Below are 72,089 nucleotides of genomic sequence, written 5' to 3'. Positions count from 1 at the left end.
AGGGTGCATACTAATTATGCACAAAGACATAGGTTGCCCCGTGAAATACATATAAGATTTGCAAAAAAATCTATCAGAGATGAAATTTATAAAAGAATGAGGGATGGACAGCTGGTCTATAAAGGAAAAGAAGTCATAACCCTCAAACAGATACCAAAGAGAATCAGAGAACAAAGGAACTACCAATTTCTCTCTGCACAACTCATAAAATATAAAATAATGTTCTGCTGTTTGATACTAGAAGGAATGTTAATATCCTGATAAGATAAGAAAATAAGGATTGACAACATAGATAAAGCCCAGGAATTCTATTAACATTAAATAAAGGAAGAATCAGATAGCCCAGAGGAGTTGGAAACCAAAAGCCAAGAGGAGCAGCAGACGGAGGAAAAAGGATTAGACCAAGAAATTGGAGAGAAGACTGATACAGAAGTTCAGGAAAGAGAAGAAGTGAGGCCAAGAAATCAAAGGGAAACAAAACCAAGTTGATGAACAAAGGCAACAAACAAGTAACAGGATGGAGGAAGAAGTGAAATTAATATCGGTCAATATAAATGGACTAAATTCACCTATAAGAAGAAGACAAACAATTTCTAAGCTCCAAAAACAAAACATGGACATCATATGCCTACAGGAAGTTCATATTAAAAAAGAAAATGGCAGTATCCTGGAATCTCCGAAGTTAGGGAAATTACATCTGGCCTTGGCCGAAACAAAGAAAAGGGAAATTGCGGTATATATAAAGGACTTGCTAAGGACTTGCTTCATACACAGATGAAGAGGGAAGAGCATTACTAATTGAAGTGTCAATAAAACAAAAAAAGAGTACTAATTGCAGTAATATATGCACCAAACATGAACCAGAAATAATACTACAGTAAATTACATAAGCCGATTGCAGAACTGGACAACATATGTTTATTAGGGGATTTCAATGCAGTGGTAGACCCAAAGAAAGACTATAAAACAGATAATTAAAAAAATTATGAAAGGAGAACACTACCAAATGCATTCTTTGGGATGGCCCAAGAATTAAAACTAAAAGACATCTAGAGAGAAATCAACCCACAGAAGAGTCAATACATATTCTTTTCAAACCCCCATAATTCATGGTCCAGGATTGACATGGTGTGAATGGACCCAGAAATGGAGAAGGATGTAGAGGAAGTAGAAATAACAACGAACATGTGGCGTACCCTAACCCATTAACAATCAAATGGAAAGGAGAGGCAAAAAGGAAAAAGAGATGGACTATGAATCAGAGGGTTATGAAAGAAAAGAACTATGTTCAATATGTGGAAAAAGAATTAGTGTTTTTCCTAAAGGTAAACTGGAACGAACAGACAACCATTCAAAACCTGTGGGATACAACCAAAGCCTATATGCATGGCATTATGATAACATATACAATAAGAAGAAACAAAGATAAAAAGAAACAATATACAGAGCTCCAGGAGAAACTGGGGAAATTAGAATATAAAATCCAGAAATAACCTCAAAACCAGGAAGTTAAAGAAGAAAAAGAAACAATTAAACCTAGATTAAATTTAATTATACAAGAAGAAGTGGCCTAGATCAAGTAGACAAAATTATTTCCAAAATGCCAACAAACCAGGGAGATGGTGGCCTATAAACTAAAAAAAAGAAAAAGAAAAGAAATTAATAAAGCAACTAGAGTGTTGCTACACTGTATAGCCGAGAGAAAATAGAAGAGGAGGATATAAAAAAAACCTACAGAAAAGAAATCTTCCAAGCTTAGAGGAAACAAAAAAGGAAACACTGAATGAGATAATAACGTGGCTAGAACTTAAAAAGGCAATCCAAAAAAACAAAAAACAAAAAAACACCCCGGGGCCCAGATGAAATTCCAGCAGAATTTTATAAAGAATTGCAAAAATCATTAGAGAACATATTATTAGAAATGTATAATAAAGTTCTAGAACAAGCTAAGCCACCAAAATCCTGGATGGAGGCACCAATAACATTAATTCCGAAAGACAACACTGAAAAACAAAAGATCCCAAATTATAGGCCAATCTTGCTGCTAAATGCTGATGTAAAATATTTATGCCAATAATGGCAGAAAGAATTAAAAATATTCTAAACAGAATCATACACCCAGACCAAAATGGATTTCTACCCAACAGACACATAAAAAATAATATACGAACAATAATGGACATATTAGAATACTATGAGATACACTCAGGAAAACAGGCAGCATTGATATTTATTGATGCACAAAAAGCATTTGATAACCTGAATTGGGATTTTCTTATAAATCAACTAGCAGTGATGAACTTTGGAGAGAAATTTATCAGGATGGTCACAGCAATATATTCTAGTCAGAGGGCAAAAATAATACTAAACAGGGAAGCAACAGAAGATTTCAGCATAACCAAAGGGGTAAGTCAGGGATGCCTTCTATCCCCCCTATTTATCCTCTCAATAGAGACATTGATGCTACAAATTAGGTAGAACAAAGGACATAAAGGGATTGAAAATTAGAACACAAGAATATAAAGTGCAGGCCTTTGCGGACAATCTAGCATTTATCATAGAGGAACCCTAGAAACTGGACTAATATTATTACAAGACATAAATCAATTTGATAAAGTGTCAGGGCTTAAAATAAATAAAGAGAAAACTAAAATAGTAACTAAGAATTTAACCAAAAGGCAAAATGAAGAACTGGATGACAAACTGGGAATTTTGAGGGGCAAGAAAATTAAATATTTGCTAATATAGTTATTGGCAAAATATATTACAATAAAAGAAGATAACTACAATAAATTGCTACGACAAATACAAAAAGATTTGGACAATTGGGCTAAACTACCTATATCACTAATTGGCAGAATCTCAACAATTAAAATGAATGTATTATCAAAACTACTTTATCTTTTCCAAACGATACCGATTAAATTGGAGAATTTTTTAAAAAAACAACTAAATAAAATGGTATCCAAATTTATCTGGTCAGGGAAAAAACTGCGTATTAAATGCAAACTTCTACAAGATAGTAGAAGCAAAGGGGCTTTACTATCAGGTGGCAGCCCTGACATAGCTCAAGGACTGGATTCAACTGAAACATAAAAGAATTCTTATGCTAGGAGGCCATGATCTCCAACTAGGCTGGCATGGCTTCCTATGGGAGGGAAAGAATAAATCTCATTCCTACTTCCAGAGACACATAGTAAGGGATGCCCTGTTTAAGGTCTGGGGGAAAATAAAAAAACACTATGTGAAAATCCCAATCTGGTTATCAATGATGCAGGCAATGACATATTGAAATACTATAGATCTCAGCAAAATGCCCACCCAGACTCATGATCGCCAAGCCACACAAAACAGGCAATGCCCACAGAATAGGTAGTAACGTTTTTTGAAACCCACCCCTGGTTTAACCTCATCATCTCCAATACCTCAAATGATCTACAAACTCATGAATGAAGGCAAATATATGTGTCCCAGGATAATGATGCAATGTCAAATCTGGGTTGATCACTGGGACCAGAGATTTACTCTTCCAAGCTTTCAGATTTATGCTGGAGACCATATTCAGGGAACTTCTTTCTATTGGAATACATGCTTTGGGCTATAGTGTGAGTCATGTTTATGTGGTGTTTCCTATTGGCTGATTGGTGTGCTGATCTCTGGCAATTGGCTGTTGTTTCCTTGTGCTGACAAGTCCTCAGCGCCTAAGCACTTGATAAGCTGCCGTAAATCAGTATTCCTTTTACCTAGAAAGGACCCATTTCTCAGGTTTCAATCATTTCCCTGACTATCTTTGTACCTGCATTGCCAACAATCTTAGTAGCTGTGAAATTAAATGTGTGTCCTTCAATTGCAATATGAGGCCAACAATGAGTTTAGGTCTCTTCATCTCCCCACTGGGTTGTATTCTTGCAATCTAATTGTTAGTTTCCTCCCCATTTGTACTATATAATCATAGAGCAGTGTTGGGCTGCTACCAGTTGTAGCAACTGGTTCGCCATAACCAAACATGTGAGCATGTGTGCCTTCTGCGCATGCGTGCAGCATCCAAAAACCAGCAATTATATAAGACGTGATAGTGCCAGGGCTATCTCTATATATATATCTGTGTACATCTCAAACCTATGCATCGGCTACTTTCAGTTTCTTATTTCTTGCAGTTTTGTCCTTCTATGGCCAAATACATTTCAAAACTACCTACTTTGCAAAATCACATTTCAGAGCAATGGCTCAGCAGGATTACAAATAGTTCTGATACACTTTGAAATCTTTCTATTTAAAATTTTGGTTGATGTACCTTTTTAGGGCCTGCTGTTTCCACTTACACCTTATTGATTCTAATAGATCAATAGGCTATATTTTTATTTTCCCATAGTCACCACTTCTTGTTCGTAAAAACAAAACAAAAAATGAAACATAGAAAGCAATATCTGCATCTAAGCTTTCTTATATCAATTATGGAAGTAAGCGAAATAAAGCAAAACATCCTTCATTTAAGATGAAGGAGGATAAAAAGGTCTTTCAGCAAGGCAAAAACATAAAAGGGGATATACAGGCTGAACCATTTGAACAGTGGGACATGCAACCCTAAATACAGCATGGAACTGAAGAGGAGCAATGTAGGGTTGGTCCATGCTGCAGGCTTAATGCAGACTTTTTCTTGCAGTCATTGCAAGGCTTCCATGAAGTAGAGATGAGTTAATTTGATGCCGATGTCTTGGTCGAAGATTGCATGGAGGGAGGGGTAACAGAGGTCACTAGCCCTTGCTCCCTTGTTGGGCAAAGCTTCAATCTTTGCCTTGCTGCAGTCAGATGACTGAGGCTGAGCGACTTCCTGGTCTGGGGTTGGTATTTTTTTACAGTGCGAAGCATGTACCCAGAAAGCCAAATACTGTCATTTCACAGCTGTATTGGAGGTCAGGAAGATCTGGAACAGACCGTTCCAATAAGGAGTCAGGCAATTTTTCCATTCAAACACTTTTGCAAGGATGCAATGGTTCAAGCTGGTGGGCTCTTATTGGGAGATCCTAGCTTTAATTTTCATCCAGATCCCACATTTGCAAACATTTGCTCTGCATTCTTTTCTCATCAGCTGCATTGTATGTATACCATATTCTATTATCCTTTTATTAAAATGTACAACATTCTCATGGAACAGAAGCATAATAATATCCGGAACAGAGGGCACTGATATTATTTGGTTTAGGTTCTCCCTAATACTACTTAATATGATTCTAATCATTTTTGCCCAAATCCCCAAACCAAGGATGTAATATGTTTAAAACACTCAGTGAAAGACAATAACAAGTTTTTGCAAGGAAAAGAAATGAGAAAGGTTCTATGGAAGATGTGTGAGAAAACTTCATGGTCAAATGCAGTGTTTTTACTCACAACAGAGAAAGAGAGAACTATTGGTTGTGAATAGTTGTGAAAAACCAAGGTAAAGTTACAATTAGGGGAGGGAAAGAAATAGGGATGGGTTTCAAATATTTTTACTACCAGTTCTGTGGGCGGGGTTTGTTTTGTGAGTGTGCCTTATTGGTCATGTGACTGGTTGGTCATTTGACTGGTTGGTCATGTGACTAGGTAGATATAGCTGGTTGGTTATGTGACTGGATGGGCATAACTGGTTAGTCATGTGACTGGGTGGGCGTGGCCAACTTGACATCACTCGCATCAAGGGGTGCCTTGCCTGGCTTCTCCTCACCCCAAAGGCCTTAAAGAGATACAATTTCTCTCTCTATTTATTTACTACTACTGAACATCCAAAATATACTATTTAATCCTATGTGTATATGCCATATGTGTACATACATATTACATAGTCTAGTTTGTGTATAGTCACACAAAAAGATACATTATATACTATATATATACTATATGTGTATGTGCATACACAAATACACACATGGCATCTTCTGAAGCCATGTCTAGTGCCAGGGTTTGTTGTTCTTCCTTCCTCTTTTCTTTCTTTCTTTCTTTCTTTCTTTCTTTCTTTCTTTCTTTCTTTCTCTTCCTCCCTCCCTCCCTCCCCACTCTCCCTTCTTTCTTCTTTTTATCTTTTTCTTCTTTTTTTCTTTCTTCTCTCTCTCCCTCCCCCCCTTACTCTTTCTTTATCTTTCTTTCTTCTCCCTCCCTCCCTCCCTTCGAGTGGAAAGGGAAAGAAGCAGCACACCTAAAAATAATGTGTGAGTGGGGGGGAAGGATCTATCTGATCACTAATAGCCAACCAATAACTTGAATAATTCAAATAAGTAAACCAATACTCCCGCACCGCTTGCTTCTGGCATCAATTGAAATTTCAATTAAAGCAAACACGAAGTAACCCGCACGCAATTGCCTGGCCAGCCACTCACGCCAATAAAACCCTGAACATCAAAATGTACTATTTAATATACTATTGGCATACTAGCAATGAACTGGACAATTAGCTTAATCAGAGACTGCTTAAACATCAGATCTGTTTTTGTGCATCTTCAAAGACATCGGCCTGAAGAAAATAGTTATCAGAGCTTGACAAAAAGTCAGATGAAGGGGGAGCAGACGTGGCTTGTTCCTGATACCCCCAATCCGCTTCATTGAAGAATGTTTTAACAGGCAACGGTTCATTCAAAGTTTCAAACTCCTCGGTGGTAATTCTGGAGTTGTTTCCTCCAATTATTAAGCGCCTGAGAAGATTTTCCTCTCTTGCTTTCTTAGACTCAAGTTCCTGTTCCAAAAGTTTCTCTGCAATCTGTTCGTTCTGAGGATTTTTCTCTTTTGCCTGTTGGCTGATTACAGGGTGTTTTCCATGATGTGACCTTGTTGATCTGTTGCCAGGTTTCAGAATGAGGTCACTATCATCATCCGCTACAATAGAAGTAATCAAAGGAGGCAGCTCAGTTGGAAGGTGTAAAATTGAATGCTTATGTAAAGAGTGAATGGATGCTTGAGGAAGTCTCTTAAGGGAAGAAAACTGCTGAGGATCTAGTAGCACTGCAGGCTTCCCTGCTTTTTCAGCCACCGAATGTGAAGCAACGTTTCCTCGCTCTGTTGAAAGTCTAACAGGAGTTTTTGCAAATCCTCTTCTTTTGGTTAGGAACCTAGCAAAGAAATATTCTTCACTTGGTTTGTTTCCAAGCTCATGAACTTTCCGTACCATTGTCCGAGTGATCTTTAAGTTTTCCATGGGGCTTTTAACACTCAGGCTGATGTCTCCAGAAGTTTCTGAAATTTTGGTAGCCACTTCCCTTTGAATCTCCAGCTCATGAGTTTTCTCTTTGTTTTCTGTTAATTTTGCTTTTGTAACAACCAGTGGCTTCTTGTTATTCTTCAGAGGGACTAGTCGCCTTGCCACCTTCCTCCATTTTTCATCCATTTTATGTGAAGCTGGGTTTATTTGTTCCCCTGTAGGTGTTCCTTTAGTTCTTTCTGTTACCAACTGAAGAAAGAAGTCTTCTTCTCTTGTATTTTTCCCAACCACATGAACCTCTTGTACTATGTTTTGTGGGCTCTTTAACTGTTCCAGAGGGCTTTTAGATCTCATATTGATGTCACCGGAATGTTCTGAAATTTCTGTGGCCCCTCCCTTTTTAATCTCCAGCTCATCAATTTTGTGTTTGTTTTCTGTTAATTTTTCTTCAGTAGCAACCTGTGGCCACTTCTTAATCTTCAGAGCTACTTTTTGTCTTCCAGGCTTCCACCATTTTTGAGGCATTGTGTGTGAAGCAGATTTTTCTTGCTCTGCCTGAACTTTTCCTATGCTTTTCGCAAATTGTTGCCTTTTTGTTAGGAATATAAGAAATAAATCTTCTGTTTCCTTTTTTCCAAGCTCATGAGCTTCTTGTACTATTTTTTGTGGGCTCTTTAACCATCCAGAGGGCTTTTAGATCTCATGTTGATGTCACCGGAATGTTCTAAAATTTCTGTGGCCCCCTCCTTTTGAATCTCGTGTATTTTCTCTTTGTTTTCTGTTAATTTTCTTTCTATTGAATAGTGCAAAAAGTAGTAGAATAGAAAGGTTCTTCCTAAAATCCACTCTCATGTCTACAGTTTTAAGCATGCTCAGCTCCAGATTGTTCCAGCCCTACCACAGGGCCAGTTCTTTAACCTCTTGTCTATATGCAGAGTCATCATTGTCTCAAATTAGGCCAATGATAAGGTGACCAGATTTTCAGATTGGTAAAGAGGAACACCCTTGACCGGGGGGGGGGGGGGGGGGCTTGATTAAAAAATTTATACGGAGCAACAAAAATTTTCATATCACGCAAAAATAGTATTGTAATTTTTTTTATTTCAACATAACTACAATTTACAAATATAAATTGTAACTGTTGCCAAGCATCAAAATTTTGATCACGTGACTATGAGGATGCTGCAACGGTCGCTACGTGTGAAAATGGCCACTAAATGTGAAAATGGTCATCAGTCACTTTTTTCAATTCCATTGTAACTTTGGTCACTAAGCCCATTATACCACCTTTCTTGCCACAGTTCTTAAGTGAATAACTGCAGCTGGTATTTTGTATTTTGGATATAATCTTTTTTTAAATAGCCTAAGACAATTTAAAAAAAGAATCCACACAGAATAAATTGAAGTAAAACATTTCAAACTATTCTTTCTCTGCAGAATATATTTCAAAGTATTGTGCATAGAATTTTTAAAAATGGTTTCACTTCAATTTATTTTGGATAGAATCTTTTTTTTAAATAGTCTAAGACAATTTAAAAAAAGAATCCACACAGAATTTTAAAAAATCCTATGCACAATAAATAAAATATCATTTTAAAATACATTAAAAAAATAAAAGAAAACACCCAGCTCACTTACCAGCAGGCTTGCACTCTAAGTCAACCCAGAACGATGTAGATGTTAATACAAAGAACTGAGCAAATTGAAATGGTGAAATTAGTCAGGGAAATATTTTTCAAAGAAACTTTGCCACCATTTTTTTCCACACGAGCCGACCTCCAACCTCCGTGCCCCTCCCCTCTGGAAAATCCAGGAAATAACACTCGCTAACACTCGCTAACACTTGTACACATTAGTCCTAGTGACAGGATATCTTGATTGTCTTATGAGGATAGAATCTTACCAATTTCCTGCCTAGACCTAGTCAGGTAGATAAGGTATTTAATCCCCTGTGGAATGGATAAGGTTTGGGGCATTCTTGTCCGGCTTAACTTTACATTTTATGTTAACCCTTTACTTTATTCCCCCCCACCCTTTGAAACTTCTGATTTTTGAAGAGGAGTTTCACGATCACCCACACTTGTTAGTTTTTCATATTCCCACATTGTCATTACCTGGGCTACTGCTTCCCTTTTTGCTAATAACGACAGGCTGTTAGATATGATTCGCATAAAAATGGGGAGGACACATGGAAGAATAACACAACCAGTGGCAATTAGACCTATAAGAGCAACTATGGCTTGCAAACCGGGTAATTTAGGGAATCACCCACTAAAGATCTCTTTGAAATTAAATCCACTCCATTTCTGTTCAGCATTATGGGTAAGTTGTCTCATTTTCGTAGTTAATTGTTTAATAACTTTCCCTGTTTCATCAATCTGTAAACAACAGTTAGAGAGATTAAACTTTCCATACACACGTCCTTCCTTAGCCAAGATGTAATCCAAGGCCAACCTATTTGGGTATACAGCGGTTTTAAGTTTATCGATGGCTTCAGATAATATGTTTAATGCTTTGTCCAACCTTTGTCCAGCTAGGTCCATGACTGCTTGTAATCTGATAATCCTGTTTAGCATGTACAGTAAATAGGGGTCCTATACCCATATGACCCATCCTCCGCCCAAATAGCCTGTCTGTATGTACATACTATTCATTCAGAGTCCCAAATGCTGGTCCTTTCATATTCCGCCAATTCTTTGCATAGAAAATTAGAGAAGGCTGTATCTATGCTCCTTTTGCGTCTCTGTAGGCCTACTGGGTCATACACAAGAACACCCAATACTTTTCTTGACTGGATAGGCAGAAGGAAGAAGGAAGGCTTAATCCAACCTAGAACATAAGACCCCGACTAGTTCCCAGGCAATCTCTTGTATGCCAGATTGCCACATATCCAGTACATGTTGTTTGGGGCAACCCATACTTACGTCATGGTATTAAAATAAGGAAGTAGGGTAACATTAAACTTTTGAGACTCTGTCTCTTACCAGGAGATGTCCAGATTTTATACTCCCGACCCCTATACAAATGAGGTCCCCTACGGATACGGTCTGGTTCCTTGTAAAGCAGTTTCACCCCACTAGGTTAGTTGATAATGTCAAACCAATATCAGCAAAGCGAGTTCTGGCTGATATGTTCCCTACCCTAGATATATTATTGAAAACCTCAGGGCTGGCTTCCAGGGCTTCCCATGGCCATTGTTCAACCATATTCGTACCACCACATACAAAACAATTCTTTACCGACAGTGTTTTTGCTGCTACTTCTGCCATTTTTACAAATAAATTATTAGCCTTTGTGCTTTTTAGAGAGTGGGCTATTATCTAGTTTCCTCAAATTGTTATACACAGACCAGCCGAAGGATCTAATTGCCCATCGTAGATTCTCTCTATTCTTATAGTAAGGTAAGTCAGAGGATCTGCCCCTCTCCCATCAATTAGAAATCCATAGGCCTTTAAGAGTGGATGGGTTCTGTATACTTCCAACTTAACCCGGTTGCTATCCTTAACCCTGGTGAAGTTGCCTAATCCTGGACACCCTTGATATCTGCCCCCGGTATACTCACACACACATTCCCATCCTGCACATTGCAGCAAACCTGCAAAGGTAACCATTTCATATGTCTGGCTGTAATCCAGGTGATGTCAGTTTTACACAGGTATTTATGATCATGTTTGTATGCATTCTTCCAGGAGTCGGACCCACATCCCACTCTACCTGTTTTGCCTGGTTCATCTATGGCCATGCAAGCATCGAATTCCAATACTATCCTTTCCTTTCCTTGTTTAAGGACAGTGGTGTGATTTACATATGCATACAGACCCTCTATCTTTCCATCATAGATTTGCCCAAACCTGGTATATAAAGTAACATTTAGCCTTTCCGGGGTTTCAGGTTTGTAGCAAGTTTCCTTACCCCCTATAGTACATAACGTATACATGGTTCCATTTCTCTGGCACGTTTTTCTCATTGGTTTACAATCTCTTGGGGCTTTGGTGTGATAGACTAAAGTGGTTATGGTAGCCGGAACTTGTTTTGCCTGGGTGATATATTGTTGGCAATTGTCAGATCCTCGTTTGGGCGGTTCTGTTGTTATAGCTTCTCGGCACCTGCATTTTCCAGGAGCACCTTGATACCCAACGGGGGCTACTAAGGATGGTTGTTTCTGGACCTTACACAACCCTGCCCAACCCCTCTTCAACTGGAAAGGACTAATTATTTGCCCGATTACAACAGAAGGGGGTTGGCCACAATCCAAGGCCACTAGGGTTAGACCAGAGGATGTCAGAAGGTGATTACATATCCCAATTCTGAATAACCTTCCTATATGTTTACTCATATTCTGTCCCCCTGGCTTAAAGGGATAGCATTTGGTAGCAAGTACAGGTGGTGTTTGTTCTCCTACATATTTCTTTATGACCTCTCGTTGTGTATTCAATCCCTGCAATTGTTTGATTAATTCCCTATTAGCTATTCCCCCCTTACCCCCCCCCCCCTTTATGGGATAATTCCGGCCATCCCACAACCTCACGCCTTAAAATCATAGGAGGTCTACCGTACATCATTTCAAAGGGGGACAGATGGTACTTTTTTTCTAGGAGCAGTCCTTATATTATACAAGGCTAAGGGTAATGCGTCTAACCAGCTCAAATAGGTTTCTATGCCTATTTTGGTTAATCTATCCTTCAGGGTGTGATTAGCTCTTTCAACTTTTCCCCCAGATTGAGGATGAAATGCACAATGAAACCTCCATCTGGTTCCGATTGCCCAAGCCGAAAGTTAATTGATTTTGTGGACAAACTCTGGACCATTATCTGATGATATTGCGGATGGACATCCGTAACGGAAAATGATCGAATTCAGGAAGGTCTTTGCAACTTCTTGTGCTTGTTTTGTGGAAGTCGGGAAGACGTCCAGCCATCCAGTATTTGTATCCACTACCACCAATAGAGCCTTATAATGTTTACATTGGGGCATGTCAGTAAAGTCAATGGTTACTATGTCTTTCGGGATGGTCCCCATAGGTTAGAAGCCAGGAGGCAATGTCGGACCCTGTCATGGGTTTGTTGATGCGCACATGGTGCATTGTAAGGAGGTCTTGTTTGTTAGGACGTGAACATCGTCTAAGTAGTACTCCCTAAGAATAGCCTCTGCAAGGGCAGACTTTCCCAAATGTAAGGTCCAGTGTGCCTGCTCGACCACTGTCCATGTCAAGAAGCATGGTATGTATGGCCTACCATCAGGGAGGATATACCACCCCTTCTTCATTTCAGCTTTTAGATCATGTATGGATATACCACCCCTTCTTCATTTCAGCTTTTAGATCAGAGGCTGAGTAGGTAGGAGTCATTGTGGTAAGTGTCACACCTAAGTCCATAACTACAAAGATATTCAAGTCTGGGGTAGGCTCGTTTCTAACCGCTGCATGTCGGGCCTCTGCATCTGCCTTTTTGTTGCCGATGGCTATCGGGTCTAAACCTCGTTGGTGGCCTCTACAGTGTATAACAACATCTTTAGAAGGCACCATGATAGCTTGAATAAGGCGTTAAATTAAGTGCCCATGCTGAATAATTTTTCTTGTCGAATCAGTATATCCCCTTTCATGGTAAAGGGCAGCATGATCATGCAAAGTTAGGAATGCATTCTTACTGTCGGTCCACACCTTCGAACTCTCATCTTTAGCTAGCTCTAGAGCTCTGATTAGTGCCCATAGTTTGGCTACCTGTGTACTCCATCCTACGCCTTTCTATGACTTCTATGACTTTCTATGACTTCTTTGGAGCTGACTACTGCGTATCCTGCCCACCTCTTTCCTTCAGCGATGAAGCTCGAACCGTCTGTGAACCAGTTGTAATCTGTCCCCTGCAAAGGGTGGTCAACCAAATCTAGTCTGGAAGAATATTGCTGTTCCAAAGTATGTAAACAATCATGTATTATAGGCATAGCCTCAGTTGGTAACAAGGTAGCAGGATTTAAATGGTTGGATACAGTTAACTGGACTTGGGGATAATTAACATTGCTTGATATTTGAAAAGTCTCGAGTTACTGATCCACAAATGTCCTTTGTTTTCAAGAATAGACTGAAGGGAATGGGAAGTATGAACTTGCACTGGACAAGAGAAAGTGAGTTTGTTTGATTCCTGCAGTAGTCCTGCTACTCCGGTGAGGACTTTAAGGCTTTGTGGCCATCCTTGGCCAGGCCCATCTAATTGTTTTGAGAGATAAGCTATAGGCCACTGCCAGGAGCCCAACAACTGCGTTAGAACTCCTACTGCAATATTAGTTTGCACATCCACATACAAATCGAAAGGTTTTTCCAGATCGGGTAGGCCTAAGGCTACCGGACTTCTTTAGGACCGACGTCCCGAGTCCAGGGCAGTGATCAGGCACCCTCTTCTACTCTCAAGTGGAGTAGGTACACAACACTATATTATACTCGCCTGCCCGCAGATTTTCCTCACCCTCTCATCCTGGCCAGGATTCATTCAGATTCTCTCCTTTTCTTTTTCAGGCAAAGAGTCCTTGGACTGGCTGGAGGTGCCCTCGGTGGCAGAAGGCATCCTTTCCCTGTTCCTCCAAAGCAAAGAGCCTCGTGGCGCCTGAGGTACCCAGGGCTTGGACTTTTGGCAAAAGTTGTTCTCATCAGAAAAGAGGACTTTGGACCAAGGAGCAACAGGACTTTGGACCACTGTGCTTCATTAAGACCAGGGTCAACACAGCCGTCTACCAAGAGATTTTGGAACACTTCATGCTTCCTTCTGCAGACGAGCTTTATGGGGATGCTGACTTCATTTTCCAGCTGCCCACACTGCCAAAAGCACCAAAACCTGGTTCAATGACTGTTGGGTTACTGTGCTTGATTGGCCAGCAGGCTCGCCTGATTTGAACCCCATAGAGAATCTATGGGGCATTGCCAAGAGAAAGATAAAAGACATGAGACCGAACAATGCAGAAGAGCTGCAGGCCGCTATTGAAGCATCCTGGTCTTGACCTCAGCAGTGCCACAGGCTGATAGCTTCCATGCCACGCCGCATTGACACAGTAATTGCTGCAAAAGGGCCCAAACCAAGTACTGAGTACATATGCATGCTTATACTTTTCAGAGGTCCGATATTGTTCTACGTACAATCCTTGTTTTATTGATTGCATATAATATTCTAATTTTCTGAGATTGTGGATTTGGGGTTTTCATGAGCTGTAAGCCATAATCATCACAATTATGACAAATCACAGCTTGAACTATCTTGCTTTGCATGTAATGAGTCTATCTCATATATTAGTTTCACCTTTTAAGTTGCATTACTGAAATAAATGAACTTTTGCACAATATTCTAATTTTTCGAGTTTCACCTGTATATAGATTTTATCATTGTAGCTAACAGGGCTGTGAGTAATAAGAACCTTGGCCCAACCCAATTGCTGTTGCTCCAGATGGGAGAATAGCTATTCTGAAATGTTTTAAAGCCTCAGGATACGGATAACAATAAAAATATTATTTAATAGTAAAATATATGGCAATAAACAATGTTCTATTTAAGAACAGGATTAGGATTAGTCTTCTTCCTCGTCCTCTTCCTCTTCTTCTCTATAGATATAAAAGAAATAAAAGATGATATTACAATGTGGCTATAAAACTACATATTTTTCTAATCAGTCTCTTCAACTTTTGTCAAGCTATTATTATTATAATTGATCTAGTATCCTTATTCTCAGGTGCTTCTAAAAAAATATCCTTATATTGAGGTGCCATTATTTTTTTGAAAAGGGCAAGAATTTCAGTATTTCAGAGCTGCATTTCAACAACCCTCTCATAACCAGTTGCTCTAAGAGAAAAGGCTTCTGTAACCTCCCATAGAATCTTCTCACAATGGCTACTTTGGGTCTGGCACCATCACTTTCTATCTATGGTAAGATAGGAAAGGAAGAAGTGAAGCCATAAGGTGATCAGTAGGTTTCTGACTATTCTTCAAATATAGGGTCCAGTATAAGAGTAAATATAGGATCCAATTTAAATACAAATAGAAAAGCAAAACTGAAAAAGCCTCCAATCTGTTAGAATCAGATAGATGGAAAAATGATTGGAAGTTACATCCACATGTATGCAACAGAAACATACAATGAATATACACTGAAAGGAGTATCTGCTCCCTTTCGTAATAGGGGTTTGGTAGTCCTGAACGGGAATAGGCAAAAAGTTGTTGTTCTTTTCTAGTTTTGCTCCTTCCTTTTCCTATTTCCTACTAGAACTTTTTCTTTCTACTGTTGAACAGTGAAATAAAATGATGAAATTATGAGATGTTTTACACATTAAATGTCCTATAATGCATTCTGAATTACTTCAAAAATTCTTTAAAAAAATACTCTTCACTTGCCTACTGAAGCTACTTACTCTTTTTGGGAAACACCTTCAGTGTCTTCTGCTTCTGAAGGCCTGGTTAAAACAAAAAATAAAAGCAGAATTTAAGTATTGTTCTGGCAGCAGTTGAATATTTCATCTTATCGGGTCAGCTTGCCCTCCTCATTTATCTATTTATTTATTCAATTTAATTGCCACCCATCTTCTTCCTGAGCAACCCAGGGAGGCTTCTGTTACACTACAGCCACCAGAGACTCCTTCCTCACTGTCACTTTGTTTCAGGCCGAGGAGCGATGCCTCCGAGGGCTGTCACTGGATGGCATCTGAGGCCGCCTTGACCTTTCTGCCCCGTGAAAAAAAGAGTAGTTCCCCTCTCCGCTCTTACTTTCCTCAGCTTGCGTGCTATTTTGGGGGGGGGGAGAGTTCCCCTCGGCTGCCCCTCCAGGAGGATCACCAGGCATCCTCTACAGGTGGGAGATTGAAGGGGTGACTGCAGGTGAAGAGCCGCAACGGGTTTTGCCAATGCAAGAGAAAACTTCAAAGTCAGTGGAGGTGGTATGTGGCTGGTTTGCCTTGTTCCAACTTTCCCCGGGTGCAAAATGCTTTAAAAAAATTTAATTTGGGGGGGAGGGTTGTAAAGGGTTAAGGGTGCAAGGGTCCTGTAACTTGACAGCTTTAAGCTTGTACACTTCGAATGCCAGAGTTCCTGAGCCAACATGACTGGAGGAGGAATTCTAGGAGTTGAAGTCCACAAGTCTTAAAGCTGTTGTTTGAACGCTCCGGGTTTTGTTTTGTTTTTGTAAAGGTTTAAGGGTGTAAGGGTCTTGTTATTTGACAGCTTTAAGACTTGCACACTTCAAATGCAGAGTTGAAGAGTTGTACAAAGTATACATGGTTATAAAAAATATACATGGTTGTAAAAATTATTCTGCTATGCTGGAATTTTATTAAATAATATATTACTACAACATTTGGTTCAGAATATTTTTTTCCTTGTTTCCCCCCTCTAAAATTTAGGTGCATCTTATAGTCCAGTGCATTTTATACTCTGAAAAATACGGTAAGCCTCCCTGGGAGGGAGGCATTCTCTGCTGCTCAAATTCGGGGAGCAAATTATTTTGGGCCGTTTCCTGCACTCAGCTAGAAACTCTCATTTGGGTTTGGGGAGTGGGGCAGTCTGGAAAGAATGCTGCTTTTTGCCTTGTAGTTTCAACCAGGTTAGTGAGTGCTGGAACTAGGAGGCATCCTCTGCTTCCTAGTTCTGCTTCCCCCAATTTACATTTTTAATTCAGAATAATCTTAGAATCTGAAATGTCTTCAGCTACTAAAAAAATGGACCCTTTATTTTTCCAGATTATTTCATACTATTACAGTACAGGAGGAATTAGGATGTTTCAATTGTGTGTGCAGCATATTTTATTTTTGGTTTATATATGTAAAGGCTTTTAGATGTGTAAAGTTGTTGATTTTAATAACGATGAAGCTGCAATAGTAACAGTACATATTAGATGTTGTTTTAAACAAACACATTACTTAGAAATAACTTGGAGGAAAAAAGTTCTAAGTGAAAGAACATCCCTTGACACACTGTAGTACTCACTCAGTCGCTGGTTCGGCTTCACTAGCGGCCATCTCTTTTTCTGACCTGACAAAGAACAAACAAACATAGAAGTTAAAAAGAATTCTGCTTCAGCTAAGATTGTCTCCTTTCCTTCCCAGGAAATATCTTGGAGGAAAAAGCATATGTTAAAGCATATAAGTTAAATAACAATCCTTGAGAGAGACTCTATTACTCACTAGCGGGTGTTTCTTTTTCAGTCCTGACAAAGAAGAGAAAGGTGTTTTAACAGAGGAGAAGTTAAAAAGAACTCTGCTGCAACTGAGATTGCATCCTTCCTACGGGCACATTATCCTGGGAAGGTAATGGCTCATTTCTTTTCAAACTTCTTAAAATGAAAGGAAATTTAGACTGGATTGTCTCAACCTCAAAAACTTTTAGATGTTAATATTAAGCATGGCTGGCTAGGGAACTTTGGGAGATGACATCCACTCATCTTAAAGATTCTGTGATTGAGAAACATGCTGTAAATAAATTATCCTCTCCATTCTATTGGAGATTTTTTTCCCCTCCTGAGCAAAATAAATCAAATACTGCTCCAACCCAATTTGCTTGCCTAGGAATTTCGAGCCGCCTCTCTTAATATAGCAACTCTAAAACACAATCAGTTTATATAAATATGATTAAGAATAGCAACAGCACTAAGACTTATATAGCTCTTCACAGTGCTTTAGAGAGTCAGGTTTACAGAGTCAGCATATTACATCCAACAATCTGAATCCTCAATTTAATGACACTGAAAGGATAGAAGGCTGAGTCAATCTTGAGCCAGTCAGGATTGAACTCCTGGCAGTCAGCAGTTGAGTCAATACCGCATTGTAACCACTGCGCCACCTTGGAGGTGGATTACCTTCAAGTAAAGGAATACTATCCCACACATTTAACTCTACAGATACTCACAGTTTCTTTGAACTGGCCTTTTTAATAGGCTCTGGAGCTGGAGCTGGTTCTGGTGCTGGTTCTGGTTCTGGTTCTGGTGCTGGTGCTGGTGCTGGTGCTGGTTCTGGTTCTGGTTCTGGTTCTGGTGCTGGTGCTGGTGCTGGTTCTGGTGCTGGTGCTGGTGCTGGTGCTGGTTCTGGTTCTGGTTCTGGTGTTGGTGCTGGTGCTGGTGCTGGTTCTGGTTCTGGTTCTGGTGCTGGTGCTGGTGCTGGTGCTGGTTCTGGTGCTGGTTCTGGTGCTGGTTCTGGTGCTGGTTCTGGTGCTGGTGCTGGTGCTGGTGCTGGTGCTGGTGCTGGTGCTGGAGGTTCAGTTGCTGCTGGTGGAGGTGGTGGCATTTCCCTAGGAAGATAAAGCAAAAACAAATTGAAACTGTTAATAAAGAACAACATTGTGATCTTTTATTTCCTTTCCCAGCATTTCACAATTTATCTAAAGGTAGCAACAATTGTGAAGGAAATAAATAAATAATAAGTTACTCTTTCGTATAAAGTATAAAATGTAACCCAAAGGTATGAGACTCTTGGCGCTGTTTTTCCTGATTGTAAATTTAAGCACAAATATAAGCAGTAAAGTCAATACTGGATGACTTGCTAAAATTCCTTTGACATTGAAAGACAGACAAGCAGACCAATTGGTGAGATGGTAAAATCCACCTCCTAAATTGAAATAACAAAAGAAGCACAGATTAGGAAAAAAAGGGGGGTCTGCAGGAAAAGTCATGCTGTCCTCTTGAAATGTGAATTAACCTCAAAGATTGATTTTGGAAATGGGGAGGGGTTCTTCTTAGGCGTCTCGCGTAATGATTAGAAAGGTATAAATTGTATTACTTGAAGCCTGTCTTTGCGTTCCTCGTATTCAAGCCATGGGCAAGAATATGACCGGCCGCGCTTGCAACCGCTTTTTCAATTTCTTTGCAATAAAAACTTTTGAATTGTGAACCACGCTTGTCTTTTGAATTGTGAGCATAAAAATTGGGATTTAATATCTCACAATTGTGTGTTTGCTCATAAGAATCCTAAAATGGCTTTGTTGCAAAACCCAAGGCCTCAGCTCTGTTGAATTTGAAGTTTAGTTTTTCTAAAACGTCTAAGCAGATTCTTCTAGCTTTTTTCAAGCCTTTGATTCTTATACACGTGTATTTATTTTACGTATTCTCATTCTGCTTCAGCTTGTTGATTCATAGTTGTGACTTAAAGGATAGCTGGGTTAAACTGTTGGACCAATTGTGGGAAGACCCAGACATGACGGTTGTAAACAAACCTATTTTCAAAACCGTATTACACACAAGGGTTCTGCAATGGTGCATGCAATGCCAGAAAAGCTAACTGGTGTCCTCAGCAAACTACAGAAGCAGTATATGAGGAGAACATCTACATTTTTCATTTTTGCAGAATTGTTATGGCTTTTTTCAATGGAAGAAAAAATAGGCATTTCTATGGAATGCCAGACTTTACCTCTATAAGAAATATTTGTATGGCTGCCCATCTTAAAACAAAATTCTGAGTAGTAGTAATAATAAAAATAAAACATAAAATGAAACTATTAGACCATAAAATGAAAACAAAAACCAGGCTCCATATTCATTCCTTTGAGATGTTTCACCACCAGATTCAGATATTCTTTTTGCATCCCTGCACCTGGGTTTGCCGAATCTTTTGGGGAGAGAGTGTTCCATAAGGTAGGGATAGCCACAGAAAAAGGCACACCTCTGAGCTCCCACCATATGGCAAGACTTCAGGAGAGTACCTGGAGCGTACCTACCCTATCCGATCTGGTAGGAAGGGCAGATACTGTCAGGGAGAAGCAATCATCATCACCATACTTTATGAATTTATTTCTTGTAATATGTGCCAAAGGGGGAAAAAGAAAAGAAAAATACCTTGTGAATTCACGACTGAATATCACTTCCTCGTCTGAGGAGTCTTCATAATGAGATTCAACATTGTTGACTTGATTGTGTTCTTTACTAAGAGATTTATATACATCCTTAAGCCAAAGAGGTTTGTCAAAAGAAATTCCTGGAGTCTAAGCATGAGGAAAGAATGTAAAAAAATAAAAAATAAAACTTCAGTCTGAGATTTTAATGTTCATTTTGCATTATCATTTTATTTATATCTCAGATTCAAATTCCAGCTCCTGGAATGGAGGTTTTTCCTGGAGGAATATGTGGCTGGCAAATTAGAGCAAACTTAACTGTGAACTCCTACTTTGGTCATGAGTTTTAATTCCCTCTTTATGATAGAGAATTCTGGAATGTATTTTGTTCTTCTGCTAATTAGTATTAGTAGCCAGTAACATTAGTAGTTAGCTGCAATTAAAAAAATTCTTTCAGTATTAGCATTCCTAAACTTTGCAATGTTGTTATGCTTAATATATGCTATTTGATTTGAACTTAATTATGATGTATGAAATAAATGTATGCCTTAACATTGTATGGAAATAAGGCTATTATCAATTCATCTGGTAGATACCACTCTGGTTTAAGTGAATTGTTACTATTATTCTTATAGGATCTTTTCAAAAGATTAATTTTGCTTCATGCATGATATCTCCCACATTAATGGGTGTGACAGAACTGGAAAAGATACAGTAGTTGCAAACTCTTCAAAAGCCATCTTTGTCCATGGTGGTATATTTAATAAGTCACAAATGGTTGTAGCAAAATTTTCTCCTGGAAAAATACCATAATATTGTACACAAAATATATAAAACTGTAAGATATGATTTACACATCTGACTCAATACATTTCACAGATTAAGTCAGATTTTCCCTTCAGGTTTTGTGAATCCAGCCATTGAGATTTATTCCATAAATAATTTTTGGTCATCCATTCTCAGAGTATGTTGCAAAAATCATTTCCAGAAAGCATACACAGATAACTGATTCAGCTGGATTCATTAACTTCTTTATATACATAGTAATAGATGAATTAATGTACAATATGTCAGCTCCGAGGCCTGAAGTTGCCATTCTGGGGAGAAGACTAGACCAACTGCCAAGACTCACCGTCCCACCTACACAAACTGAAGAAATTCATGCTAACAATCCATGATTAATTGCCGTGTGGTTTTGCTCTGAGTCACAAGGTGATGGGTGTGTGCACGTGTGGGGTGCAGCTTATTTTAATTACCAGTGTAACTATAAAAGGTGGTGGGAAGCACAGGGTAGCAGCTCTGACAATTTATTCATTGCCTTAGTACTTTGTTGGTCAGTTTGTGCCGAAGGAAGAATACAAACTGCATTTCAAACCGTTTCTGTGTTTGGCTGGTTTCATTATCCCTTCGGAACCTGATGCCAGTAACTTAAAGAACATGCATGAACGACGGCTTAAAAACAACAAAATCATAGATCGGCTAATCAGAAGATATAGATTGGATACAAGAAACATCAATGAAGCTGTAGAGATTGTAAAACAGCAGATAACAGCAACAGCTAGAAAAATTGAAAGATATGAGGCACGAATCATCCAATATAAACAAAATCAGCAATTTCGATCAGACCAACGGCATTTTTATCAAAGTCTTAATGTAAATGGTGACACCAAAAGTGAAAAACCAGAAAAACAGGCCACAGTTGAATTCTGGAAAGAATTGTGGGAAAATGCAAAGGACTACAACAAGGAAGCAAAGTGGATACATGACTTTGAGAAAAGCATTGGCAACAAACAAATGTAAGTATTAGAAATAACAACTGAGATGGTCAAAAATTGAGTTAAAAAGGTAAAGAATTGGACATCACCTGGAAAGGACCAATTACATGGTTTCTGGCTCAAATATCTGACCAGTTTACATGCAATATTGGCCAGGCAACTGAATGAAATTTTACAAAAGGGCCAAATTGATGAATGGTTGACAACTGGAAAAACATACTTGATTCAGAAAGATGCAACTAAAGGAACAACACCTGAAAACTACAGACCAATAACATGCTTGCCAACAACCTTCAAATTATTCACAGGCATTATTGCAGATAACATGATGGATTATTTGGAAACAAACAACATCTTGCCAGTAGAGCAAAAAGGCAACAAAAGAAGGAGCAGGGGCACAAAAGATCAGCTTCTAATTGATAAAATGATATTAGAAAATTGTAAGAACAGAAAAACAAACTTGAATATGGTCTGGATTGATTACAAAAAAGCATTTGACTCACTGCCACATAGTTGGATCATGCTTAGAAACAACTGGCATTAGCAAAAATATTACATCCTTTACTGAAAAGGCGATGAAACAATGGAGAACTGAGTTGGCGGTAGGGAATGAGATCTACGGAATGGTTAATATCAAGCGAGGAATTTTCCAGGGTGATTCACTTTCACCTCTTCTCTTCATCATCGCAATGATCCCACTATCAGTAATCTTTAAAAAAATGAAATTAGGCTACCAAACAGCCAAAGCAGCTGAAAAAATTTCGCATTTACTATATATGGATGATTTGAAACTCTATGGAAAGTCAGAAATAGAAATCCAATCATTGACAAACACAGTCCGAGTATTCAGCACCGATATTTCAATGCAGTTTGGCATGGAAAAATGCGCCACTGTATCCATAAAAAGGGGCAAAATCACTGCATGTGAGGGAATTGAAATGCCCAATGGCCAATTAATTAAATGCAAAGAAAATGAAGCCTACAAATACTTAGGCATTCTGCAGTTGGATAACATCAAGCATGGAGAAGTAAAAGCTATTGTCAGGTGAGAGTACACCAACAGAGTTAGGAAAATTTTGAAATCTAAATTGAATGGTGGAAATACAATCAAGGCCATAAATACCTGGGCAATACCAGTTATAAGATACACAGCTGGTATAGTTAACTGGACACAAGCTGATTTGGACCTTTTGGACCGAAAAACCAGGAAACTAATGACAATGCACTACAGTTTACATCCACGTGGTGATACTGATAGACTATATCTGCCCCGAAAATCAGGTGGCAGAGGATTATTACAAGTGAAGCAAACAGTTGAAGAAGAAAAACATGCACTGGCTGATTATTTAAAAGAAAGTCAAGAACATCTATTAATCGAAGTAAAGAACAAAAATCTACTGAAGGCCCAACAGACAAAACAAGAATACAGAAAAGATGTAATAAAATCAAGAATGGAGAGTTGGCAGAACAAAGCACTGCATGGTCAATTTCTGGAAAAAATAAAAGATAAAGTGGACAGTGAACAAACTTGGTTATGGTTAAAAACAGGTACATTAAAGAAAGAAACAGAGTCACTAATCCTGGCTGCGCAAGAACAAGCTATCCGCACAAATGCCATTAAGGCCAAAATCGAAAAATCCTCTGATGATGCCAAATGCAGACTTTGCAAAGAAGCTGATGAAACTGTTGATCACATACTCAGCTGCTGTAAAAAAATCGTGCAGACTGATTATTATTATTATTATTATTATTATTATTATTATTATACTTAGGAAAATTGCTGCAGGCTGTGAAAATGGAGAATAGCATAAAAACAACAGAAACAAAGGCAGAATATAAAGAAAAACAGCTGGATGACAGATTAAATAGATGGAAAACCAAAGCTTTGCATGGACAGCACCTGAAAAACATTGAAGGCAAATGTGATGACAACTTGACATGGACATGGTTTAAGATGGGAACTGTCAAGAAATTATTTTTTTATTTATTTAATATGAAACTCCATCAAATGAACATTCAGAAATGCATCACAAATACCATTGACTGGTACTAATGGTTGATATGGGTTGCTGCCAGCATCCTAGATAACAACCAAGTACCTTCTTAAAATATATGATGTTCCAAGTAGCACAGTTTTATGCAGTTCCGCTGGTGTTATTGCAGGAAGCTGAAGTTTGTTGATGTATCTTATAAAATTCTTGGCATGGTACCAAGTGCCCTGATGATGGTAGTGATGGTGATGGTGATGATGATTAAATTCAGGCTTGCCTAAATCACATCTGTATTTATGGGAATGTGGAGACATGTTTTTCAGATCCAATAAGAAAATTGAAGGTCACCAGTGGTTGCCTCCACATGTACATACCTGTTTTTCAGGTGTATCTTTCTTCTTTTCCTCCAGAGGTATCCTTAAAGAAACAAAAAGAAAATAATAGTGAGATCTTAGACTGGATAAAATCCTTTTGACAATGTTCAAATCAAATATGGCATGCATTTCTGCACTTAAGGAGTATACAAGAGGAGAATGGAAAGAAAGATATGAGGCCAATTGAGGAATGTAGCAGGAAGCCTAATGCAAAACATACAAATTCAGTCAACAAAAAATCAGATTCTTTGGTGATGTTTTCAGTGTTTTCGATTTTTAGATGCGGCATCTTGTGAACTAAAATTTGCTTTTTAAGAGTAAAACTTATAAGTGCATTGCCATCTAATCTTGAGACTGTTCCTCGTACACAGGATTTTCACAGTAGAGAGTTGCAAATAACTAAGAATCTCCAGGCAAGAGTTACCCTTCTGCAGGAGGGGTTCCTTCTTTTCCTTTGGCAACTTGATGACAAGAGATCTGTGGAATCCAAAAAGAGAGTTGCGGTTGTGAGGGATAAATGTAAATATTTTTCACACTGAGGAAAAAGAATCAATGACTATCACAAATGGTTTTTTCCCCTGCTTCTCAATAAGAAACCTTTTCTTTTTCTCCATCTTCTCCTTATAAAAAGGTGTGGGGTCTCCAACATGGTCTTGGTAAACCCCATGAGAAAATCTTATGGAGCAAATCAAGCCTACCAGCCAGACGTTCCCTCTCAGAATTGAAGATGGAATGAATCCAAGTTTAATACCCACATTTAGTCTTGATTTATTCCCCTCACCAGTAATTTTACAAAAATCAATCCCACCCTTTCTTTGAGGTGATAATATATTACATTAAATCCTGACTGCAGTAAAGTGGTTTCCAAGTTACAGTGTTCAAGCAAATGCTGGCTCTTCACTAAAGCAGTATATTGAGAGTTTGAAGAAGTTTATCTTTTCATTATTGGACTTTGGTATATAGTGGGTAAATAAAATAATATAAGGATCTCTAGAAAAATATTTTAGCTTACCTCAACCAAACAAATTAATAAAATAACAAGCACCATCAATGTTGTCACAGAAACAGCCAACCACCATTTGAGACTACTCCCATATTTTCGAATTCCCTGCTTTGGTATCTGCAAAGAAAAGTAAAGTGGAAGGTGGGCCTTTGCGTATTTTAACATAAGAAATACACGATACTACCCTTTAAAAGCAATAACAGTTTTACCAATCCAGTTTTATGAAAGTAATCATATCTGAAATTTCTGATTTAATTCTAATAAACCTCATTCAGCTTTCTCTTGCTTTCATGTTTCAGTTACTTTCACTTTGTGCAATATACAGGCTCTCCCCAGATGCTGATCTCAATTTGTAAGAACCTTACATGTCGCTTATCCTTGTATATAGAGATGGGAATCAGGAAGAGAAGTGCTCTTGGCACATGCACATTACAATAAACAATCCAACAAGACTTTTACTCAAAAAGAGTAATTGTCTTTACAGAAATGAATGCACAATTTGCCTCAATTGGGCCTTCTGGGGAAAATAAGGGAGACATCTGGGTAACTAAATCTTGTAATACTCCTATTCGTGCACCTTTTATGTAGGTTGATTTTACCTTATCAGAAGGTTTCTCCATTTTTCTGGAGCTTGCTGTTTTCATTTTAGGTTCCTTTTTATTTTCAGTCAACAATAAGTAGGGTTTAAACACATCAGATGCTTCCTGGACGTTTTTTTTCTTATAGAGGTTTTTCATTATAGCCCTTAATCTAGAGATGAGAGAAGCACAAGACCTCTCAGTAGTCCGTTCTCTGCAGTCCACTTTTAACATACGGATCAATTGGGTAATTAGTTTTCTCCTAGACTTATTAAGAATCAGATGTTCCAATTGTTTTTTCAACTCAACTTCAAAGGCAGTGCCCTTAAGAAAATTCTTATTAGTGTATAAAATGTCAGATAAAGGGGGGACAGGGGTGGTTTGTTCCTGATACTCCCAAAGTGCTTCATTGGATAATGTTTTATCAGGCAAACCCAAAAATTTCTCTGCTTTTTTTTTGTTATGACGATTTTTCTTTTTAATGTGTGCTCTGATTAGAAAATGATCTCCACGTCTGGGCCTTGTTGATCTGTTGTCATATTTCAGAAACAAGGATATTTTACTAGGGCTTTCCGTACCACCATCATCCACTAAACTAGGAGGCAGCTGAGTTGAAAACTGCAGAATGGAGCGCTTTTGTAAAGCGTGAGCAGATGCTTGATGTTTCCCTTTGAGAGTCACCTTCGGCCACCTGTTAACCATCAGAGCTTCTGAAATTTCAGTAGGAACTTCCTCTTGAATCTCCAGTTCAGGAGTTTTCTCTTTGTTTCCTCTAATTTTTTCTTTGACAGTCACCTTTGGACCCGTATAAACATTTAGAGCTTCTAAAATTTTCCTAATCACTTCCTTTTGCATCTCCAACTCATGAGTTTTCTCATTGTTTTCTCTTATTTTTCCTTTGAGAGTGACCTTCGGCCCTATATCAACCTTAAGAGCTTTTGAAAGTTCTGTAGGCATTTCCTTCTTAATCTCCAGCTCATGAAGTTTCTCTTTGTTTCCTCTTGTTTTTTCGTTGAGAGTCACCTTCGGCCACTTCTTAGCTTTCAGAGCTTCTGAAATGTCTGAAACAAGCTTCTTGTTATTCCTCAGAGGGACTAGTCGCCTTGCCATCTTCCTCCATTTTTCCTCCATTTTATTTGAAGCTGGTTTTACTTGCTCCTCTGTACGTATTCCTTTAGGTGTTTTAAGTCTTCGCTTTTTTGTTACCAACTGAAGAAAGAAGTCTTCTTCTCTTGCATTTCTCCCAACCACATGAACCTCTTGTACTATTTTTTGTGGACTCTTTAACAATTCCAGAGGACTTTTAGATCTCATGTTGATATCACTGGAATGTTCTGAAATTTCTGTGGCCCCTTCCTTTTTAATCTCATGAATTTTCTCTTTGTTTTCTGTTAATTTTTCTTCAGCAGAAACCTGTGGCCACTTGTTATTCTTCAGAGGGACTAGTCGCCTCCCGACCTTCCTCCATTTTTCATCCATTTTATGTGAAGCTGGTTTTATTTGTTCCCCTCCATCTGTTACTTTAATTCTTTTAAGTATTTTCCTTTTTGTTAACAACTGCAGAAAGAAGTCTTCTTCTCTTGCATTTTTCCCAACCACATGAACCTCTTGTACTATTTTTTGTGGGCTCTTTAACCATTCCAGGCTTTTAAATCGCATGTTGATGTCACCGGAATGTTCTGAAATTTCTGTGGCCCCCTCTTCTTGAATCTCGTGAATTTTCTCTTTGTTTTCTGTTAATTTTTGTTCAGTAGCAGCCTGTGGCCACTTGTTATTCTTCAGAGGGTGTAGTCGCCTTCCAACCTTCCTCCATTTTTCATCCATTTTAAGTGAAGCTGGTTTTATTTCGGCCCCTTCCTTTTGAATCTCCATCTCATGAGTTTTCTCTTTGTTTTCAGCAATTTCTGCTTTGGTAGTCAGAGGCCCTTGCCACCCTGCAAGCTTCCATCGTTTTTCAGCCATTGTATGTGAATTACGTTTTACTTCATCTTCTGCAAGTTTTCCTGTGTTTTTTTCTAATCCTTGCTTCTTTGTTGGTAACCTAACAACTAAGTCTTTTTTTCTTTGTTTTTTTTGAAGCCAAACCATATTCTGATAGTTCTTAAATCTATCTAGAGAGGTTTTAGTCCTCAAGATTATGTCATAAGCAATATCCAAAATTCCTGAAGTTAAATCCTTTTGGAGTTCCAACTCTTGAGTCTCTACCTTTTTGGTTATTTCTGCTTTGGGTGCCACTTGTAGGACATTGGAAGATTTGTACAGTTTTTTCAGCAGATTTTCATGAGTTTCATCCAAATATTCATGAGGATTTGATTTAGTTAATCTACTCCATAATTTTAAAATTGATGACCTAATAAATTCAATGGAATTACCAATTGTCTCCCGAATATGAGCATTGTAATAACTGGGGGAATTGGTATTCCTTTTGCAATAAATGTTTGAGGCTGGGCATGGAAGTACGAATCCATCCAACCTTTCAAAATATACTAGCATTCCAACCAGGAAAATTTGGGTCACAAAGGGGGCAACACATCTCATGATGCCCATCCCCTCTTGCTCACTTTACCCAAATGAAGGCTGCTTGGAACATTGCAGCCAATAGTTGAGGTGTGTTTATGTGGTTTCCAAGCAACCACATGTTATTCCATATAGAGGCTGCAGGATAATGCCACTGCTGTGACATCATAGACTTGCTAAAAACCATGGCAACAAGTGGCCTTTTTTATAGATATGAGTTGATTTTATGAGATTGCTCAGATATTTGTGATTAATGTTTTTGGGTCGTAGTTACAGTAGGGAATACCATCTGTTTCCTCTGGAGAATCAGATTATAAGGCCTGGCTATCATTCTCCAGCTACTAAAATAAATTACTGCATATTATTACAGCTAGGAAACAGGGGGATAGGCAGTTGAGGAAGGAAAGTAGTAAGACTAACTTATATACCTTCCCATAGTGCTTCACAGCATTCTCTGGGCATCATATTGCTCCTAACAGTCTGGGTCCTCATTTTACCAACCTTGAACAGATGAAAAGCTGAGGCAACCTTGAGCCGTTCATGATCCCTTCCAACTATGGGCAGAGTTAGTCTGCAATAGTGCACGCAAGATAATCATCCACAGAAGAAAGAGCAGAGAAATGATAAATAGAAATTCCTGTGAAACACACAGCTGTGTTCCTTCACCCAAAGTTTATTGATTATATTTGTGTCGCATTGCAAACAACTGAAATCCTGGGAGTTTATATGATGAATACTGTAAGATCCCAGAAGTTTCCCCAAGCAACTGAGATGCCAAAGAGAGTGAGACTCAAGACAAGGCTTGTAAAAATAACAGCTTTTTAATTTTTTTAGCCAAAGCAAAACACGGAAAAAAAGCATGTAAGGAATTGCCACACATTGCGAGAGTGGCTTAGTGTATTATATACATTTTACACCAATAAAAACAAAGATTATCCAACTTCTGATAGAGACAGAAGATAGGTTGATCATAGCACTGTACAGATTTCGACTGGAATATAAACTTGAGAAAGAATATGTCAAAGAAACTTTGGTTGCCTGGGCAACAAACTTTGGTTACAATGTGGAATTGGCTAAATGGGAAAAACTTTGGACACTTAATTGGAAACTAACAATGGCCATGGCTTTTAAAGAAAATCTGTATAAGATGTTCTACAGATGACATCTTCCTCCTACATGGCTCTCCCAAATGTTTAAAAATTTGGCCCAAAATTGTTGGAAGTGCAAAAAAACACCAGGCACCTTTTATCATATGTAGTGGACATGGAATGAGGCAAAAAAATACAGGAAAATAATTCAATCATGGCTGGAACAAATGATAGGATATCAAATTTTGTTCAAACCAGAAATTTTTCCTCCAGGCATAAAACTGGAGGGGTATAAGAAAGATGTGCTTTATCTAATTATTCATGTACTAACTGTGGTGCGTATAATTTATGTGTAGTATTGAGAAAAAAGAAAATACACCATCAGAGTTAGACATATTTAGGAAAATTTTGGCCTGTGCGGAAGCAGACAGCCTCACCCTTGAACTAAGAAATAAAGGGGAATTGGAATATTATGAATTTTGGAACAGATTTTATTATTGGTATAAGACAAGATGACAAGATTGGAACAAACTGTAATTAATGTGATTGGATAGAAGGATAAATAATGTATTAAATAGGCTAATAGTTATTGGATGAGATTATCTGTATATAATGTGATTGTATGGTCATTACAGCTTCACGGTGCTGCACTGTTTTAAATGTAAAAACAGTAAAAATATATATTTTTTAAAAGAAACAAGTTTATCCAATCAGACAAAGGTTCATCACCAATGGGATCTTTAAAGCATTCTTTGTTCAGGAACCTGTCTCTGTCCATGCTTTGCTAACTTACAGAGTATCCCTCGTCCTTGTGTGCTTGTGTTCCTAGGCAGCCCTCACCTTATCTATGGAGCAGGATGTTCCTGGGAACTGTCTCCAAGGATGTGCCTTGCTCTGAAATAAATTACAGAAGTGAGAAACCAGATAGAAAAGGATATAATTCTCTTACAGAATGAATTCCTAACAAATGATTCCTAACCATAGCAAAATAGTATCTCTTTAACAGAAGCAAAGATCAAAGGTTAGATTGATTCGTGTCAATATGTCCTTTCATTTTCGTCTGAGGGACAATTTACAATACTCAGGGTAAATCTAAAAACATAAAATCAATCTTGAGAATATTAAAAATGACAACTAAAGGAAGGGAAAAAAGCAGTAACAGCAAAAGTGACCAAAAGTAATTAAATGTCCGAGTACAATCTGGGAAATCAGCCTGATTTCCAAATTAAGATTTTAAAAAAGGTTAAACTGTAAAGCAATTCCTCCAGGCTTCACTTCTGTCACACTTGGGGATGATAAAGACTAGGGATATTTATGGAGAGGAGGGAACATGATGATGGTATTTGCATTTGAGTGCCATGGCAAACAGAAACATCCTTGTATCAAATGTCCTAACAAATGAATTGATTGCTGGTGGCTTTTGAGTGATTAAATTGCCACATGCGCATCATTTCGCTATAACTGCTGTTGACACACATACCCTCCCCAGAATCTTCCTTTGACGAAATGAAAGAGCAAGCCCAAAAATAAATACTTAAGGACTTAGCTTCATGACTAATTTAAATTACTTGCCTCCAAGGGTGGGTTCCAGCTTCTTCTGCTGCCGGTTCACTCAGGGGTGCACTTCACATGCGCGTGATCTTGATGCGTACTATACACACATGTGCAATAATAAAAAATTCTTCTGCGCATGTGCCAAAGCAAAAAACAAAATGGTGGTGCCTATGGCTCTGCCGATAGAACTGCTTTGGGGGTGTGGCAGGCTAAGTTAATATCTACTCAGCTGACCGGGCCAAACTGGTAGGAACCTACCTCTGCTTGCCTCCTTTTAAACATTGACTAGTTTCTATCTATACCCCCTGACAATTCCTATATAGAGAAACTTCTCTCTCACATACAAACATAAGCATACAGACCCTGGCACTCCCATACAATTCTTAGTCCTGACAAGAAAAAGAGGACAACGGAAGACAAAGGGGAAGCTGGGCTGGAGAGAAAGGTGAGGGAAAAGCTGGAAAAATAAAGGAGAAAGTAACTGGAAAGAGAGCAAAGATGTTACAAAAGAGAGGATTTCAGCCCAGTTGACTTTACCAAGCCTAATCTCAAAGGCATCCATACTTTTCAATAGCAATATTTGCATTTATTGCTTCTTACTTTCTGATCAATACTTTCCACTATTGTTACCAGCCCATGCTTTACTATAAACAACATATCCACAATTAACAATGTTACTATAATTCCCTTTTATCTTAATTGACTACATACCATTAACAATATTAATATTAATACAATTCCCTTTAGTATAATAATATGTTTCTTCTTTTCCTTTCTCCTCCTCTAACCATTTTCTCTTGGTCTCTCAAAGATTCCGCTTCTTATTAATGTTCTTCTTGTCTCCCATTTGCCTAGCTTTTTCTTTTTCTTATTTTTATAATTATTGCATCTTTTCTTCAGAAACTTTTTTCTCACTTTTAATTTTATTGTTCTAGTAATTTTCCCCAGTAATAGTAATCTTCCCACTATTTTCTTCTTTGCTGTTTGATTGTGTCTTGGGGGGGGGGCGGCATTCCTTTCCCCCATCTACCCTTTTTGTGCCACTGTGAATCCCAGTGAAATCATTTTGAGTATAATATAAGGAAATTAGATGAAAATTGCCAACAGCAATTTGGAAAGGAGGATTAGAAAAGTCTGTTATTATCGATGTTTAGCTAGAATAGGACATAAGGATTCTGTGTAATTGGAGGATTTTAGAAATATTAAATGAAATGCCAGTATGTGGTTATGTATTAAATTTTGGTATATTTTATGATGAAGTATGTTTAAAATAATTATAGTCAAATATAAATGGAGGTATAAGGGTAACATGTATAAATATTTGAGTTAAAATACTTGAGTCAATATGAATTATGTTTGATACTGTGGAAGAGATGCACAAAAACCTTTTGTAACCAACTGATACACTTTTTACAGTATGTAAGGAAGGAAGATTTTATGTGTTGTGTTTATTTTGAAAATAAATAAATAATATTTTTTAAAAAAAAATAGTTCATAATACATCCAGGGTTCCATATTGCCAGTTTAACTAATTTAACACATTTTTAAAACTTTTGGGTTATATCACATTTAATTAGAACTTAAAGTCCATGCAGTCCTTCTTCCCCTTTTATTTCCGGATTCTAATGTCCAATTCTAGTATTACTACAAGTCCAATTCAAGTTAAGAATTTATTTTCTTCCACAGCCATAGAGAATCGAAGCCAAACAATGTAACAAAAACAAATGCTGCTTAAAAGTTCTCACAATTCCTGGTAGCCAAGGTCAAATTTTGCAGCTGCACTTTCCCTTTTGCCTTTCACCAAGTGTTATAGTATTCTCTTCCCACCAGCAGATGGCTCTCTCCAATCTGCAATGCACTCCGACCAGCTAATTGTCAAAAATTGTCAAAAACCACTTTAAATCCACACAAAGATGGTGAGAACAAGATTCCTCCAGTACAATATAATTCCTTTTCCCATTACTATGCACCCCCCTTCCTATGGCAGCCAATAGCAAGCAAGGGTAGCAAGCAAACCAGAGGCTGACACTAATCTTGATTGTGTGGGGGCTTTAACTAACCAACTACCATAAATCAGAAGTTGCAAGAACAGGAGATAAAAGAGACATGAACTCGAATCTAGCTCTTTATATGTTTGTTTTAATTGATATGTTTTAAGCAGCTGTGGCTGATCAGAAATGGAAAGTGACAGGGGGAAGAATTAGTACAGAGACAAGTACTGGAAAACGCTAGGGTTTTTCTTTTCTTTTCTTTATTCTCTCCTTCATCTTTCTATTTTACTACAAAAAATTAAGATGGCCCCAGCTTCACTTCAGGTCCCACAGTAGCTAAAACGTAAGGTGGACCAGAGCCTCAAAATAAGACTTTGTATAACTAACTGCAATCTTGGAACTGGATATTAAGGAAGAACAAAAGACCAAGATAGCTCCCCCACAGCAGTGGAAGTGGACAAATTCAAGGTGGATCAGAACTCTGAAATAACTGTATAGCTAATTCTAACTTTAGAACTGGACATCATGGAAAGCTGGGAATTTGAAGAGCTGCGTGAAATTATTAAAAAAAATGCATAAATCATTAAAATCAAGCCTAAATAGAATTCTGAACCCAGAGAAGCAGATATCTAAAGAAGAATTCCAAGAAGAAGGGGGGCAAGATGATGAAGAAGTAGAAACAAAAGGCAGATAAAAGAAGTTGCGGCTGTTAGTAGCATAAGGGAAATTGAAGGGGAAGGTTTTGTCCCAACAAAGAGAAATAAAAAAACATCCTCTTGGTGGTAACCTGGGGAAAGCTGGGGAAAGTGAATGTGCTGAAGCAAAGAGAAGGGGGAAGGCAGGAGCAGAGAAGTGGGACAAAAGACTTAATAGGAAAAAATCAGACTAGAAATTTTTATGTGGGAGAATATAAAACTAAGATAAGGGTTTTATTTCTAAATATGACAATAAAATGGAGTTGCTAATTGATTGAATGTAATAATGGAAAGATAATTAAGTAAAGGCCAAAATATATGGAATATGGATAAATATGATATTGATATCGATGTGGGGAGATTATGAAAAACATGACAATAAAATGGAGTTGCTAACTGGCTGAATATAATAATGGAAATATAACTAAACAAAGCCCAAAATATATGGAATGTGGATAAATATGAAACTGACATGGGGAAGTTGTAAAGCAGAGGTTTGCCATTCACTTTTATATATGATAATTAAACTGAATGGCAAATTGACTGGAAACGACAACAGAAGGACAACTAAGCATGGGTTAAAATATATGAAACATGGAGATACATAGAACTTTTAAGATGATGGAATAAAGCGATGAAGGTTTGCCATTCATAGACAACTAAAGGTAATTCTAATCCAAGACATGGAAAAATTGGAGAGGGAACATGAAATACACTTATAATGGGAAACTATTGAGACTTAAAGGCAGAATCACAAATTGGGGGCGCATGAGGATGTATAATTATATAAAGATAATGAAGAGAATAGCTGGGAATTGTAACCAGGTCTACATCACAACCAAAATTAAGCGGGGTGTGTGTGTGTGTGTGTGTGTGTGTGTGTGTGTGTGTTAAAAGTACAATGACTATATATATTCTATTTTTCTTTTTAAAAAAGGAGGAGAATATATGTTTAAAATTAAATATGTATATTGAAAAGGACCTATCTACCAGCATAAACCATCAACATAAAATAGAGCTTGTTCAGAAGCTGAAATACACCATGCAAATGGGATGAAAAGTGGGAAGAAAAGGAGAGAGGTAAGGGAAGGAGAGAGAGATAGGAGAGAGTGTAGGAGGGGGGAAGAGGAGGAGAGAAATGAGGAGTGGAACGTGGAGAGAGGAGTAAGACAGAAGAAGGGGAAGTAGAGAAGGGAAAGAGGACAGAGAGAAGAAAGGAGGTAAGGAGGAGGATGAGAGAGGAAGAAGAAAGTGAATGCACAAATATAGATGGAGACCAGAAGAGCCAATAACTGTTGTTTTTTTCCTTTGGGGGAGTTATTGATAAGATGAATTGATGTAAACATTTAGTAATACAATACAATATTGGCTATGTAATAGTATACATGTGATTATATGTTATGAAAATGAAAAATAAAAAACTTTATGAAAAAGATTTCTTGGTAGCTCAGGCATTGCTGAATATGTTTGATGTGCTCAGTGGTGGGCTCCTGCTAGTTTGCACTGGTTCTCCCTAACTGTATGTTAATTTTCTGAGCAATTCAGAGAACCGATTGTGGAAGAAATCTTTTCCCACTGAAAGGACATATTGAAACGAATCAATCTAACCTTTGCTCTTCTTCTGTTAAAGAGGTTGCTTATACTACTTTGCTATGGTTAAGAATCATGTGTTAGGAATTCATTCTGTAAAAGAATTGTATTCTTTTCTATCTGGTTTCTCACTTCTGTAATTTGCTTCAGAGCTAGGCATATCCTTGGAGCCAGGCGAGGCTAAGCACCCCTCAACATGAGTGACATCAAGTTGGCCATGCCCACTCAGTCACATGGTCACCCAGCCACACCTACCCAGCTGGTCATTAGTACAGAGAACTGGTTATTAAATTATTTGAAGCCCACTACTGGATGTACTTCAATGTGAATTCAAACCAATTGAAGTACTGGGCCCATCACACCTACTTCAAGGAAAGTTTGCGGGGATTCTTAATGCCTCTAGATTTTTGTGATCAGTCCATATGTCAAAGGGTATTTTACTGTCCTCTAAGAACTGTCTCCACATCAGCAGCACTCACCGCACCATGAAGGTGTCTTTCTCCCACACCTCCCAATGTCTCTCTGTCTCATTCAGTTTTCAGCATGTGCAGGTGCATGGTTGCAGTTTCACCTCTTTTGGAGAACTGCCCCCACTGCCTCATCGCTGACATCTCTTGGGTCACAAATGTTTCCTCAGGGTTGGAGTGCTTTAGGACTGGCTTAGCTGCAAACAATCGCTTAAGTTTCTCTCCCTATATATATATATTTTATTATGTTTTCATTCTATACAATCACATATTCACTGTGCTTAATCAGGGCATATAACATTGAATAATAAACACGGCCCTCACTTATATAGAAAATGCCCTCTACAATACAAACCCAGTATACCACCTTGGCCCGCCATACACCCTCTTTCAACCCCCTCCAACTTTCATTCTTCCTTCTCACACACCCCTCTACGCCTACTTCCCCTCCCCTTCTTTCTAACCCTAACCCTATCACTCCCTCTAATCCATTCCCTCCCTCCCTTCTCCTCCTCCTCTCTCTCACCCTCTCCACCCTCCTTCTTCTTTCACTCGACTCTTTCCTTTGGTATCTATTACCTTCCAGTATATTCGGTTTGTTCTATTTTCGCACTAACATTGAAAAGCCACAGTATACAAATACAATCATGGAATTTAACACATATTGTATTTCCCCCCTCCCCCCTCCCCCTAAATCCCCACCTCCCTTCCCTCCCCCCGACTTCCCAAAGACCATACGTGGTATAACTTTTGGACAATCACAGTCTAAAATATCTCTACATTGAACTCAGCTTCTTACTGTTACCCAAATTTTAAACAATTTAAATTGTTACTGATACTAAGCATAAGCTATCTGGAGTTTCTTAGTCCCATATTTACTTTTTATGTAATCAATCCATTTTTTCCAGTCTCGTTTATATCTCTCGTTTGAATGTTCTTTGAGATATGCTGAGATTTTGGCCATTTCGGCTAAGTTCATAACTTTCAAAGTCCATTCTTGAATTGTAGGTAAATCTTTCTTCTTCCAATACTGCGCCACCAAGAGTCTTGCTGCCGTTATTAAATACAGAACCAAATTAGTCTCTGCTGCTGTAAAGTCAATACATATACCCAGTAAAAACAACTGGGGGGGTAAATTTTATCCTTCTTTTGAAGATGTTTTGCAGGATCCACCATATTTTTATCCAAAATGCCTTGACATTACGACATGTCCACCATATATGAAAATATGTAGCATCACAAGAACCACATCTCCAACATTTAGGTTGAACATTTGGATACATAGAGGCAAGCTTTTTAGGATCTAGGTGCCATCTATAAAACATCTTATAAAAATTTTCTCTCAAGTTTTGTGCTTGTGTAAATTTCACATTTCTTACCCAGATTCTTTCCCATGTTTCAAGCATTATTGGTTCCTCGATATTCTGAGCCCATTTTATCATACAATCCTTAATCAGTTCCGTTTCAGAATCCATCTGTATTAGTACATTATATATCCTCTTTATATGCATTGAGCTTTGATCTCTTATTTGTTTAAACAAATTATCCTCAACTTTTACAAAGCCAATTTTTTGATCTGTTTTCCACCTAGCCTGTAGTTGACCATACTGAAACCACGTTTGAACTACCTTCTCTTCTTTAAGTACCTCTAAAGATTTTAGTTGCATCACCCCTCTTTCTGAGATAAGAAGTTGTCTATAGGTGGTTCTATCGTGTTTTTGTTCTACATTCATATTTTCAATTGCATGTCTAGGAATTGCCCACATGGGCACTTTATCATTTAATTTATGTTGATATTTTTTCCAAACCCGCAATAAAGCATTTCTTAAGATGATTTTTAAATTTCTTATCCATTTTTTTGTTAAATAACAGGTAAGCATGCCAACCATATAACAAGTCATATCCCTCGATATTCAAAATTCTGTCATTAGTTAGATGAATCCAGTCACTAATTGCAGATAATGCCACTGTGTCGTAGTATAATTTTAAGTTAGGTAATTTCAATCCTCCTCTTTCACGTGCATCTTGCATTATTTTCATCTTTACCCTCGGCTTCTTTCCTGCCCACACAAATTTGTTGATACCCTTCTGCCATTCTAAAAGATTCGCATCGCTTAAGTTTCTCAAAGGCCACTTGGCTTCTTCCCCACCTTTCCCCATCTTTATTAGGTTTGTGATCAGTAACGGGATCTTCGCAAAAGAGGGGATAAATTGCCTATAGAAATTTGTGAAGCCCAGGAAACTTTGTAATTATTTGCAGGTCCATGGAGTTTATCACACTAAAATGGCTTTCATCATCCATCTCCAATCTCTCACAAAACACTCTATATCCTAGGTTGACTAGGCTGGTCTTATTGAATTCATATTTTGACAGTTTGGCATACAACCTAGCTCTTAGGAGGTTTTCCAGTACTTTATGTACTAGGTTCACATGCTCCTCCATCATCTCCAATAGATAAGAATGTCATGCAAATACATTAGGACCCCTTTGTATAGGTCAATGATAGCTAACCTTTTTATCGTCATGTACTGAAAGTGCATGACCCCCATGTACTCCCCACCCCCATACATGTGCACATGACTCCCATGTGCTCCCTTGCCTCTGTGCATGTGCACATGACCCCCTGCTTTTCCTTCCCTGTGCATGCATGATCCCCTGTGGTTATGTTACCCCACATGACCCCCACTCCTGTACATGCACATGTGACCCCCAAGCATGCACATGTGACCCCTTGCCTCCCCGCATGTATGGCAGAGACCCAAAAATCAGCTGGCTGGCAGGAGGCATGCATGCATGTGTGGTGGAGCTGAACTGGGATGATGGCTTGTATGCCAACAGAGAGGCTCGTGTGCCATAGGTTTACCATCATGGGTATAGGTGCTCATGTTCATTTATCAGCTGCATGACCATAACTTGGGCTCCCTGTAATCCCTAAATTGGTAGCATCCTAATGGCAATTGAAGGTGGACTTCTGTTTATTGCTTTCTTTGATTCTTACTCAGTACTATGCTCCCTGAGGTCCAGTTTGGTGAACACTTTCTCTTTGGCTAAATATCCCAGCATATCTTTCATGAGGGAGAGTAGGTATCTGTTTTGTACACACACATCATTTATCCCCCTAAAATCTCTGCATAATATCATTGCTCAATTTTTTATCTCCTTGAACAGGATGGGGGCTTCTACTTGAGATTTTGTGGGCTGGATGAAAACCCTGGCCAGGTTTTTATCCATGTAGTCTCTCAACACCCCTATTTTCTTTGGGGCCATTGAGTACATCTTGGGCTTCAGGAGTTTCATTCCTTGTAGGATCTCAAATGCAGAGTCCATGGGACGATGGAAGGGGTAGGGTAGGGCATCATATTCCTTTTAACTGAACACCTCTGCTAAATCCTGGTATTTGGGGATGGTTTGTGCTTTTGGCACCAGTTCGGATGCCATTTTCGTGCAAGTCCTCCCCTCTCTTCACTCTGCTGGTTGTGCTCACCCTGTTTCCTTTTTAGGAGCGTTTCACACCTCCTCATCATTGCTACATCTTTTCCCCTTTCCCTGACACACAATGGGTTTCCATTTGGTAAGCCAGACTAACCCAATATCATAGCCTGTACCATCTTTGGGGCGACCGCGAAGTAAATAGTCTCTTGATGGGTAACTAAAGATGCACCAGTTGTGTTAGGTAGGAGGCAGGAAAGCCCCCTATGATGGAGTCATCAATTTGTTTGAATTTCATAGATTGGCGTAGCTTTCTCACTCCCAACTTGTGCATTTTCTGCAGGCTGACTGAGTATCAGGTGCATCCTGAGTTCATGACCCCCTTTGCCTCTGAATGGGGTACTCCAATCTCCACTTGGGTTGACAGGGGGTGATGGTTTCACTTACCATCAGATGATCTTCCACTTTGCTGTGCTGCCCCACTCAATCACACTCACACACCCATGTGGTCTATGGAGGGTTTTATTTGTCTTCCCCCAGCAGTTCTCTTCACCTGACTTTAGAACTGTCCCAACCCGAAGCCAGCTATGAGAAGCCCAGATTAATTTCTTGGGCAATGACTAATTAATTCATAGCACAAATAGCGAGCTTCTCAACCCCCAGGCAAAACTTAAAGTACATTCACATTAGCTCATGGGTGATAGTAATTCAGAGTCTCAGGAAACACAAATGAACACACAGCCATGACTCACACACATTGCTTCCAGCAACTAGTCCCTCTGCCCACCATGCTAACTAGTTTCCAGTACAAACCATCAAGAGAGGCGGGGCCTTTTCCCCAACAATCTGGCAGACCTTCATTTTTCTGCCCTGCATGTTCTGAGATCTATTATGGCTGACAGCTCCTCCCCCTCCTCTTCACTGGCTTGCAAGCTGTCCCCTACTGAAGACTGTTCTGCTGGCACTTCAGGGTCAGTAATTTTGATGTGCCAGGAATCATCTCATTCTCCCTCGAGCTGACCTCTAAGGAAGCATTGGAGGAGTCATCCAAAGGAGACATCACACTATCAGTCTCGTAGAGGGTCAGCTGGGGATCATCCTCAGCCTGAATTCCCTTCCCTTTGCTGCTGCTGGGGGGCGGGGGAGAACTCTATGACTTGATGTGCCACTCACAATTTCTCCTTCCCCCATTTGGTCAACTTTCTCTGACACTATTTGCAGGCAAATGCAGGTAGTCGTTGACTTACAACAGTTCATTTAGCAACCATTCAAAGTTACAAAGGCATTGAAAAACATGACCTATTACCATTTTTCACAATTACAACCTTTGCGGTATCCCCATGATCACGTGATAAAAATTTAGATGCTTGGCAACTGGTTCATATTTATGACTGTTGCTGGTGTCCCAAGGTCATATGATCCCCTCTTGCGAGCTTCTGACAAACAAAGTCAATGGGAAAGCTAGATTCACTCAACAACTGGGCTACAAACTTATAACCTGCAGTGATTCACTTAGCAACTGAGGCAAGAAAGTTGCAAAGAGGAATACAGCTCACTTAACAAATCCCTCCCAGAAATTTCAGTCTCAGTCGTGATCATAAGTCAAGGACTACCTGTATCTTACATATGTTCACAAGTCTGTTTCATGTCCCTTTGCATTAGTTCTGCATTTGGAAGATTGATTTGACCAGAATGGTCTTTAAATGAACAAAAAACTTTATAGAATAAGCCATAAAGTGCTGATAGTAAACACACTATGATTTGGAGGGGGGGCATAATGAAGCTGGAAAAATATATTAGATTCCATTGAGTCCCATTAAAATAATATTTTTTGTCCTTAAATGGAAATCAGCTGAAGTGGAAGGATGAACTGGGATTGTGACAGCACTTTCCCCACTCTTATAATAGTTACAAGGCTGAAAAAAGCCAGCTACACAGCCAAGATAGAGCCAACATTCTGATAGCCTTTGGGAAATGATTCCCGAATAATCTTAAAATGAAAGTTGCATTCTAGAATGCAGTAAGACTACTTATTGAAAGGCAAAATTATTAGTATGTGTTTGTACAATTTTTCAATGGGAAAAAAGGTGATTTAAAATACCCTTGTTTTCATATAATGGAGAAGGTATTATGGAGAAGATAGAGTGCAGTGGTTAGAATACAGTATTGCAGGCTGACTGCCTACTGCCAAGAGTTCAACCCTGACCGACTCAAGGTTGACTCAGTCTTCCATCCTTCCAAGGATAGTAAAATGAAAACCCAGATTGTTGGGGGCAATATAAGTCTAAGAGCTATTGGTATTATGAAAAAAATAAAACTACAAGTTAATAAGATTATTTGAGGGCATCTTTTAGAGGCTTCTTTGTGTAGGACTTTTTAAAAATTTGTTTGCTTTAATTATATAGGAATTGAGTGAGGGGAAATTACTTTTATAAACAGGTTTAGACATACTTTATTTTGGCAGAATCGCTGTTCTGAAAGCAAGTTTGTGATCCTGTGTAAAATGAGGGCAAAGCCTTTAAGGTTGTATTCTTTAGCATTTAAGAGACAGATCTAATTGAGCCAGTCAGCTTATAGCACTAATTCTTCAGCAGCAAAATAGCATTTATTTTTGCACAGATGTCAAGGAGCACTGAGGGACTTCACAAACAACAGGGCTTGAAATGCAATAGGTTGATCTTTACTTGACCCAGGCATGTAGGCAGTTGCCACAGGAGTAGCCCATTCTCTTTCCCAGGTTCTAGGAAACTGCGTAGGAAAAGTGGAATGGAGAGGCGGGTCTTTTCGGCCTTTAGGAGACACAGCTGATCTCTCTGAAACGACGGCATTTCATCACTCGCAGGAAAGTCTCCACTTTGTGCAGGTCTTTCTTGAAGCAGGACAAGAGATTGTAGTTTTTCAGCAAAGCGACTTCACTCCGGAGATTGAACTCAAACTTTTCATAGGTGGGCCTAAGCAGCTGAAGATTCCAGGGAGTACCATCCTCCACCTCCTGGAAGTACATGTTGTAAGTGGAAAGAGTAGTACGAAAGTATTAAGAATCTTATTCTGCTTCAAAAAATCTCTCTCTCTCTCTCTCTCTCTCTCTCTCTCTCTCTCTCTCTCTCTCTCTCTCTCTCTCTCTCTCTCTTTCTCTCTCTCTCTCTCTCTCTCTCACACACACACACACACACACACACACACACACACACACACACTTCAACTCAGATTTACCGAGTTAAGTACTTAAGCTAGGAAATTAATTTATAATAGCGTATAATTTCTAATATATTTTATGTAATGACTTATATATAATTACAATGAAATATATATTTTATCCAATATCATTTATAATATTTTCAGTACTTGAAGATTGGGACATACTGTGTTTTTATGGTTGATTTTGTGGACTTTCTGTTTAATGAACATAAAAAGAATAGTGAGCCTGTAGCTGCATCATATCGACCCTCCGAATTGCATTCCACCAGAGTCCATGGATGGACAACTATAGCTGGGCGACAGGATTCCCACTTTTCCCAACCTTGGGACTATATTCTGAGCTCCATGTTGCTTACCAACTTTTGAGTTCTGGAGCAGGAGGCCAAGGGCTGTGCCGGTTGCAAAATAATGGGAGAGTTAAATGTGTCTGGAAGACACTGAGTTGAAAAACGCTACAATAACTATGAAGGGCTAATCTCATTCTGCAGATCCCATGATTCATTTTGGGGTTTATTTTTCTTTTGATATTAAAGAATACCTTAAATCCATATACTTTCTAGTTACAATCTCAACATCATGTAATTTTCTTTATCCTTCATCAATAGCCTCATTCATGTTATCATTTGATACAGGTAGTCTTCAACTTATGACTGCAATTAAGCCCGGAATTATGATTGCAAGTCATGCTGGTTATTAAGTAGGTGACCAACCTGATTTTACTTCTTTTTGTGGCAGTTAAGCAAATACAAAAAGCAAACCCATTGCCCAAGCACATGCACACACACCCAAAGCAGTGTGGGGAGGGTTCTTTTTTCTGAAAACTGGAAGCAAATACCAATTCTCTGCAAGAAACGTCATAAATTGAGTGAGCTAATAGCAGGGGGTGGCAGGCTGTAAATGAGAACTGATTGCCAAGTGCCCAAAATGTGATCATGTGACCAAGGAGGGAGCAACCATTGGAACTTTCAATCAAGAAACCTTTTGAGGAATAATTGTACCCCCACATGGTCACTGGGCAACTGGTCATAAGTCAAGGACTACATATATTTTTCTACATTTCTATATTTTGTAGTGTTAATAAATCATAATAGCAAGGTTTTCTCATTGGAAGTTTGATAAATTAATAATTTTGATGCCTGTGATTGTTCTGAGTTTTAGGAATAGAGAGTTCTGCCTTCTCTAGGTTCATATTCATAACATTAGCCAGGTGGTACAGAACAATCTGTGGCAGCATTTAAAAAGTGCTCCTTGGAAGGGATTGCTTACCCTCAAAAGAGCTTGGATACCTTGTTCCAAGTCTTGGAGTTTTTCGTAGACTCTGTCTGAGGTCCCAAATACAAGACTGTTTGTAAACATCCTACTTAGAAACCGTATAGGATTTAGCCAGGACTGGATGAGAATCTGTGAAAACCTCAGCAGTTCCGTGTCCTAGAAAAATAGATACATTTAAAAAAAGCAATTTAAAGACTTGTATTTACTCTCTTGACTTCCTAGAGCCAAAGAAGGAGAACAAGGACAATAGCATTCAATTGTCTGTCTTAAGATAAACGGCAATAGAAATTCAACAGGCAAGAAAAATTCCAGCCAGGGCAAACTCTCTATTTTCTGATCAGTTCCTTGAGCCCGCTTTAAACCCAGTTTCTTGCTAAATAGCAGTTACACACTTTTCATTATTGCAGAGGACATGTATGGACAGATAAAAATGCTTCCTAGATGGCTTTTAGATGTTTATAGATAGAATATATCTCTTTCCTCCAATGAAAACAGGACATGTAAAACTAATCCATAATATGATCTGATTTTTTTTTCTTAATGAGGAAGTTTCTCTATATGGGAAATAATTGTTTATAAGCCACAGTGGATGGGTTTTTAGACATTTAATTAAGCCAAATTAAGAATTCTTGCCTAGCTTACGTATGACATTGATTAAATGAAAGAAGCAACAAGGAAGTACTATTTGGAGAGTAACATGCCCTGGGATGGATTGGCATAATATGCCTGAGTTCATTATACAAAATTATAATCTATGTTTTCCTTTAACTATGTGCTCTATGAATCCAGGCTTGTGATTTGTAAAGCATGACTTCGGCTTAGTGAAGTAGGTTGGTCTTTCTCAGTGTTGAGTTCAAATGCTATACAGAAGATCCCTGCATTGACAGAAAAGTACAATTTGTTTGCAGAAAATGTGTTGTCTCTAGTATTTATCTTCATTCTGATTCACTGTTTAATGGTGGTCAACAGCTTAAGTATGTGGTCAAGATAAAGATAACACCGTAGGGAAACATCAGAGGAAAACAGATATTGCCAGGGCATGTTTGTGTAAATGCAAAAGAGTCATAGTCTACTTCTAGATCTTTGCCTGAATCTTGGCCAAATATATTTGGAATTTGCAAATGTGATAAAGCATAGAGTTTCCAGTGTTGTGTCCTCTAAGGAATCAGATCCCGTAATATAGAAATGAGAACCTGGCAGCCTTCAGATGATTGACTACGGCATTTAGTCCCCCTTCACTTTTACCAGGGTGTCTGTCTAGCTGTCTGATTCTGTTCTGATGCTTAGAATACACCTATTGCTCTTTGTTAACACTTCTTGGAAATTTTGTGAAAGTGGGAAGTTTTCAGATAGGCAACACAAGATTATATATATATATTTGGGGCACCAAAATAATTCTTCAATGGAATAAAACATGAAAGGAGTTGTCTTACTGTTTTTTGTTGAGTTTCCTCTTTCCTCGTGGGTGAAGGGATAGTGTCAGAGTAACAACGTACAGTCTGAGAATTCTTCATGGAGTATCGCTGCTCTTCTGGGATATAGGAACGCTCCTTTATAAGTCCCATAAAACGCCACCATTTGCAAAGAAGTAGAAAAGGTGAGAGTGTACAGAGTCTTGAATAACATTGTCTAAAAAATTATTAACTGAGCAAAGACATTAAATCAGAAGCAATGAAATGCTAATATTACTTGGAAGATAGTAAATATTTCAAAAGAGAACCTTATCTAAAAATTGTTCTGGTTTGTGGCAACTCTACGTTGATGTGGTAATGGAAGATCTGAGAACATAAAAACATGTGAGGGGAAAAACTCTTTCCATATCATTTTAAAAATTAAAGTGCTACTTGTATACCCCTTTTTTATGCTTTAATATATCATGTGAACCTAGAGAATTCCCCATGTTACTTTTAGATGAACTTATTCTGCTCCCCAATTGCTGAACACTCTAGTTTGCTATTACCAGGAATGATGATGCAACCTAAAAGTTTAGCTGACCTAAAAGATGGACCTCTACTCACAAATTCCTTGTAGGTATTTGTTGCGAGCTGATGGAGATGCTGTGCTCTTAGCACAGCATTGGTAAACAGACTGGAGAGTGGCATTGTGGGGAAGGCTCCTCCGTCTGTCCATTGCAGAGCCAAGATAAGCAAGCCAATGGTAAGCAAAGAGGAAGGTCTACTGGTCCCTGCAGAGGAAGATGAAGGAGGTTGGCTTCTTAAATAAAGAGGACATATTGGTAAATCCACCACTCTAATGCACAATGAAGCACTAACTGCAAGTTCCTTTCATGACTGGAAACTTAAAACATCCAAAAGACACACACGCACAAAGGTTCCATCTCTGCTGATGCTTCAGTTGAGCATTGCACCAGTTGGGTTTCTGGGTGGCAGAAGCAAATAGGAACCCATGTAAAACAGAAGCACTGATATACACAACCACACAGGATGCATGATTTGAACACCCACTCCCTCTTTCTCTTCACACTGACCATCATAATGCTTCTGGGGGAGGGGTTGATAAATAGGAGGCTTTACAAGTTGCCATTGCAACAGTTTCACACATATATGCAGTTCTTGTTTTCTCCATTTGTTAGTTGAGCATTTTTTCAGATACCTGTTTGTGCCGAGTAAACCACAATTAGTGGCATTCTCTCTTTGTTTTTTATTTCTCCCTGGGGAGAATTGCTTCAGTTTGATCCTCACTGGTATAGAATTTTAAAATTTCACTAAAGAAAATAAAAACAAACACACCCTTCTAGCTCCCAAATTTAATAATAACCAAGACAGCTTCCTATATTTTGCTTAATGGATATATATTGCATGGAAAATTAGAGAACAAGCTTTTTTTCAATATAAAGGCTGGACCCACTGAATGGATGTCTTATAGCTATTAAAGATTCTAGCTCTCCCATCCATTAAAAAGTAGTAACTTCCCTATTGCTATCCAGAAGCTTACCTGAAGCCATGTCGTATCAGCAAATCACAGAGGTGTTCTTCACTTTTCTTGTTGATGCTGCCCCTTCCATTCTGATCTGTTTTTATACACGAATATAATAATACATATATACACAATCATATGTTTATTCATCTCTGGAAGCTCATCAATGTGCACTGATGCATATATGGAGGGGTAAGCCACGTGAAGGGGTAAAATGGGAGTGCTACAATCTGGATAGTAGGACCCAGAGGTGTGAAGGGGAAATTGTCTCAGCTGTGGCCCTTGGGGGTTTTTTGGCAACACTATCGCAGGATTCCAATTGTGGATGGCATATTAATAATAAACAACAACTATCACAATATATAATATGCCATAGTTGAGCAATAAAATAATCTGACAATCTAAATCCTCCCCTTAGAAGGTGCCAATTAGAAAAAATATATATTTGATATTGAAATTAAGCCCAAGAGTGCTTAATTTCACTCTTAATTAATATTAATAATATGATAGCATATTCCCTGAAAAAAAGAATTTTAGATAGCAGTGAAGGTCATGTCTCCTGCTTTCAACCGCGTGATTTCAGATGCTGGGCTAGGAACAAGGTCTTGGCAGCTAATCCTCACACTCATCATGAGGCCCTTCACAAAATTGGGGGCTTTTTTGGGGTGGGTGGGTGTATTTGATGAATCCTTTGAATTGAATTGTTTTCAGAAACGTATCAAACCAACAGTAACTGCAGCAAGAACTGGCATGATAATTTTTGTAGAATCATCCCAGCACAGACTTGCATTAGAATTTGATTCTGCCTGAATCTCCTCCCATATCTATAGTACACTTACTGCTCTTTGTTGAACATTTCTTGGTTCTGTTCAGTCCTGGCCCAAGACATTTCATAACTAAAGCAGATTTCAAAAGTGGAAAAAAAGAATAGATTACATCAATTAGGCACCAGTTTCACCTTAAACTGTCTCCTTGTCAGCACTGCCTCAAGCAGATTGCTTTTAAGAAATTGCTTTTAAGAAGAGACTGGACAGCTACTTGTCTGAAATGATATAGGGTCTCCTGCTCGATCATGGGGCTGGACTAGAAGACCTCCAAGGACCCTTCCAACTCTATTATTCTACATTCTATACTTTGCACTGTTAACGTGTCTGCTTTCCTGCTGAACAAAGTTTTCTCAGCCAAATGTTTTTGTTTAATACGATGTGTGGGGGGAGTATAGATTTATTGATTATATTATTATCCCACCATTCATTCAGGAGGTCTAGGTAGAAGAAAGAGTTCCCTCTCCTGTCTTTGGAAAAACATTTTCCTACCCAACAGTCTCCCTGCCTGAATTTATGGAGATGCTCTTGGACATTCAAGCAGTGCTATGGAGCCTTAGTCTACTGGTCTAGGGTGAGAGTGGCATATCAGCAAAAGGCTCCACAGCCAAACCTTGGCATTTCCATTTCAAAGAATCAAGTTTCTCTTCCTTCAACTATATGAAATGCTTAGATTGCTGAGAACATGTGGCCACTGGCCAAGCAGCCCTTTTGTGTGGCTTGTTGAGGCTTGAGAACCACACCCACTTCCCAAATCCTGCTTTAAGAATGGGTAAGAATGTTTCTCCCTAGGATGCTATGCTTTGCCTTTATATTCTGCCTGGAACCTCAGGAATCATGGCACCATCGGACTGGTTGTAGATAACAGGTCAGACTTCTTTGAGGGGACTTAAAGGATGACATACAAACCTTCTTCCAATCTGGGAAAAGTAAACTTGTTTTATGTTGATTGTAGTGTTGGTTATGAAAATTTTATTGAGCAGTGAAATGGGTGGCATATCTCTTGGCTTTCTGCCCCCCCCCTCCCACAAATCTTTAAAAAGTCCACCAATTTTGGCTTGCCACCTTGGGAAGGGATTTGGATTGGAAAAATGGTTCTTGGAATTGGGGTGGTGGTGGTGGTGGTGGTGCAGAAACTGCCTGATTCTGATCTAGCTAATCAAAGAGGATGCTGGGGGAAAGTTAAGCAGCCACACCAGGACTGGCATTTTCATAAAGATTCAGGATTGGGAACTTTAATTTTGTTCCCTCAGCACTTCGGGGTATGTTAGATGTTGTACAATTTTATTCTTTCATGCTGCCTTTTATAGGTTTTCTAGCTCATCCCAGTTGCCTACGTGGCCTTCATCAAGAAGACACTTGAAAAGTCAGAGGTTTACACTGCCAGAGTTCCACATTCTGAGGACTTGAACAAGCACCAAAGGAAAAATTGTACTTTCAAAATGTGTGTGCAGGGGAGAGAACAGGTATAAATATATTTCTGTGCTCTGGTTTACTTTACGTGGGTGAAAAGGCCCCATTTCTTATTGTACTGTTTTTTTATACTAACTTAAATGAATGCTAAAATATGTCTATAGGTTTGTTAGTTTCACCTCCTAACTCTGTAAAAACATTTTTAGAAGAATAATTGTGCAATTTCCTGTATTATTTAATAACACAAAATTAAGGCATTATTTAAATATTTAAAACACTTTGCAAGCATATCAGAAAAGTGAAAATTTCCTGAAAATTATTTCTTTACAATATTTTTATTCTGCCTATAATGCTCTCTCTCTCTCCCTAGAACCCATCACCTAAACAATTTCATCTAGTGGGATCCAAGAGAAGTGCTTCTCTGTTGCCATGCCTGCCTTATGGGACAGTTTGGATGGCCCTGATTCTGCTCCCTTTCAGGGGCTTTTAAAACCCAAATTTTCCCTCGGCATTAAGTCTAGAGATTTTGTAACCATCTGCATTTTCCTTGATTGGATGACGTTGGCCATGATATGCTTTATTAGTTTGAATCTACGTTTGGCTATCGTCAGATGCAAAGTATCTGGAGCATACATTAAGTTGCAGTTCAGAAGATTTAATCTTCAAGCCTATACGCAAGGATCTAGTCAACTAAAAGCTCAACCCTAAATTGACACCAAATAAGGGTCAGCAGAATTCAAGAGGGGTTGTACTTAGATGGTTTGTGGGAACGTAATGACTCTAGGCTGATGTTTAGCTCCGTCCCCTAGCTCTGGCTGCGTCTTCTCTTGCAGTTATTATATGGGATTTCCATTTGTGTATGCTGCCCTAAATCACTTGCTGATTGGGTAGCTATATAAACTATTTGATTGCATAAAGTGTACAACTTTAAAGCATCTTTTGCATAATTTAAAAAGTTGCTAATGATTGTCATTGTGGAAGAAAAGACTGAGTTCTTATCTATTCCTTTAAAAATCCCTTTTGGATTCTAACCAGTGGTAGCAAACATTTGTATAATGTTTCATTAGGCACAATTATGACATTGATTTATCTCTTTTTATACTTGAATGAAACTTTTAGGCTTTAATCCCATTGAAGACCAAAAACTAAAAACAGTCAATGTTCAAAATATGGAGGATTTAATAATTGAGAGTAAAGTTCTGTTATTTAGGTAATGATGCTGAGTATGTTAATATTTCCATAGCAAGTGTATTGTTTGCTCATCAGAGTTGGTAACACGCCCACAGGGGCTTATGCAAGCCAGCCAGGGATCTTCCAATCTGTAACATTAAAAAAAAGGTTTGATGTCACTCCATTAATAAACACAGATTTAGGAGGCGAGTTGTGTGCCTCTTCTCAGAAACCCCTCATATGGGCATGATGATAACTCCATATAAAGGTCATCTCCTAGGAAAGCCATTGTGGGAGGGAAAGAAAGAAGTTGCATCCTATCCATCTTTGATATCTAATAACCGAGGAGGCAGAAACACCTGGGACTGTTTTTTTCTTCCTTTCCCTCAGAGTTGGTTTTAGATAACGGCCACATTTTGAACACATAATAAAATACTAGTCACTTACACCTCATGAGGTTGCATCATTGCTGGAGACTACACAAAAGACAAAATGGAACACATGTTCTTTGAAGAAATGTGTCCTAGCTTGGCAGCCTCCAATGTATTGAACTATGAGGCTTGCTCATTGGGCAATGTCAAACTTAGACACTTTGTGTTTGAGGCAGGACTAGAACTCCCAGACTCCTCATTTCTAGCCTGTGTCTTAACAACTACATGAAACTGGCAAACCACTTCTGAAATCTTGCCAAGAAAACTGTGGGAGTTGTCCAGCCAGTCTTCAGGGGTCAAAAAGTGACTCTAAGGCATCAAAAAAATGAATAACTAAAATATAAACTAGTTAATTTAATCTTAGGTAAGCTTTGTGAATCAATCAAATTCATCAGGTACCTAAAGCCATTCAGTCTTGCCAGTGATGTGGCAGTACCTGGAGACAGCAGAATAGAAGATAAAGAACTGGAGAAGCTAACAAAATATGTAGACCTACAAATAGAGTGATTGTGGCAAAAGGAAGCAAAGGTGATGCCAATAGTAATAGACACCTTGGGTGCAATCTCAAAACAACTGGAGCCCCACATGAACACTATTGGCATCAACAAATCTGCCACAAGTCAATTGCAAAATGCAGCTTTACTTGAAACAGCTTCCATCCTGCAATAATGTCTGTAACACCATCCATATCTGCCTATCCCAGGTCCTCAAAAAGAACTTGAAAGATAGATAAAAATAACAAATCCAGTCTGACTATCTGGCTGATTATGTGATGGATGATTACAACAACAACAACAACAACAACAACAACAACAACAGAATTGAAAAAAAACTGTGTTGCTTGGACCATCATATATTTTAAGAAGATGGTTGATACTTAGGACATAGGCAGCAACCCATATCAACCATTAGCACCAGTCAGTGGTATTTGTGACACATTTTAAATGTTCAATTGACTGAGTTTTATGTTTAATGAATAAAAGAGATTATTATACAATTGTATCACAGCGGCCAGTTGTTTCGCCGGATTTGGCATTGGTTACTAGTCGGGCCCCACCCAGGGGCCTAGGACGTCGTAACGTATTTTCGCAATATGCGTGCAGATCCAAGCAGTGCGGCTTTTTGCATTTGACTGATGGTGATTTTGTCAATTTTTAACTGTTTTAAATGTAATTCCAGTGCTTTTGGAATAGCACCCAGTGTGCCAATTACCACTGGAATTACCACTGCTGGTTTGTGCCATAGTCGTTGAATTTCGATTTTTAAGTCCTGGTATCTTGCGATTTTTTCATGTTCCTTCTCGGCGACCCTGCTATCACCTGGTATTGCGATGTCTATGATTGTGACCCTATTTTTCTCAACCAGTGTGATGTCTGGTGTATTATGCGCCAGTATTTTGTCCGTTTGTATACGGAAATCCCACAAGATCTTGACCATCTGATTTTCTGTGACTCTTTCAGGCTGATGTTCCCACCAGTTTGTTGCTGTTTTAATATTATAATTTTTGCACAAATTCCAATGGATCATTTGTGCTACTGAATTGTGCCGCAATTTATAATCAGTCTGCGTGATTTTTTTACAGCAGCTGAGGATGTGATCAACAGTTTCGTCAGCTTCTTTGCAAAGTCTGCATTTGGCATCATCAGAGGATTTTTCTATTTTGGCCTTAATGGCATTTGTGCGGATAGCTCGTTCTTGCGCAGCCAGGATTAGTGACTCTGTTTCTTTCTTTAATGTACCTGTTTTTAACCATAACCAAGTTTGTTCCCTGTCCACTTTATCTTTTATTTTTTCCAGAAATTGACCATGCAGTGCTTTGTTCTGCCAACTCCCCATTCTTGATTTTATCACATCTTTTCTGTATTCTTGTTTTGTCTGTTGGGCCTTCAGTAGATTTTTGTTCTTTACTTCGATTAATAGATGTTCTTGACTTTCTTTTAAATAATCAGCCAGTCCATGTTTTTTCTTCTTCAACTGTTTGCTTCACTTGTAATAATCCTCTGCCACCTGATTTTCGGGGCAGATATAGTCTATCAGTATCACCACGTGGATGTAAACTGTAGTGCATTGTCATTAGTTTCCTGGTTTTTCGGTCCAAAAGGTCCAAATCAGCTTGTGTCCAGTTAACTATGCCAGCTGTGTATCTTATAACTGGTATTGCCCAGGTATTTATGGCCTTGATTGTATTTCCACCATTCAATTTAGATTTCAAAATTTTCCTAACTCTGTTGGTGTACTCTCGTCTGACAATAGTTTTTACTTCTCCATGCTTGATGTTATCCAACTGCAGAATGCCTAAGTATTTGTAGGCTTCATTTTCTTTGCATTTAATTAGTTGGCCATTGGGCATTTCAATTCCCTCAGATGCAGTGATTTTGCCCCTTTTTATGGATACAGTGGCGCATTTTTCCATGCCAAACTGCATTGAAATATCGGTGCTGAATACTCGGACTGTATTTGTCAATGATTGGATTTCTATTTCTGACTTTCCATAGAGTTTCAAATCATCCATATATAGTAAATGCGAAATTTTTTCAGCTTTTTTGGCTGTTTGGTAGCCTAATTTCATTTTTTTTAAGATTACTGATAGTGGGATCATTGCGATGATGAAGAGAAGAGGTGAAAGTGAATCACCCTGGAAAATTCCTCGCTTGATATTAACCATTCCGTAGATCTCATTCCCTACTGCCAACTCAGTTCTCCATTGTTTCATTGCCTTTTCAGTAAAGGATGTAATATTTTTGCTAATGCCAGTTGTTTCTAAGCATTTTATGATCCAACTATGTGGCAGTGAGTCAAATGCCTTTTTGTAATCAATCCAGACCATATTCAAATTCGTTTTTCTGTTCTTACAATTTTCTAATATCATTTTATCAATTAGAAGCTGATCTTTTGTGCCCCTGCTCCTTCTTTTGTTGCCTTTTTGCTCTACTGGCAAGATGTTGTTTGTTTCCAAATAATCCATCATGTTATCTGCAATAATGCCTGTGAGTAATTTGAAGGTTGTTGGCAAGCATGTTATTGGTCTATAGTTTTCAGGTGTTGTTCCTTTAGTTGGATCTTTCTGAATCAAGTATGTTTTTCCAGTTGTCAACCATTCATCAATTTGGCCCTTTTGTAAAATTTCATTCAGTTGCCTGGCCAATATTGCATGTAAACTGGTCAGATATTTGAGTCAGAAACCATGTAATTGGTCCTTTCCAGGTGATGTCCAATTCTTTACCTTTTTAACTCGATTTTTGACCATCTCAGTTGTTATTTCTAATACTTGCATTTGTTTGTTGCCAATGCTTTTCTCAAAGTCATGTATCCACTTTGCTTCCTTGTTGTAGTCCTTTGCATTTTCCCACAATTCTTTCCAGAATTCAACTGTGGCCTGTTTTTCTGGTTTTTCACTTTTGGTGTCACCATTTACATTAAGACTTTGATAAAAACGCCGTTGGTCTGATCGAAATTATTATTATTATTATTATTATTATTATTATTATTATTATTATTATTATTATTATTATTATTATTATTATTATTATTATTATTACACAATTGTATCACAGCGGCCAGTTGTTTCGCCGGATTTGGCATTGGTTACTAGTCGGGCCCCACCCAGGGGCCTAGGACGTCATAACGTATTTTCGTAATATACGTGCAGATCCAAGCAGTGCGGCTTTTTGCATTTGACTGATGGTGATTTTGTCAATTTTTAACTGTTTTAAATGTAATTCCAGTGCTTTTGGAATAGCACCCAGTGTGCCAATTACCACTGGAATTACCACTGCTGGTTTGTGCCATAGTCGTTGAATTTCGATTTTTAAGTCCTGGTATCTTGCGATTTTTTCATGTTCCTTCTCGGCGACCCTGCTATCACCTGGTATTGCGATGTCTATGATTGTAACCTTGTTTTTCTCAACCAGTGTGATGTCTGGTGTATTATGTGCCAGTATTTTGTCGGTTTGTATACGGAAATCCCATAAGATCTTGACCATCTGATTTTCGGTGACTTTTTCAGGCTCATGTTCCCACCAGTTTTTTGCTGTTTTGATATTATAATTTTTGCACAAATTCCAATGGATCATTTGTGCTACTGAATTGTGCCGCAATTTATAGGCACAATTCATTATTATTATTATTATTATTATTATTATTATTATTATTATTATTATTATTATTATTATTATTATTATTATACAATTGTATCACAGCGGCCAGTTGTTTCACCGGATTTGGCATTGGTTACTACTCGGGCCCCACCCAGGGGCCTAGGACGTCGTAACGTATTTTCGTAATATGCGTGCAGATCCAAGCAGTGCGGCTTTTTGCATTTGACTGATGATGATTTTGTCAATTTTTAACTGTTTTAAATGTAATTCCAGTGCTTTTGGAATAGCACCCAGTGTGCCAATTACCACTGGAATTATCACTGCTGGTTTGTGTCATAGTCGTTGAATTTTGATTTTTAAGTCCTGGTATCTTGCGATTTTTTCATGCTCCTTCTCGGCGACCCTGCTATCACCTGGTATTGCGATGTCTATGATTGTGACCTTATTTTTCTCAACCAGTGTGATGTCTGGTGTATTATGCGCCAGTATTTTGTCCGTTTGTATACGGAAATCCCACAAGATCTTGACCATCTGATTTTCGGTGACTTTTTCAGGTTGATGTTCCCACCAGTTTGTTGCTGTTTTAATATTATAATTTTTGCACAAATTCCAATGGATCATTTGTGCTACTGAATTGTGCCGCAATTTATAATCAGTCTGCGTGATTTTTTTACAGCAGCTGAGTATGTGATCAACAGTTTCATCAGCTTCTTTGCAAAGTCTGCATTTGGCATCATCAGAGGATTTTTCGATTTTGGCCTTAATGGCATTTGTGCGGATAGCTTGTTCTTGCGCAGCCAGGATTAGTGACTCTGTTTCTTTCTTTAATGTACCTGTTGTTAACCATAACCAAGTTTGTTCACTGTCCACTTTATCTTTTATTTTTTCCAGAAATTAGCCATGCAGTGCTTTGTTCTGCCAACTCTCCGTTCTTGATTTTATCACATCTTTTCTGTATTCTTGTTTCGTCTGTTGGGCCTTCAGTAGATTTTTGTTCTTTACTTCGATTAATAGATGTTCTTGACTTTCTTTTAAATAATCAGCCAGTGCATGTTTTTCTTCTTCAACTGTTTGCTTCACTTGTAATAATCCTCTGCCACCTGATTTTCGGGGCAGATATAGTCTATCAGTATCACCACGTGGATGTAAACTGTAGTGCATTGTCATTAGTTTCCTGGTTTTTCGGTCCAAAAGGTCCAAATCAGCTTGTGTCCAGTTAACTATACCAGCTGTGTATCTTATAACTGGTATTGCCCAGGTATTTATGGCCTTGATTGTATTTCCACCATTCAATTTAGATTTCAAAATTTTCCTAACTCTGTTGGTGTACTCTCGCCTGATAATAGTTTTTACTTCTCCATGCTTGATGTTATCCAACTGCAGAATGTCTAAGTATTTGTAGGGTTCATTTTCTTTGCATTTAATTAATTGGCCATTGGGATTATTATTATTATACAATTGTATCACAGCGGCCAGTTGTTTCACCGGATTTGGCATTGGTTACTACTCGGGCCCCACCCAGGGGCCTAGGACGTCGTAACGTATTTTCGTAATATGCGTGCAGATCCAAGCAGTGCGGCTTTTTGCATTTGACTGATGATGATTTTGTCAATTTTTAACTGTTTTAAATGTAATTCCAGTGCTTTTGGAATAGCACCCAGTGTGCCAATTACCACTGGAATTATCACTGCTGGTTTGTGTCATAGTCGTTGAATTTTGATTTTTAAGTCCTGGTATCTTGCGATTTTTTCATGTTCCTTCTCGGCGACCCTGCTATCACCTGGTATTGCGATGTCTATGATTGTGACCTTATTTTTCTCAACCAGTGTGATGTCTGGTGTATTATGCGCCAGTATTTTGTCCGTTTGTATACGGAAATCCCACAAGATCTTGACCATCTGATTTTCGGTGACTTTTTCAGGTTGATGTTCCCACCAGTTTGTTGCTGTTTTAATATTATAATTTTTGCACAAATTCCAATGGATCATTTGTGCTACTGAATTGTGCCGCAATTTATAATCAGTCTGCGTGATTTTTTTACAGCAGCTGAGTATGTGATCAACAGTTTCATCAGCTTCTTTGCAAAGTCTGCATTTGGCATCATCAGAGGATTTTTCGATTTTGGCCTTAATGGCATTTGTGCGGATAGCTTGTTCTTGCGCAGCCAGGATTAGTGACTCTGTTTCTTTCTTTAATGTACCTGTTGTTAACCATAACCAAGTTTGTTCACTGTCCACTTTATCTTTTATTTTTTCCAGAAATTAGCCATGCAGTGCTTTGTTCTGCCAACTCTCCGTTCTTGATTTTATCACATCTTTTCTGTATTCTTGTTTCGTCTGTTGGGCCTTCAGTAGATTTTTGTTCTTTACTTCGATTAATAGATGTTCTTGACTTTCTTTTAAATAATCAGCCAGTGCATGTTTTTCTTCTTCAACTGTTTGCTTCACTTGTAATAATCCTCTGCCACCTGATTTTCGGGGCAGATATAGTCTATCAGTATCACCACGTGGATGTAAACTGTAGTGCATTGTCATTAGTTTCCTGGTTTTTCGGTCCAAAAGGTCCAAATCAGCTTGTGTCCAGTTAACTATACCAGCTGTGTATCTTATAACTGGTATTGCCCAGGTATTTATGGCCTTGATTGTATTTCCACCATTCAATTTAGATTTCAAAATTTTCCTAACTCTGTTGGTGTACTCTCGCCTGATAATAGTTTTTACTTCTCCATGCTTGATGTTATCCAACTGCAGAATGTCTAAGTATTTGTAGGGTTCATTTTCTTTGCATTTAATTAATTGGCCATTGGGATTATTATTATTATACAATTGTATCACAGCGGCCAGTTGTTTCACCGGATTTGGCATTGGTTACTACTCGGGCCCCACCCAGGGGCCTAGGACGTCGTAACGTATTTTCGTAATATGCGTGCAGATCCAAGCAGTGCGGCTTTTTGCATTTGACTGATGATGATTTTGTCAATTTTTAACTGTTTTAAATGTAATTCCAGTGCTTTTGGAATAGCACCCAGTGTGCCAATTACCACTGGAATTATCACTGCTGGTTTGTGTCATAGTCGTTGAATTTTGATTTTTAAGTCCTGGTATCTTGCGATTTTTTCATGCTCCTTCTCGGCGACCCTGCTATCACCTGGTATTGCGATGTCTATGATTGTGACCTTATTTTTCTCAACCAGTGTGATGTCTGGTGTATTATGCGCCAGTATTTTGTCCGTTTGTATACGGAAATCCCACAAGATCTTGACCATCTGATTTTCGGTGACTTTTTCAGGTTGATGTTCCCACCAGTTTGTTGCTGTTTTAATATTATAATTTTTGCACAAATTCCAATGGATCATTTGTGCTACTGAATTGTGCCGCAATTTATAATCAGTCTGCGTGATTTTTTTACAGCAGCTGAGTATGTGATCAACAGTTTCATCAGCTTCTTTGCAAAGTCTGCATTTGGCATCATCAGAGGATTTTTCGATTTTGGCCTTAATGGCATTTGTGCGGATAGCTTGTTCTTGCGCAGCCAGGATTAGTGACTCTGTTTCTTTCTTTAATGTACCTGTTGTTAACCATAACCAAGTTTGTTCACTGTCCACTTTATCTTTTATTTTTTCCAGAAATTAGCCATGCAGTGCTTTGTTCTGCCAACTCTCCGTTCTTGATTTTATCACATCTTTTCTGTATTCTTGTTTCGTCTGTTGGGCCTTCAGTAGATTTTTGTTCTTTACTTCGATTAATAGATGTTCTTGACTTTCTTTTAAATAATCAGCCAGTGCATGTTTTTCTTCTTCAACTGTTTGCTTCACTTGTAATAATCCTCTGCCACCTGATTTTCGGGGCAGATATAGTCTATCAGTATCACCACGTGGATGTAAACTGTAGTGCATTGTCATTAGTTTCCTGGTTTTTCGGTCCAAAAGGTCCAAATCAGCTTGTGTCCAGTTAACTATACCAGCTGTGTATCTTATAACTGGTATTGCCCAGGTATTTATGGCCTTGATTGTATTTCCACCATTCAATTTAGATTTCAAAATTTTCCTAACTCTGTTGGTGTACTCTCGCCTGATAATAGTTTTTACTTCTCCATGCTTGATGTTATCCAACTGCAGAATGTCTAAGTATTTGTAGGGTTCATTTTCTTTGCATTTAATTAATTGGCCATTGGGATTATTATTATTATACAATTGTATCACAGCGGCCAGTTGTTTCACCGGATTTGGCATTGGTTACTACTCGGGCCCCACCCAGGGGCCTAGGACGTCGTAACGTATTTTCGTAATATGCGTGCAGATCCAAGCAGTGCGGCTTTTTGCATTTGACTGATGATGATTTTGTCAATTTTTAACTGTTTTAAATGTAATTCCAGTGCTTTTGGAATAGCACCCAGTGTGCCAATTACCACTGGAATTATCACTGCTGGTTTGTGTCATAGTCGTTGAATTTTGATTTTTAAGTCCTGGTATCTTGCGATTTTTTCATGTTCCTTCTCGGCGACCCTGCTATCACCTGGTATTGCGATGTCTATGATTGTGACCTTATTTTTCTCAACCAGTGTGATGTCTGGTGTATTATGCGCCAGTATTTTGTCCGTTTGTATACGGAAATCCCACAAGATCTTGACCATCTGATTTTCGGTGACTTTTTCAGGTTGATGTTCCCACCAGTTTGTTGCTGTTTTAATATTATAATTTTTGCACAAATTCCAATGGATCATTTGTGCTACTGAATTGTGCCGCAATTTATAATCAGTCTGCGTGATTTTTTTACAGCAGCTGAGTATGTGATCAACAGTTTCATCAGCTTCTTTGCAAAGTCTGCATTTGGCATCATCAGAGGATTTTTCGATTTTGGCCTTAATGGCATTTGTGCGGATAGCTTGTTCTTGCGCAGCCAGGATTAGTGACTCTGTTTCTTTCTTTAATGTACCTGTTGTTAACCATAACCAAGTTTGTTCACTGTCCACTTTATCTTTTATTTTTTCCAGAAATTAGCCATGCAGTGCTTTGTTCTGCCAACTCTCCGTTCTTGATTTTATCACATCTTTTCTGTATTCTTGTTTCGTCTGTTGGGCCTTCAGTAGATTTTTGTTCTTTACTTCGATTAATAGATGTTCTTGACTTTCTTTTAAATAATCAGCCAGTGCATGTTTTTCTTCTTCAACTGTTTGCTTCACTTGTAATAATCCTCTGCCACCTGATTTTCGGGGCAGATATAGTCTATCAGTATCACCACGTGGATGTAAACTGTAGTGCATTGTCATTAGTTTCCTGGTTTTTCGGTCCAAAAGGTCCAAATCAGCTTGTGTCCAGTTAACTATACCAGCTGTGTATCTTATAACTGGTATTGCCCAGGTATTTATGGCCTTGATTGTATTTCCACCATTCAATTTAGATTTCAAAATTTTCCTAACTCTGTTGGTGTACTCTCGCCTGATAATAGTTTTTACTTCTCCATGCTTGATGTTATCCAACTGCAGAATGTCTAAGTATTTGTAGGGTTCATTTTCTTTGCATTTAATTAATTGGCCATTGGGATTATTATTATTATACATTTGTATCACAGCGGCCAGTTGTTTCACCGGATTTGGCATTGGTTACTACTCGGGCCCCACCCAGGGGCCTAGGACGTCGTAACGTATTTTCGTAATATGCGTGCAGATCCAAGCAGTGCGGCTTTTTGCATTTGACTGATGATGATTTTGTCAATTTTTAACTGTTTTAAATGTAATTCCAGTGCTTTTGGAATAGCACCCAGTGTGCCAATTACCACTGGAATTACCACTGCTGGTTTGTGCCATAGTCGTTGAATTTCGATTTTTAAGTCCTGGTATCTTGCGATTTTTTCATGTTCCTTCTCGGCGACCCTGCTATCACCTGGTATTGCGATGTCTATGATTGTAACCTTGTTTTTCTCAACCAGTGTGATGTCTGGTGCGCAGCCAGGATTAGTGACTCTGTTTCTTTCTTTAATGTACCTGTTGTTAACCATAACCAAGTTTGTTCACTGTCCACTTTATCTTTTATTTTTTCCAGAAATTGGCCATGCAGTGCTTTGTTCTGCCAACTCTCCGTTCTTGATTTTATCACATCTTTTCTGTATTCTTGTTTCGTCTGTTGGGCCTTCAGTAGTTTTTTGTTCTTTACTTCAATTAATAGATGTTCTTGACTTTCTTTTAAATAATCAGCCAGTGCATGTTTTTCTTCTTCAACTATTTGCTTCACTTGTAATAATCCTCTGCCACCTGATTTTCGGGGCAGATATAGTCTATCAGTATCACCACGTGGACTGTAGTGCATTGTCATTAGTTTCCTGGTTTTTCGGTCCAAAAGGTCCAAATCAGCTTGTGTCCAGTTAACTATACCAGCTGTGTATCTTATAACTGGTATTGCCCAGGTATTTATGGCCTTGATTTTATTTCCACCATTCAATTTAGATTTCAAAATTTTCCTAACTCTGTTGGTGTACTCTCGCCTGACAATAGTTTTTACTTCTCCATGCTTGATATTATCCAACTGCAGAATGCCTAAGTATTTGTAAGCTTCATTTTTGTTGCATTTAATTAGTTGGCCATTGGGCTTTTCAATTCCCTCACATGCAGTGATTTTGCCTCTTTTTATGGATACAGTGGCGCATTTTTCCATGCCAAACTGCATTAAAATATCGGTGCTGAATACTCGGACTGTATTTCTCAATGATTGGATTTCTATTTCTGACTTTCCATAGAGTTTCAAATCATCCATATGTAGTTGTAGTTGTAGTTGAGTTTATTTATAGGCCGCCCTTTTCCCTGAGGGGACTCAGGGCGGCTAACAACTTGTATGGGGGGGGGAAAACATACAATAACATATAAACACAATGTATAATTAAAATCGGGCAACATTCATTCAACATTCGGGTGGGGGCGGATTATACTCTTTACCCCCAGGCCTGGCGAGATAGCCAGATCTTGAGGGCTGTGCGGAAGGTCTGAAGGGTGGTGAGGGTACGAATCTCCACGGGGAGATCGTTCCAGAGGGTCGGAGCTGCTACTGAAAAGGCTCTCCTCCGCGTAGTTGCCAGCCGGCACTGGCTGGCAGATGGCACTCGGAGGAGGCCTAGTCTGTGAGATCTTATGGGTCGAGAGGAGGTGATTGGCAGGAGGCGGTCTCCCAAGTACGCAGATCCACTACCATGAAGGGCTTTGTAGGTAGTAAGAAGCACCTTGAAGCGCACACGGAGATCAACAGGTAGCCAGTGCAGCTCGCGGAGGATAGATGTTATGTGGGTGAACCGAGGTGCACCCACAATCACTCGCGCGGCCGCATTCTGGACTAGCTGAAGCCGCCGGATGCTCTTCAAGGGCAGCCCCATGTAGAGCACGTTGCAGTATTCCAGCCTAGAGGTCACGAGGGCGCGAGTGACTGTTGTGAGAGCCTCCTGATTCAGGTAGGGTTGCAACTGGCGCACCAGGCGAACCTGGGCAAATGCCCCCCTGGTCACAGCCGACAGGTGGTAATCAAAGGTCAGCTGTGGATCCAGGAGGACTCCCAAGTTGCGAACCCTGTCTGAGGGGTGTAAAATTTGGCCCCCCAGCCTGAGCGATGGAACACTAACCAATTTTTTGGGAGGGAAACACAACTGCCACTCGGTCTTTTCTGGGTTGCGTACAAGCTTGTTAGCCCTCATCCAGTCCCTGACGGCCTCAAGACCCTGGTTCATCACGTCCACCGCTTCATTGAGTTGGCACGGGGCGGACAGATACAGCTGCGTATCGTCCGCGTATTGATGGTATCTTATCCCGTGCCTCCGAATGATCTCGCCCAGCGGTTTCATGTAGATGTTAAATATTACAGGGACAGGACCGACCCCTGCGACACCCCATATGTTAGGGGCCTCATGGTCGATCTCTGTCCCCCAACCAACACCGACTGCGACCTGTCCGAGAGGTAGGAGGAGAACCACTGCAAAACAGTGCCTCCCACCCCCACCTCCCGCAGTCGTCGCAGAAGGATACCATGGTCAATGGTATCGAAAGCCGCCGAGAGGTCAAGGAGAACCAAGATGGAGGCGTGGCCTCCATCCCTGGCTCTCCAGAGATCATCGGTCAATGCGACCAAAGCGGTTTCTGTGCTGTAACCAGGTCTGAAGCCGGACTGGAAGGGGTCCAGGTAATCGGTTTACTCCAAGGACCGCTGGAGCTGGTAGGCCACCACCTTCTCAACAACCTTCCCAATAAAGGGGAGGTTGGAGACTGCACGGTAATTGTTAAGTACGGCTGGATCCAAAGATGGTTTCTTCAGGAGGGGTCTCACCACCGCCGTTTTAAGTGCGGCAGGGAAGTGCCCCTCCCGAAGCGAGGCGGTAATAACCGCTTGGATCCAGCCCCGTGTCACCTCCCTGCTGTTAGCAACCAGCCAGGAGGGACACGGGTCCAGTACACAGGTGGAGGCACTCACAGCCCTCATGGCCTTGTCCACGTCCCCGGGGGTAACATCCTGAAACTCAACCCAGCGATGGTCTACCAAATCGTCCACTCATGCCTCGGCTGGATCTGCAAAGGTGGAGTCCAAATCCGACCGAAACCGAGCAACTTTGTCCGCCAAGAACTGGGCATAGTCTTCAGCCCTACCCTGCAAGGGGTCGCCCGTATCCCTCTTATTTAAGAGGGAACGGGTTATCCTAAACAGGGCGGCTGGACGGGACTCGGCGGACGCAACCAAGGTGGCAATATAAGATCTCTTTGCTGCACTAAGTGCCCTGATGTACTCCTTGGTGCAGGTTGTTAAAAGTGCTCGGTTCGATTCGGATTTATCGGACCTCCACAGGTGCTCTAGGCATCTCCTCCGGCGCTTCCTCTCCCGGAGCTCCTCGGTGAACCAAGGAAGCCTCCGGGATCTGCCGCCTCGGAGGGGCCGTAGTGGCGCAATCCGGTCAAGGGTCTCCGATGCTGCCGAATGCCAGGCAGCAACCAGAGTCTCCACCGGACTGTGGGCGAGAGTATCAGGAATAACCCCAAGCTCCGTCTGGAACCTCAAAGGGTCCATAAGTCGCCTGGGGCGGAACCACTTGGTCGGTTCCTCCTCCCTACAGTGGGGGTTTGGTCTTCGGAAGTCAAGCCTCAGTAAGCAGTGGTCTGACCACGACAGGGGTATGATCTCATTACCCCTCAGACCAAGATCACAAGTCCACTGCTCCGAGAGGAATACGAGGTCGAGCGTGTGACCCGCAGAGTGGGTTGGGCCCCGAATTATCTGGGTCAAGCCCATGGCTGTCATGGAAGCCATGAACTCCTGCGCCCCATCAGAGTGTTCACCGAGCGTAGGCAAATTGAAATCCCCCAGGACCATAAGCCTGGGGAACTCAATTGCCAGCTCAGCTACCGACTCGAGGAGCGAGGGGAGGGCTGCTGCAACGCTGTTGGGAGGCAGGTACGTTAGCAGTAGACCCACTTGACCCTTGAGGTCCAGCTTCACCAGCAGGGACTCACACCCGACAAACTCCGGAGCAGGGATCCTACGAGGTACTAAATAGTATATAGTAAATGCAAAAAATTTTCAGCTTCTTTTGCTGTTTGGTAGCCTAATTTCATTTTTTTTAAGATTACTGATAGTGGGATCATTGCGATGATGAAGAGAAGAGGTGAAAGTGAATCACCCTGGAAAATTCCTCGCTTGATATTAACCATTCCGTAGATCTCATTCCCTACTGCCAACTCAGTTCTCCATTGTTTCATCGCCTTTTCAGTAAAGGCTGTAATATTTTTGCTAATGCCAGTTGTTTCTAAGCATTTTATGATCCAACTATGTGGCAGTGAGTCAAATGCCTTTTTGTAATCAATCCAGACCATATTCAAGTTCGTTTTTCTGTTCTTACAATTTTCTAATATCATTTTATCAATTAGGTGCTGATCTTTTGTGCCCCTGCTCCTTCTTTTGTTGCCTTTTTGCTCTACTGGCAAGATGTTGTTTGTTTCCAAATAATCCATCATGTTATCTGCAATAATGCCTGTGAGTAATTTGAAGGTTGTTGGCAAGCATGTTATTGGTCTGTAGTTTTCAGGTGTTGTTCCTTTAGTTGCATCTTTCTGACTCAAGTATGTTTTTCCAGTTGTCAACCATTCATCAATTTGGCCCTTTTGTAAAATTTCATTCAGTTGCCTGGCCAATATTGCATGTAAACTGGTCAGATATTTGAGCCAGAAACCATGTAATTGGTCCTTTCCAGGTGATGTCCAATTCTTTACCTTTTTAACTCGATTTTTGACCATCTCAGTTGTTATTTCTAATACTTGCATTTGTTTGTTGCCAATGCTTTTCTCAAAGTCATGTATCCACTTTGCTTCCTTATTGTAGTCCTTTGCATTTTCCCATAGTGGGCAGATGCTAGTAACTTAAAGAACATGCATGAGCAACAGCTTAAAAACAACAAAATCATAGATCGGCTAACCAGAAGATATAGATTAGATACAAGAAACATCAATGAAGCTGTAAACAGCAACAGCTAGAAAAATTGAAAGATATGAGGCACAAATCATCCAATATAAACAAAATCAGCAATTTCGATCAAACCAACGGCGCTTTTATCAAAGTCTTAATGTGAATGGTGACACCAAAAGTGAAAAACCAGAAAAGCAGGCCACAGTTGAATTCTGGAAAGAATTGTAATTTGCATAGTGAAAGCATTAGCAAAGGATGATGGTTACAAATATGTAGGCATATTGGAAGTAGATAACATATTGAAGGGAAAAGTCAAAGAGTCAATGCAAAAGGAATACATCAGGAGGGTCTGCAAAATATTTAAATCAAAGTTGAATGCTGGAAACATAATTAAACATAATTAAAGCCATTACTACATGGGCAGTTCCAGTGATATGCTACTCAGCTGGAATCATCAGATGGATTTTGGCTTAACTGAAAAACTTGGACCGGAAAACGCGCAAACCTTTGAATATGTACCACGCTTTACATCCACGAAGTGACATTGACAGGGTGTACCTGCCAAGAAAAATAGGAACAGAGGACTATTGCAAATCCATCAAACTGTAGAAGAAGAAAAACAAAGTTTGAATGATTATGTGAACCAAAGTACAGAAAGATTGCTGCAGGCCGTGAAAACGGAGAATATTGTAAAAACAACAGAAACAAAGGTAGAATATAAGGAAAAACTACTGGATGACAGATTAAATAGATGGAAAACCAAAGCTTTGCATGAACAGCACTTGAAAAACATTGAAGCAAAATGTGATGACAATTTTACATGGACATGGCTTAAGATGGGAACCATCAAGAAAGAAACAGAAGGTTTAATATTTGCTGCTCAAGAACAAGCACTATCAATCCAACCTGCCTACTTTGCAATAACAAAGTTGAAACTGCTTCACATTTAATATGTGAATGCAACAAAATTGCACAAACTAATTACAAAGCTAGATAAGACCGAGTTGCTAAATTAACTCAGTGATCGTTATGTATAAACTGCGACTTACCTGTATCCAAAAAGTCATGGAAACACAAAGTGGAAAAAGGTACCAAAAATGAGAAGGTGAAGATCTTGTGGGACTTTCCAATACAGAAGGATTGTCATTTGGAACACAACACACCAGATATCACAGTTATAGAGGGCTAAAGCGTAAAGTTTATTGATATTGCTGTACCAGGAGATGCCAGAGTCAAAGAAAAAGAACTGGGGAAAAAATCACAAAATATCGCGACCTGGCCATCGAAATTACACGGCTATGGATAAAAACATGTAACAGTGATACCCATAAGTCATTGGGGCACTTGGTACCATGTCCAAGAATTTTATAAAATACATCAAGAAATTGCAGCTTCCTGCAATAACCCCAGGGGAACTGCAAAAAACTGCTACACGGAACATCATATATTTTAAGAAGATACTTGGTTGATTCCTAGGACACAGGCAGCAACCCGTATCCACCATTAGCACAAGTCGATGATATTTGTGACACATCTTTAAATGTTCAGTTGACTGAGTTCCATGTTTAATAAAATAATAACAATAACAATAATAAATACAATAATAATTCAAAATAACAAGTAACCAATACCTCTTCTACTGGTCACTTGTTGAAAGTTGAGCCCAAACTAATGTTTGCCCATGTAAAGAAAAAACTTTAAACTTTTGGAAACAACTTTTGCTGGCCAGCAAGAGAGGCTTATCCAGACCAGGTCCATTAGTCAGGTTAGTTTAGAGTCCCATCTTGTGTGCCAAATTGTTGGAAGAAATATCCATCTGTTCAGTTCCAAGCTGGGAGAAAGACACTGGAAACATGGAGGCTGATTAGAATGATGGTTTAATGATGAAGCAGAACCACATGGGTTTTGGGCAGCTGACCACATGGAGTTGAGAGTGGGGGGCTGGGTTTATACCTTATCTTGGGTTTTACACTTGAGCTTCCTGTTCCTGTGCAAGAACATGTATTGTAATGGCTGTTATCAGACTCCCATGGGGCCATGTAAGAGTTATGTAGGGGTCATAGCTGCCTCCATATGCAAAGTAGAAATCCTAGGTGTTTGTAAGTTTGATTGAAGTTTTGACTGCTCTGAGTTGACCTAATGAAGGAGGTTGTGTTCTGAAAGAGTGTTGAGCAATTCCTACTGTGGCTTAATGGCTTTGTCCTGAAGAATAATCCCATTATCCTGGAGCTGAAGGTCTCTTGTTTTGTAGATAGGCTGGTCCAGTCTTTCTTAATGTTTATAAACTATTATAAACATATAATATGGGGCTATTAAGACTGAGTCTACTTCTTGCCTCTAAAAAAACATGTTTCTCTATTTTTCATTTAGGGAAATATGCTATTTTGCCTTTTTAAATATTCATCAAAATACTTCATTCTTCTAGGAGTGAGGTGGCTTACTTCAGAGGTTTAGCTATTGTTTTCTTATGGACTTTTTGTGGTCAAGCAATGGAAAAATGGCTTGCAGTATCTTCTGCCTCAGGCATTCACTGAATCTTGATCTGGATGAGGGAACTAGAGACATGTAGATGTTTTGGAGGAAGGGTTAAATCTGCAAAACATCACAACACGAACTCTGGCCTTTAGATTTCCCTGTATGCAACATGAGTACAAAAGGTGTAACTTGTTTATGACTTCACAACAAGCCTTTCACTATTTTTGTATTGGAAATAGATGTCTATGCAAACAGTTTGTTCCATTTTGAGTAGCAAAATACCTCTGACCAGGTCTGTTTTTAACAAAGTGTCTCTGCTTGCCAACAAGGTCTTCCTGTTGACAGATGTGTTCACCTAGGAATAAAAACATCTGCAGTCCTTACCATAATATATCATTTTTCCAACCTAGTGCCTTCTAGATGTGATTGAAATAAACTCTTGTGATCATCACCCAGCTTTGGCAAATGGCCATGCTGATTGTTTAAAATCGACCCAGCTGGAGGGTACATGGAGTTGCCATAGACCCAAAACATAATTATTTATAAGTAGTTCTATTGTTCACTGCCCAAATGGAAAAAGTTATTCCTAAGAAGTTGGTTATGCATATTAAACTAAAAATGCTACATCTTCAGTTTTCTGTAATGTAGACATTTGAAAACACACAATGAGTTTTTATACTCCTGAAACAAAGAAGTAATATGCTAATTCAAAGTTTGAAGAAAAAAAATAGTATTAAGCTTTTTTATTATTTTGAAAAATTCACCATATATGTTTGACATTCTTTCATAAGGATTCTAGTAACATTTTTTTAAACATAAGCCTAAGGAAGGAAAATCCTAACTGCAAAGCTATAACTCTTAGTAGAAAACATTATGTCCTATATAGCTAATATATTCCAAATATTCTCACCAAAGCCATCTTGGTAAGGAATTCTGGGAGCAGTAGTCCCAGATCATCTGGAAGGTCCTGGGTTAAAGAAACTGAAGCAATGTGATGCTAGATACTAGTTTATAATATTCAATCTTTTGTTTCTTGCAATTTCTAGCAGAGCGGCTGCAAGCAAGAGATAAAAGCTTCTCTAGAATAGAATTTTTAAAGGGGATCCTGGTTGTCCCAGGAATTGATGTCCCTTTGGTTAAGTCAACTGCTAGCTGCTAGCCTTTTTGTTCTTCACACAGATGTTCCCCAAAACCCCACTTCTCTGGTCTGTCTTGGTAATCCCCAATGTCTTCATATGTATCAGCTAGTTCAACTGTCAGCCCCTGCTGAAGAAGAAAAATGGAACCAACTAATGAATGGAAACAAAGTACTTTGTGTTTGGAGTTGGGGGTTGGGGGGGGGGGGAAACATGCTTCCAATTCATTTTCTTTCTTTCTGCATGCTAGTAAAAGAACTGCCCAAAAGATGTCCTATGGCAGGAATGGCTAACCTTTTTGTCCTTGCATGCCAAAAGCATGTGTGCACATGGCCACACCCATAATACAATGTGCGCCCCCACCCTGTGTGCATGCAAACTCCCCCATGCCCTTCAAGGCCTCCTCCTTGAAGCCTCCTGGGACCAAAAAAAGGGTGTGGAAGGAGGGTGTCTCCCTCCCCCCCCCCTTCCCCATGCATGCCTATGCTGTTACAGGTCTTACGTTGGCTTGCAGCTTTATTCCTCTCTAGCATTCATCTCCATTGCTTTGTAATGTATTTCCTGCCTCTCTATGATTTACCTCTATCTGCTCCTGTTTCTGTTGGATGTATATAGTTATATTCTTGGCTTGTATAGTGTTTAGCCTCCGCATGTGCCACCTGTTGTACACGTGCCAGAGGTTTGCCATCACTGTCCTATGGGGACGTAAAAGGGATCCTCCTCAATGAGACAACAGGCCCATCTAGTCCAGTTCTTGACTGGTGGACTGTTCAGCCAAAAGTCGAGAATGAAAGAAGCCGACTTGTACAGTATTGACCTAGGTCCATAATTGATAATGACAATAAGGTACACATATGTGTTGGCTTGATGAGAAGAAAGTGGATATAAACAGTAAAGGATTTCCGTAAATGATTTTGTTAACAAATATTAATAATAACAATAATAATGAAATGATAAGAGATATAGTTAATCGTATGTATGTATGTATATATGTATGTACATACATACGTACGTACGTACGTACATACGTACGTACGTACGTACGTACGTACGTACAGGTTTAACATAAGGAATTTGGATATAAATTGCAAACAGTGACTTGGGAAAAAAGGCTTAGAAATTACGTTAATTAATCCTTATTTTGAATATGTTATAAAGCTGTAGTGTTATTGGATATATGAAAGTTGATAACAAAAAATTAACTGTTTTATAATTAGTAAGTAGTAATTTAGTAACTTTTAGATGGTTATGTTAAATAAATATTTGATAATGGCAATAAGGTACATATATGTGTTGGTTTGATGGAAAGAAAATGGATATAAACAGTAAAGTATTTTCTGTTAACCAATATTAACTATAACAACTAATAATAATGGAATGATCATGATAAGGGATACAGTTAATTTTGTGTGTGTGTGTGTGTGTGTGTGTGTGTGTGTGTGTGTGTGTGTGTGTGTGTGTGTTACCTTAACAAAAGGAACCTGAACATAAATTTTAAACAGTAACTTGGAAAAAAGGGGCTTAGAAACTTTGTCAACTAATCTTTATTTGGAATATGTTATAAAGGCTAAGGTTATTGGATGATTTTTGTAATAACTAATGAAATGCCAGGTGGTTGTGTTTTTAACTAGGGATTATTTTAGGCAAAAGGACACTAAAACAACTTCAGCCAAATGAGAACTATGCTATGTTGATAGTAACTCATTAAGAATCTTTGACATCTGATATGAATATAAGTAATGACCGTGGGAGAGATGCATGAAAACTAATTCTTACCAATTGACACACTTTCTACAAGATGTAATGTAAAATGATGATTTTTTTTGTGTGTTGTTTGTTTAATAATTTTTTTTGCAAAAAAAAAAGATCTCTCTGCTAAAGGATTTCACTTTATCAGCAAGAGTAACTTAGCTACTGATAGTCATCCTTGTATTTAACTATTTTAATTTCTCAATGTGCTCTGGCAACCTGCCTGATTTGTAATGCCAAGTTGCAGGTATTGCTGAGGAAAAGGAAGTTATTCAGACAAAATGGTTTAGGTTTCCATGACAGCTGTGACACACTGATTTTCAGTATGTATTCCCTCATTTCCAATCTAATGACTGGTATTTAAGGCAAGTTTTTTGCAAGCAAAGAAACTTTCTGTATTTTTGTACTGGTAATCCTTAACTTACAACAGTTCATTTAGTCACCATTTAAAGTTAAAATGGCACTGAAAAAAAGTGACATGACCATTTTTCACACGACCGTTGCAGCATCCCCATGGTCATTAGAGGGTGGATGAGGTGAAACGCCCCTCGAGTGGACCATGACCATCCAGTTACATGACCACCTAGCCATGCCCACTCAGCCAGTCATTAGGGGAGAGAACCAGTTGTTAAAAAAATTGCATCCATCTTTCTGTTCTTCAGTTGCCACCTTGGGGGGGGGGCAAATGGGGGAGGAGGTTAGAATGTATTACTAGACACAACAAAGAGTTTTCTCATGAGAACCAAGGTCATCTCTTCTGCCAAAAGATAAGGTTGGGGAAGGAATGCCTGAAGAGCCGACACTTAGAAATGGGGTTATTTTACTAGTTTAATTATACTGTAACAGCAGGAAAAATTTAGATTTGGTTTTCCTTTGAAGCTGTGTCAATATGATGTATTCATTAAAGAAGATCTTTGAAAAGGAGCCAAGCCTGAGAGTTCTGCTTTGCTTGAGTTGTTAGTCAGAGCCTTAACAGCGATCATGTCATCCCTACTCCTTCTTTTCATTAAACTCGGCATATCCAAATCCAGCAACCATTCTTTATATGTTTTAGCCTCCATAAAGATGATCCTAATCATCTTTGTTGCTCTTCTCTGAACTCATTCTTCAAGCGGAATGATATATGGAGAAAAAAATGAAGCAAAATTTCCCTCCCCCAAATTCAGTTGTATAAATGTTGATGCTGGATATGCTTTTAATAGTCTTCCGGTATGGAAATGATTGGTGAAGTTGAATATTTTGAATGTTATATCCAAAGATTCAGCAGTTCCAACTAGTGTTCACTGCAATCTGACAAAGGCTGAAAGAGTGGATACAAATTGGAGTTTGGCAGGATATAACAAGAAGACTTAATGCATCCCCCAAGTGAGATAAATAGGCAGCAATGTTAACATGCTTCCCTCCAGCCCTTCAGCCGCCAGAAAAGTATATTGCCCAAATTGGGCTCATGACACAGAGGGGGAAAGATATAAAAAAGTCAACTAACAACATTAAGCTACCTAGGACTTTAAACCATCTTCATCAAAGGATTTGGCCAAAGAAGATGGAAGGAACCATTCCTGTGACTACAAGCAAAAGCCCCAGGGTGGCCCCAAAATCCCTGCAAATCCAGAAGGAAGAAGCTGCCATAGCTGAGCAAAAGCTGAGATGGAAGGAACATATCTTGGATTAGATTCGATCAGAGGGTTGTGAAAACACCGTCAGCCTTCAATTTCTTCTTTTTTTTTGACAAATGACTGACGCTCCTGGGATGAGCTCCTGTTTCCTGTCCATGTGAATTCATTTGTCATGGGAGAGTCCCTGGGGTGATTTCTGGGCAAGGGAGAGCTTAGAACAAGGTGCAGTTGATCATGTGCTGAGCAGTTTGATTGACAAGAGCTACACTTAGTGACTGGGTCTCACATGAAAGTGGAGGAAGTTATTCTGGTTCACCACCATTTCTCTTGTTGTGGATATTC

General features: G+C 39.1%; 2 protein-coding genes across 2 annotated transcripts; both read right to left on the bottom strand.

The window, feature by feature from the left end:
- Positions 1–14,716: 14,716 nt before the first annotated feature.
- LOC148045976 (uncharacterized) lies at positions 14,717–28,221 on the bottom strand. The gene is made up of 11 exons (XM_087714430.1): positions 27,825–28,221; positions 25,696–26,609; positions 25,106–25,213; positions 24,518–24,570; positions 24,094–24,136; positions 19,958–20,103; positions 18,304–18,417; positions 18,040–18,141; positions 17,122–17,166; positions 15,555–15,596; positions 14,717–14,750 (listed from the first exon to the last, which is right to left on the bottom strand). The coding sequence occupies exons 1-11, from the start codon at positions 28,219–28,221 to the stop codon at positions 14,717–14,719; spliced, it is 1,998 nt and encodes a 665-aa protein (XP_087570556.1).
- Positions 28,222–41,797: 13,576 nt separating this feature from the next.
- Positions 41,798–45,668, bottom strand: LOC148045975 (somatotropin-like). Its single transcript, XM_087714429.1, has 4 exons — positions 45,495–45,668; positions 44,910–45,026; positions 43,471–43,632; positions 41,798–41,998 (listed from the first exon to the last, which is right to left on the bottom strand). Exons 1-4 carry the CDS (start codon positions 45,576–45,578, stop codon positions 41,798–41,800), a joined length of 564 nt encoding a protein of 187 aa, XP_087570555.1. The 5' UTR covers positions 45,579–45,668.
- Positions 45,669–72,089: the final 26,421 nt, after the last annotated feature.

This window comes from Thamnophis sirtalis, unplaced genomic scaffold (genome assembly GCF_051295495.1).
Source record: "Thamnophis sirtalis isolate CommonGarterSnake01/CBP01778 unplaced genomic scaffold, rThaSir2_p1.2 scaffold_4, whole genome shotgun sequence".
NCBI lineage: Eukaryota > Metazoa > Chordata > Lepidosauria > Squamata > Natricidae > Thamnophis > Thamnophis sirtalis.
This window is presented reverse-complemented; position numbering and strand designations above follow the sequence as displayed.

What these genes read in the sequence shown, in the direction of transcription:
- LOC148045976 (XM_087714430.1), bottom strand. Translation starts at nt 28,221, where the DNA reads ATGGGCATCATGAGATGTGTTGCCCCCTTTGTGACCCAAATTTTCCTG. An exon ending in GGAACCCCTCCTGCAGAAGG is followed by an intron (nt 24,137 to 24,517) that starts GTAACTCTTGCC and finishes TGTTTCTTTAAG; the next exon opens with GATACCTCTGGAGGAAAAGA. An exon ending in AAGGCCAGTTCAAAGAAACT is followed by an intron (nt 17,167 to 18,039) that starts GTGAGTATCTGT and finishes GTTCTTTGTCAG; the next exon opens with GTCAGAAAAAGAGATGGCCG.
- LOC148045975 (XM_087714429.1), bottom strand. Translation starts at nt 45,578, where the DNA reads ATGCCACTCTCCAGTCTGTTTACCAATGCTGTGCTAAGAGCACAGCAT. An exon ending in AGGAAACTCAACAAAAAACA is followed by an intron (nt 43,633 to 44,909) that starts GTAAGACAACTC and finishes CTATTTTTCTAG; the next exon opens with GACACGGAACTGCTGAGGTT. An exon ending in GTATCCAAGCTCTTTTGAGG is followed by an intron (nt 41,999 to 43,470) that starts GTAAGCAATCCC and finishes ATGTACTTCCAG; the next exon opens with GAGGTGGAGGATGGTACTCC.